The sequence below is a fragment of the Struthio camelus genome, chromosome 7, assembly GCF_040807025.1.
Source record: "Struthio camelus isolate bStrCam1 chromosome 7, bStrCam1.hap1, whole genome shotgun sequence".
NCBI lineage: Eukaryota > Metazoa > Chordata > Aves > Struthioniformes > Struthionidae > Struthio > Struthio camelus.
The window spans coordinates 7,396,500-7,467,066 of NC_090948.1; the positions used below are offsets into that span (position 1 = coordinate 7,396,500).

At 41.9% G+C, this 70,567-nt stretch overlaps 3 protein-coding genes and 1 non-coding gene across 10 annotated transcripts; 2 read left to right on the top strand and 2 right to left on the bottom strand.

Moving 5' to 3' along the window:
- Positions 1-4,873: 4,873 nt before the first annotated feature.
- On the bottom strand, positions 4,874-15,742 carry DENND10 (DENN domain containing 10). Of its 7 annotated transcripts, none has more exons than XM_068951602.1 (11): positions 15,364-15,728; positions 14,629-14,733; positions 12,736-12,878; positions 11,469-11,685; positions 10,053-10,132; positions 9,076-9,224; positions 8,748-8,859; positions 8,303-8,403; positions 6,968-7,075; positions 5,869-5,963; positions 4,874-5,173 (listed from the first exon to the last, which is right to left on the bottom strand). In XM_068951602.1, the coding sequence occupies exons 3-11, from the start codon at positions 12,828-12,830 to the stop codon at positions 4,997-4,999; spliced, it is 1,134 nt and encodes a 377-aa protein (XP_068807703.1). In that variant the 5' UTR covers positions 12,831-12,878; positions 14,629-14,733; positions 15,364-15,728; the 3' UTR covers positions 4,874-4,996. The 7 variants fall into 7 exon arrangements, with proteins under 7 accessions (XP_068807703.1, XP_068807701.1, XP_068807704.1 ...); XM_068951600.1 differs by having other exon boundaries at positions 12,736-12,881; XM_068951603.1 differs by lacking the exon at positions 14,629-14,733 and having other exon boundaries at positions 12,736-12,881; positions 15,364-15,742.
- Positions 15,743-15,763: 21 nt separating this feature from the next.
- EIF3A (eukaryotic translation initiation factor 3 subunit A) lies at positions 15,764-52,796 on the top strand. The gene is made up of 22 exons (XM_068951599.1): positions 15,764-15,982; positions 19,718-19,908; positions 20,099-20,235; positions 25,370-25,533; positions 26,807-27,006; positions 28,012-28,220; positions 29,290-29,461; positions 30,377-30,481; positions 31,289-31,387; positions 32,106-32,222; positions 33,578-33,763; positions 36,510-36,857; positions 37,428-37,532; positions 39,280-39,393; positions 39,699-39,821; positions 40,788-40,941; positions 41,820-42,004; positions 43,867-43,955; positions 47,211-48,028; positions 49,374-49,548; positions 50,002-50,171; positions 51,519-52,796. Exons 1-22 carry the CDS (start codon positions 15,934-15,936, stop codon positions 51,758-51,760), a joined length of 4,152 nt encoding a protein of 1,383 aa, XP_068807700.1. The 5' UTR covers positions 15,764-15,933; the 3' UTR covers positions 51,761-52,796.
- LOC138067926 (small nucleolar RNA SNORA19) lies at positions 31,759-31,891 on the top strand. Its single transcript, XR_011142399.1, has one exon. It is a non-coding gene; the product is annotated as a small nucleolar RNA SNORA19 (small nucleolar RNA).
- A 7,093-nt stretch (positions 52,797-59,889) lies between the features above and the next one.
- On the bottom strand, positions 59,890-60,833 carry NANOS1 (nanos C2HC-type zinc finger 1). The gene has a single exon (XM_009668671.2). It carries the CDS (start codon positions 60,826-60,828, stop codon positions 60,058-60,060), a length of 771 nt encoding a protein of 256 aa, XP_009666966.2. The 5' UTR covers positions 60,829-60,833; the 3' UTR covers positions 59,890-60,057.
- Positions 60,834-70,567: the final 9,734 nt, after the last annotated feature.

Genomic DNA, 70,567 nt, shown 5'->3' on the forward strand with positions numbered 1-70,567 from the left:
GACTTACAATCCCAGCCACCTTCTCTCAGACAATGAAGTGTTTGTCTCCTTCCAAATATTTAATAGTGGTGGCATAGCTAACACCTCGCAGCTCAAACCTCTAAAGCTCAGTCTCTCTATTAATCCTGTTTTGGTAACATACCAAAGGCATATTAAGGCAGCGTCTAATTCCACTCCCAGTAAATACAATTGTCACTACAAGGAAGACCCCTCTCTTCCCCCCACCCCCGCACATTCGTGCCTGTTTTATGTTATTTAAGACCAGCTGAAGTAAATGCTAGTTGCATGAGCTACGTTGGAAGCAAAGCAGAAAAGCTGACAGTAGAGGAGGGTCAACAGACTTGAAGATAATATGTGAATCAACTTTAAATTGTCATGGTAACTAGAAAAGCTGAACATTCCCTTGCACCACACGTGGGTGATTTAGGCAAACTGATGCTATTACATCTCTGTGAGTAAGGCTTATAGAGTAAGTCTGGTAATGCTGGGTTATTACAGCTGCCCATTATCAAACTCTACCAGCTTCTTACTGAATACTCTAGGTGAAATTTGCCGTGTTAAATACAGCCCTCTCAGGGTTACTAAATGCATCTTTCCTTTCCCTTGTTCTCAGAAATGTTTCTGTTGCCCTGACCAGACTTTTCCAGAGGAACCTGAGGCAGGCATCTGCCATTTCAGTTGTCAGCCTGGGTGATTCAGCTGTTTCCCCGGTCAAAGCAGGGAAAATGTGTCACTAAAAAGGCCCTGGCATCCTTGGTTTTGAAATAAAGACAACATGAGACTAGCACTGCCCGGACCTGACACCTGGTAGTCCAGAGGGACAGGTTCTGCAGGTAAGTGAGGGGAACAAGACTGGGACAAGTAGAAAGTTATTATGCTGGAGGGACTCGCAAGGAGAGTCAGCACCTAGAAAGAAAGCTTCTCCTTCATAGCCTGGAGTAGATTAACAATGTTCCAGCCCAAGGCAGGTCTGTCTTCTGCCTTTAGCACTGGTCAGTGTATTGAGTGATAACGTATTAGGGGTGGAACTAGTTTAAGGAGTAGTAAACTACAGTCGATTTAGAGCTTTCAGCTTCAAGGAAAACGTAAGAGTCCCTGTACAGTGCAAAACGCTAGCAGCTCCCCACCTCCCCAGCTTGTCATCTTCAAGTTTAGGAACATACCCTGAGGCTTTGATGTTCTTTTAACATAGGTAAAAAAAATCAGCCACTCCCATATTAGGAAATCGCAAGATCAAAGCGTTTCCTCAGCTGGAGCTTGTGTGCATGTGGTTATCCTGCCAGCCTATAACACAGCCATACCCTTTTCCCTCCAGGCCATGAAAGTGGATGAAGGAAGGAGGTAGGTGGGGAGGGAATCACAGACAGCGCTGCAGCTACTTCCTTATCACACAGCAAGCAACGCACAATGTGCTGCACACCGCTGCTCAGAGAGGGGCTGCTGCCCCAGCCCTCGAGGCTCCTCCTGGCTCTCCTACATCATGCAGCAGCTGCAAAAAAATGACCTGACCTGATCAAAGCAGTGATCCATCTGACCCAGACTCGAGGCTGACAGCTGCCAAGGGAAGAGTGTAAGACAGTAGGGGACAGCTGTGAACATCCTTCACTTAGCTTCGTAGCTTGTTCTTTACCTAGAAATTTAGCTGCTTCGGATGACTTCTCACAACACACTGTTAACAATTTATTATCCCTTTTGCTAACTGGGGAACTGAAATGGGCAGAGGTAAAGATCAGAAGCAGCCAGTAATTAAGATGGACGCTGCCAGGCATCCTGCGTCACTTGTTTCCACAGTGCTCAGCGTTATATCGCTCTCATTCAGAGCATCCGCCCTCCCCCGTGTGCCTGCAGAGGCAACAAGGCCAGCTCACACCAGGAACTAAAACCCCAAGAATGACAGCATTAGCAGCAAGGTATAGTTAGCCTGAAGGGACTAGCCTAGTTTATATAGCAAAATTACAACGTAAGGGCTTGACTGTTTACCCTACAAGATCTAGATCTCCATCGTTCACTATCACCTTCCCGTTTCTGTAAGTGCAGCTCACCTAGGCAATAAGCAAGGAGGAGTGCGCGGAGCAGTATCTTTTCCTCAACTGAGGAAAGAACAGTGATACAGGCTGGAAAGAAGGCATTGAGTTAGTTTAGGAGCTGTGTGCCTTCTGGAGTCTTACTAGGTCAGCATGAACTGTCATGCATCATTTCGTATTTAATCAACAACAGAAAGGCAATAACATGAGAAGGTATGAATGCCAGCTTGCATCGTCTTTGCTACTAGGAAGAAGAAGAGAGGATATCATCCGAGTTTGCAAAACCAACAACTGTACACACAAAAAGTGTCTGCTTGCACGTTGGAGATGTATCCCATGGGAAAAGGGAGTGAGAAATAACCTGAAATCTTTCCCTGTCCTGACCTTCCAGATTTTTCTGTTTTATTTTAATCCCTTTTTGAGATGAAACAGTGTCAAAAGTCATTATGAAAATGCAAGAACATTAGGACAATCCTTTGAAAGTACTGAAGCTGAGGGAGGCTGATACATTTCACTGTACATCCAAGACAGTCAGCAAAGATGACACAACTATTTGAACATGTGAAGCAGTATGTTTCCAACCTAACTATCAAGCTGTAGCTTACTTTCAAATCCCAGTATTGCAAAACATAAGATCTAAGTCCTGTGACTCAGTGGCCACAACTACTCAAGAAAAAAAAATTAAAAAGTAGGCTGTTCAGGTTTTTTTTTTTTTTAATAGGCATGAGCATGCTGTGAGTCCAGTTCCTTAAGTGCAAAATTATATTTCATTTGTTTTCACATAAATGTTAGAATACAAGATCTAACACAAACACTGAGATTTTCAACTTAGAAGATTCCAAAACAGAAAGCAAAATAAACATTGGATGTGTAGTTTGTAACTGAGCTTCTCTGCTTTTTGTGGTTGTCTTTAACACCCACACCTACCTTAATTAGACACCTTAAGGCTTTTTGTTAAAAAGAAACTATGTGAATTTCTTCACAGTAACCATGTGGCATTAAGACATTTGAGTCAAAGCGTGTTCAGGTTTTTCTTAGTGAGAGACTTGTGTTTCAGTAGACTTTAGAACAGGTCCTGAAAGTACCTCTTTCATGATAATCTTGCAGTATTGCCTTCGTGACTATTATAAAAGTCCTGAAACAAAGACAGCAATGCCAAAGAAACATTAAGAAAAAATAATAATACACAAATGGGGAAAAAGCTGAGCACTTATAGGCAAATGAAGGCAATTGCAGTATTTTTTTTTTGAGAGAAAAAAACAACAAAAAAAACCAAAGTACGTACTTCTCTCTTCAGAATTTGAGCTACCAAGTAGATGTTTAAAGTAGAATTATACACCCCTGAAAATAGGGGGTATTTTGAAGTGCTTTCATTTACTAACTGTAATAACTAGCCATTTTATACATAGTTGTCACATTCCTGATCCACATACTAAAATAGATTTCCCTAATATATGATACATAGCAAAAGGATGACCCTTTTTCAACCTAATATTGCTTGTCCATAACTAGTGATGAACTCTAAGTTTCAGAATAGCAAACCTCCAATTATTTAACAATATAAATATTGATTACTAAAGTTTTAATCATAAGTATAAAATCTCTATGTAAAACCACATGCTACAGCCTATCTGTACAAAGGCCAGGAAAAAGGTTATTTTTTCATATAACAAAGTGCTACTGCAGAATTGACTGAGTTTTGTGGATATTTATGAAGAAATACAAGTTGTTTGGCTCAGAGTATTTCCCTACAAAGAATTTAAGATCTTCCCAGAAGATTACAAAGCAGTTAGTTTTAGGCTGCTCAATGAAAAAAAAAAAAAAAATCTATTGAGTTATGGCTATGCAACCAAACAAGTAGGCATATTTTAATTTTCTCTGAACTATTTCCCAGTTTTCCCTGTTACTTTGAAAGCATCCGTCTACAATTAGTTTACACAGAGCTCCATCAAATAGCACCTGTGTTACAGCTCAAGCAATTTATGAAATCAGTGCCCTAGCTGTAGTAATTGACCATTTGATCATTCCTAGTCCATTAGGTTTTAACTAATCTGATTTTGTATCAAATGGATCAGGAATGAACAGCCAGTTATCTGGGCTTCTCAGCTGAGAACCCTAACAGCTTCTTAAACGGCTCCAACTGTAAAGCAGCACTTGTCCACAACCCCCTAGGAAGCCTCATTTTAAATATATTATTCCTGTCCTCTTCTCCCTTCATCAGAATCATGAGACAGAGTGAAAAGGGGGGAATTTCTAAGGCAAAAGTCCAAAAGAGGTGCTTAACTCCCACGTGAGCTTTAAAATACCTCTTCCTTCACATTATAAGGCTACCATGTCAGATTTTCCCAGATATCCTTTTTTTTTTTTTTTTTTTTTAAAACAGCTAAGTACTTTCAAGTAGAAAGAAGAGAACTTGTCCATTTGTTTGGGATTTCCAGACAAGAGGCAGCTTAGAGCAAGAGCTGTATTTTACAGGCTGGCATACCTGGAAGCCCGGAATGAGCCACACCAACTATATGATCGGTATATCCCTGCACAGAGACGAGCATGTCCAAAATGCATTGATTTTACAGCACACACGCTACAGCCGACGTTCCAGATATCAGGAAGATAAGTCAGAGCAGTAAGAGAGCTATCCAACATCTGGAACCTGCAGGACAAATGGCCACTACAATGTCTGGCACAGCCAAGACACACAGAACCATGCTGCATGTGTATACATCCATGCTACAATATGAAATACGGGAGCCATATATACAAAGTTATAGCCAGAGAAAGACAAAGACACCAGGAATGCTCCCAAATATGCCTCCATATGTTCCAGGTCAAGCTCTGATATTCTGCATTAAATCATGTTAAATATGACATTCACTCCTATACCTTTAATTTTTCCATATAAAATTTAGATATTCCGACTCATACGGCAAAGAGAGTATTTTCATATTGGTCCGTAACAGTGAAGTGCATCAAAATCAGATTTTAAGCATTTGTTCAGCAGCTGCTAAATGAACAAGGAAGTTTTCTGTAGCTGGAGGAAATCGTTTTTGTTTCAGGGCCTCAGAGTTAAGGGTTGGTTTTTCATTGCCATCAGAAACTTCTGTGAGTGATGCTAAAGTAGTCAAGATTTCTTTAGTCTTCAGTGAAATATCCTTGAAGGACAGAAAAACAAACAAGCATGAATAGAGTATTAATGTTTTAAAAATAAGTAGATGTTAGTAGATGTTAACAGTTAAGAACAAAGAGAGAATAATGGTAAATAACTGGTTCAAGTTAAGGAGTCCATTTATTTTAAGGCAAATTTGCAAAGGCTCTTCAGTTTGTTCTTGTGCAATGTTGAATAAAGATGCAGCTGAGAGAGCACAGCCACTCTGCACGTCCTCATCACTTGCCTACCTGAGCTCTTTGGCTAAGCTGCTCAGTTGTGAAATGTCTAACTGAATCTATCAGCTGTGGGAGGCAGTGAAAAAGCATCATTGTAAAAATCAGGCTCTATAGCTGAGAAGCCCTATCTCAGTAGGACTTTTTCCAAGGTATTGACAGTGCTATCGACAAGATATTCAGCAAAATTTATGCGATGTAGTATGAAAGAAGGAAACTAGTTTTATGGGAAGTCTTAAATTCAAGACAATTCCTGAAGTTTCTTCAGCAATATGATTACCCAAGAAATAATATAAACCAAATATGTCATCCTTAAAAACTATACGAAGAATAAAAATGCTTATTTGTAATAGCGCAGATTAGGAGAAATCAACTGATCTCTGGGGACAATATTCCTTATGCTTCCTCCCCCCATCTTAAGTTTTACTGATAAAAGTAATTTAAGTAGATTAAAAAATATATATACCTTAATGACTTGGCTTTCCGATTTATCTGGGTCTTCTGCAGATTGAACAATTAGTTGTCCTATTTCTTTGTGAAGTTTCCCCATTGTCATTGCCTCTGAGTAGGAAAAAAAGCCACACATGCATACTCAGACCATCTATCTTTATTTAAAATATAGAGAACCCAATATTTAAGACCTGTAGCATCTTTCTTGCAAGAACAGGCTACTCATTTTTGAGAGAAAATACCCCTAACTCATCTGCTTTCCTTAACAAAGTTCTTTGAAACTATTCCCTTAAAAGGACTAAGACTGCTTGTCTTACTGACTGCTGTGGATGAAGTTGCTAATTTGACATTCTTACATATTCTCAATCTTTACTGTTCTTGTTGGGCTAAAGCCAATATTTGAAATAATAGAAAAAAGATTTAACATCTTACAATGACAATGTATAGCCAGAATAGTTCTGGTTTATAGCCACAATCCAGAAGCTATGCCAAAACGTGTTCTGTAGAGGTCTTTCCATAAAAGAGAAATGAAGTTCAACAAAACTGAAGCTTTTTTAAATGCTATAAAATGACCGTTCCTGTGATATCTAGAAACACACACGAATAGCAAACTGAAACAAGGAGTGTCTGCATTTGATATCCACAAGGGCAGCAGCCTGACTTACGAAGAACCATGCTAGCACAGGCCAACAGTTAATCTCACAGTCTACTTCTAAACTGACCCTAAGCAGATACCCGAGGAACAGCAACAACAAGACAAATACATACAATATTTCCCTTCAAGTAGTATCCAAGTATTGTTAGTGCAATGTGTTTCCTCAAGATCCACATGATATCTATGCATTCAGTAGCCCTCAAATGAATGTCTGCTCCGCATAATAGTTTAACATGAATGTTTTGAAATCTCAGTCATATATTTGTTGGAAGTCAAGGCACGTCTTTCCAAATTTCAAGTTTCACCAGTCTTTCCAGGTTTCAATACAATTGAAAGACGGAAGCTTACACGTAAGCTTGAGAACCAGGTTCAGGATTGCATTGACTTAGGACAAGGTTCAGTACTTACCAAGAACTCTGGAATAAACACCCCCAAATCCAAAACATTAAAGGCAACCAACCTTTCACTCCAGGGGAAATAGTGATCTCGCTGTCTGCCAAATTCACATACACATCATAGAGGTCTTGTCTACTGCTCACTTCAGAATCTGTAAATCCAGCAATGTAACCTGGAGAATAGAGTTTTGGCAAGATTATCTGGCAACAGCAAAATTTTCTTAGTCAAAAAAGCAAAACAAAACCAAGAAATCATGGAAAACCAAAGTCCTAAAGTCTATTTTAAGAGTATTTGACTGAACACCCGCAGTATCGAAGAGGTTGCTCTCTTGTTATCATCAGACATTCGATGAGAAGCTCTTTACCTCTCTTTACCAGAATTCTTTACGTCTGAGGAGCTTAAAAATCAGCTTCTACAGCCGCTTAGAACATGGAAGAATCCCTAACGCTACACGTAATACAAAGAGATTATTGCTTTGAAATTTTAAATACTCTTGCCACTTAAACTCTACACTTGCAAGTAAATAATCTAATGAACTTTTAAAAAAGAAGCGCCACTCGGAAGCCCTTTGTTACTGTCCGAGTCAGTATTAGATTGACAGCAGAGTAATAACATCAGCACATTTTCTTATCTGTATCATGCCAAGCGAGCACATTTAGAGCAGATCATCTTTGTGGAAGATGTTTAATGAGCTGAAAGAAGTGCTGTTGGTAATGCAGTAGAAACACTGAAGATGGGCCTGCTTCCTCATTACACTGTATAGAGAAGTTTCTCGTTTGCCACGTTGTGTGTCACGCTGACCTTTGCATAAGCCAAGGGCCTCTTCCTGCATTACGTGTTAAGTACTGCATGTACGCAGTGAGGTCGCACATGGAATTCACACTCCTGTAGCTGGTAAAGCCTACCTGCAATTAGGAGCCAAAGCCTTCACTGAAAGCAGTTAGAACAAACATTTCAAACTTTAGAGTTAGGAAAGAAAAAAAATCCTAAAAATAATGTTACTAACCATGTAGAAGGTTGAAAACAAGTAGCTTATCTAAAGTGAGTTGCTTCTGTATAACAGTAAGGCCTTCAATCTACCTGATCACTATAACCAAAAAGCGTCCAAGACGCTTTCCATGCTCTAATAACTACATCTGCAATTAAGGGTGGACTGGTGAGGATCCACTCAGAATCACCAGATTAAATCTATTAAACCAGATTAAACTATTCAATCTTCTAATATATTTGTTTAGTTTATTTGCTTTTTCTAAAGAAAAATGTGTGGTTTAACTTTGTTTAAACAATGGCATTTACGGTAAAATAACCATTTTTTCCAAAGAGTGCTGATGCAAGATATGGCATCAATAAAAATTAAAATCAAATTTCATTTATGTTTTTATGAATAAATTATCACTACCTGTGCAGGCTTTTAAGGCTTCTATTTCATCCTCATTTAGATGTACATATGAATGAAGAATTGACCAGTCTTGTCGATGCCACACTAAAGCAGGCAGAGTCCTAGGGAAATGAGATTGGCATTTGACACACAGTAGACTTTTACCTGTACTAATTAGAAGTTTCACAGTATGAAATGCATGTCATAAGGACGAACAAATATGATCGGGTCTCACTCAGCACATATATTCATGGGCTGCATAGAGATTTCTGCTATCAGTGCAAGCAGAGTTTATCATTCATTCTACTGTTAAACTTCTGAGTTTTTCAGTAAATTTCAGTAAACACAAAATTAATAATGTACTTTTTCCCCTCCAAATATGGATATTTCTCTAAATGAAGGTTCAAGATTTGCTGGACTTTTGCGGGTGGGCAGGGAGGTAGGGATTGAAAGAGTTACGCTGTACCTGGTAAACTCCTGGATAGCTTCTATTCTAGGATGGTATACTACAATTCTTTTCTTTAACATCAGTGCTGTATAAAGGATAACTGTTTCCATTCCAAACTGAGATACTATATCTAGGAAAGAGGGGGAAAATTATTTTTAAAGAAGATAAACATGCTGATATTCTGACTAGTTTTTGAAGAAGCTTAGTAATAATAACACAGATACTAATGTTCATACTATTTACTTGAATAATACATGAAAACTGAATTGTAGTCTACATAGTTGGACACACACATTATTTCATATATTGTACGAATGAAATAAGAATACAGATTTCTGATATTAACCTTTGATGGAACCAGCAAGGTAAGCCTTCCGAGCATCAAAATCTTTGCTGAGGAAAGATCCATTTTCTTCACTTTGGCAGATCCCCTTTGTAAGAACTGCAATGTAACTCTCCATCATTTTAACTGGGGTCCCATGCTTCATGTAGATTCTGTATGAAAAGAAAGAGTCTGGTATTTTTACTGCAACCAGTAGCAACAAACATACGAAAAGATCATAGTATCACCAATGGAATATCTTTGGGAAGAATCCTTATTTTGAACACCTGACTTCTATTAGAGCTATTAGAGCTTCCTATTTCAGAGAGGAGCCAGCACTTTAGTAAACATACTGCATAAAAACATTATTGCATGTTATTACATGCTGATCCCATGACCAGTTTTTGGATTATCCAAGTATCGTTAACAAAGAGTACAGAAGGATGAAATGTATCTGTATTTTGATGTTTCATCAGTTATGTCCTTCACACACATTAGAAATGTTCCTTCTAGAACGCCATTAGTTAGCTATCCCCCTTCATGTAAGCTCAGTTTCTTTCAGGGCAGCAGAAGTAAGTTGTAGAAACACAGCATGTTTTACAAGTTAACGTACTTCAGAAATAATGCTGAAGCTCTCAACTACCTGTTTTCCATTTTAGCTGTGGCACAAAGCTTTGTCACATTTGAAACTCAGCTGTCGTTTTTAATTTAGAAATCCATCCTGGATGTTCTTGAAGAAAACGTGCATGTGTGGCAGAGGGAAGACCCCCATGATAAAACATACGGGGTGTCTGGCATTCTTCCAACACACTTGCGTGAACTCGAGACAACCGGATCAAATCAGTCACCAGTCTAGATTTTATAGTTTCATTCACAGGTTGTAGGACAGAATTTCCAGCAGTTCGTTAGACCAAATGCAAACAATATGTTGCATTAGTCTTTTGGCCTGACAAGATCAAAATACATACACAGTAACATTCAAAGACAACTTTTATACAGACCTACACAGTATCCTAGTAAAGGCTGCATATTTCTCAGGGTTGAAGTCTTTGGCCGTCAGAACAATAGAGAAGTGGGTCACCTGAGCAAGATACACACACATAGAAAAATACACAGCTTGTTTTATACGATCCCATATTAACGGAGTTGTTTACATTATTGAATTTTACTGCACTGTTCAGACAAGATGTTTCAATGCTAAAAGAAAAAAGTGAGCTGTAATGGCAGATCCAATCTATTAACTTCAGAAAAGATCTGGTTAGTGGATTTCTAGTGTGACTCACTTCCCCTGAGTCAGATCTAATACACGTTATGTTTGCTTAATTTATAATATAAGAGTTGCTTTTCCTTTAATGTCATGAGATCAGTTCAAAACAGATAAAAGCATCTTTTTTCTTCCCACAGCAGGTAGCAAACTTCTAGAATTTGTTGCCAAAGAAGGTTGTGGAGGCACGCGGTATTGACAGGTTCAAAAAGAGATTAGACAAATCCATGGCTAACAGGCCCATAAACAGACATATCCTTTAACTTCCTTAATTGTGGACTGTGGATACTGGGAGCGTATGAGCCTAGAAATCTGCTGACAATGACCAGGCTCACACATCCTCCTTAAACAGCATCTCCTACTGCCGCCATCTGAGATGGCACTGGGGCACACATATCACTGATGTGACCCACTTGGGCATTTTTTACACCCTTCAGCTTCATAAGAGACATAAAATTTGAGTGAGGAAAGTCCAACAACATGCTGCTGTGGGCACGTAAAATTACCAGATTATATTTCTACTTAACAATACAACAGGGAACATGAAAATTGAATAAACTTAACAGACAGTTCGATGACCTTCCTCGCAGGGAAAGCGTAGAAGATACAAGCACATTGTACATCTTCAGTCTTCCAGTTATCAATGCAGTGGAAGAGAAGGTACATATGCAAGTTTGGAAAAAATTCTATAGCAATAGTTCTATAGCAATAAGAGTCTGGATGCTAGACCCTTTATACAGATTGCTTGACCAAACAAAACCAACCGACCAACCAAAAAAAAAAACCCAAAAACTTGTTGGACTTAAAATGCAAAGTAATTAGATTGATGGTTATTTCACACCATTATTTCTGTTCAGTCTGCTTTAATAGTCATTACAAATTTAGATCCTATGTACCTGAATCTCCCTACAACTCTAATCAGCATACATCTTTGAGAAGACTGAGATATGTGGACTAGGTAAGAATAACAGCTGGGTTGCATCCATGAGCATACAAAACTTCGAATTTTTTCCCTTCCTTACAGCACATAATGGTGTGTTTAACACTGCTTAGATATTATATAAAAAAAAAAAAGGCCGGAGAAAGCTCTACAAAAATCTTCCTTGTATACTGCTGAAAAACAAGCAGGAGGTGTGATAGCGAACAGTCCTACCTTTTTCAAGGCTGGAGAATCTTGAACTTCCACAGTTGCGATGTAGAACCATGATCTCTTATACTGGCCAAACACAAAGGCATGAAGCAATTTATTCTCATCTGTAAGGCAGCATTTTCTCAGCAATAGATTCCTCAGTTCAGCTGTTACGGACGGATAACACCAAACCCACAAAGCATCTCCATTGGTGTCTTTTTCTACGGTGGAAAGATGTTCACTGTGAGAACGCCAAACAGCAGTGAGGAAGTAAATCGATTGGTTAATCAGATTTGTTTCCTGGAATCAGATTAAAATTCCGTTTTACACTGACCCTAGGCATCCAGTTATGCTGCTGCTGCAGGCAGCTATTGTGCTACGAGTTTACTTTTCAAACGCTTATAAAAAAATCCACTCTTGACCTGCCTCACGAGATCCAGGACTAACTCGAGGAGTTTGAATAACACATTTATATAAGCAAGGTCCATAGGAACCAGATCAGCGTATTTACCACGTTTCCTGTTTTTCTCATTTCTGTTCTCATGGCCGAAACCGAGGAAGCCATGAACTTAAGGCTCCGGCTGTCCTTCGCGCTGTTGAGTTTCGTTACAACAAGACCAAACCGCGGCCCCGGCGAGCACGCAGCCCCCGGCAGAACCGCAGGACACGCAGCATACACGCCAGTGCTTCACTCTCGCCGGCATTTCGGGTGGTTACAGGGGCGTTTTAAGGGGGGGGGGGGAAGCAGCTTGCAGCGCGGCGAGGCGCCCGGGCGCGCCGAGCGGGGCTCTCCGGGGCTGCGCCCGGCACCCCGCCGCTTTCGGGCGCCGCCGCGGGGCCGCAGAGCCAGCCCGGCCCGCCCGGCCCGCCCGAGCGCCGCCGCGCCGGGCCGGAGAGCCCCGCCGGGCCGGGCCGGGCCGGGCCGGGCCCGCCGCAGCCCCAGCCCCAGCCCCAGCCCCAGCCCCAGCCCCAGCCCCGGCGCCGCGGCCCTTACCGACCAGCCCCACGCCCAGCAGCAGCTGCGTCTCCGGCTCTGCCATCTTCCGTCTCCCGCCCGCAGCCCCTCACCCGGGCCCGGGCCTGAGCCCCGGCCCTCGCCGCCGCCTTCCGCCCGCCGCCGCAAGCCCCGCCCCGGCCCGGCTCGGCCCGGCACGGCCCGGCTCGGCCCCGACGGAGCAGGCGGCGCCCCGTGTCGCCGTCGCCGTCCGCGGCGGGGCCGGGCCGGGCCGCCTCGCCCGTTGCCATCCCCTGCCGCCCGCCACGCGTCCGCCCGCGCTGGCATCGCGCTCACCCCGACGAGCGCCACCGGCTCCTTTTCTCTCTGCTTCTCCGGCCCTGCTGCCTGTCCCTGCCGCCCCTCCGGGCTGCAGCTGTGACGGCTGGCATCCGCTGCAGCCTGTCTCCTCCCCGGCTCTTTTTCAGTTACTTTTCAATCTGCTTTCGGGTAGAAAATGAACCCCCTAAACCCTTTGTCCGTTTCTTTGTGTCATTATTTTATAGATTTTTTTCATCACCTACATTTTTTAGCTCTGTAAATCACAGGATACAATTTATGTATTTTATTTATAAAATACAGACAAAATATATTACAATTTATGCAACTGATTTATTTATATATTACACAAAATAAGGTTGTATTGCTCACAGAATTTTCTTACTTTATCATCAACCATCTAGTCCTGTAACATCCAGAAGCTGTGCCTGATTATGCTTCATACGGAATGAAGCACAGCATTTACAGGCCTTGCAAATGCTTCTATAAAGTATTCATAAAGGCCTGTTTATGCTTGAAAGATAGCCTGATTAAGGTAGGGAATATTCATAAAGCATAACAGCTATTTCTGAATAATTCCGTGCATGGATGCGTTTATTCAAGAATAAAAGCATCTTGTTTTATAGTTTGGATTAACTGAACTGAATATGCCTGAATATTCCATATGTGAAGCCATAGTGCACAAAACACGCTAATAATAGAGAGCAGTAACAGATTTGGAATAATTTGTCACATTTCCAAAATACCCAGGATAACTAGAGGAGTATCAGAAGAAACAGTCCAGTCCTGGGAGGGGGGCCAGAGCTGTCAAGGGTCTCGCCTGGCAAGGGAAAGCACCAAAGGGTAGTCTCTCAAACGATTTTCACACAGGCAGTCTTAAAGCATAAGCATTTAGTATGCTTATCCGCCATTTAGCGAAAGACTTAAGTAGTCAGATAGTAAAAGCTGTTCCTGATACAAAGTTGTCTAAGTCAGTCCTGGAGGGCTTTCAAGAATTTCAGAGAGATTCAAAGTGAAGACAGTGGGCTACATAATAGCAAATGATGGTATTAAGTAGCAATAAATACAAAGTAGCACACCTGAGCTCTACTACCAGAGGGTGTAAGGCCCTAGGACAAGCACTGGCTGCTGTGATAGGGGCACAGGCGGCCTTCAGATGCTAGGAGGCTGCTCATTCAGATCTGTGTAGTGTCCGTGTTCGGTTCTCGTCTTACAGACTTTTAAATTAATTTTATGAACACAAAAAAAGGACTTGTTCAACACTGTGTGTAGCTTAACGAACTCTACCGAATGTGTAAATGTGGTTTACACATGTGGTTTACCTAGACTGCGGGAGATAGTACAGAACGCAGATTGTATTAAAATAACATCATATAAATCAATAGCGTGCCCTCATGGGGAACACTGCGTACAACACTGGTCACCTGATCTCAAAAAGACACCAAGGACACATGGAGAAACTCTCAAGCAAAGAGAGACTGATAAAGCAGATTTTTTTTTCCTTTCCTCCAGAATGGAGACACATGCAATAGAGTGAAAAGGGCCTAGTGTGGAGCACCAGGGGGTTGAGTTACATGGATATACTGATGACGCTAGAACTTCCATACATTGATTGTGTATTTTTCCTTCTTATTTTAATTAGTTTTCTATTTAGCAATAAACTGGGATTACAAGACAACATTAAAAATAATGTTTTAAATGTGGGTTGCATAATAGTCATGAAACTTTTCTGGTGGCCATGTAAGATGGTAACTGCAAAAAGTACACAAAAAGAAATGAAGTAAGACTTCTTGTTTGTAAACAGAAAGTACACAGAAAGAAGTGTACTGAAACAGAAGATCAATAGACAACAATAGGCTGTCTTTAATCATCATACTTCATCTAATTTTAGAAAATCATACTTAGTCATACTTAAGAAACTGGTGCTAGACAGCTGGGTCTGCAGAGGGTCACAGCTACAGTCACGAGGTGTTATCAGCGCTCTTCTAGTGCAAGGTCTGCATTTCTGCTGAAAGACTAAAAACTCTTTAATGTTAAATGCCTCAGTGGAGATTCACTCTTCTGGTATTTACTAACTCAAAATACCGTATTTGTCACACATTTAATTGCTGCTCTTCTACTGGGTGTTTTTGCTGCTGTTATATGACTTTCATACACTTTCATAGTTTCTGTTGTTTTTTCCAACTGCCAAAATAGAATTTTTCAGTGAGAAAACACAGTCGCATTTCTGAAAAATATGCACTGACACTGGTAGCTATCCCACATAAACTCACATTACTACTCCTGCACAGAACTAAAGCTATTGGAATGCCTGCGTTCCTCTGAAACAGTTTCCCAAATTTTGAAGATAAAACTTTCATCAGAGGAATGAAGACATGGAGACAGAAGCAGGGCCTTTGTGCAATTTCTTAACCACTTCAGAAGTACTATTTCCGAACTGGCTGAACAGGTTGCCAAGAGCAAATGCGCGGCATGTATAATGACTTCTCTGCCAAAACAGTCTTCCACGTTCAGCTTATTTAGCTAATTCAAAAACCTAATTCTAACTTAGCCTAATGTCTTCACGGAGCTCCGCAAGCCAGTTCCCTGATTTGGAGGACCGCTACCCCCACAAAGGTACCTGGCTGGGTCAGGAACTGTCCTTACCTGAGTGATGTGTGCGGCTTGTAACCTAATAACACACCACCTGCCCCCAAGGCCACCTCCTGCAGACAGACTGGTGCCTCTGTGCCAGGCACTCCTGTCAGGAAGCGCAGCCACATCTAGCAGATTTCTCCTCCTGTCACTTCTCCCGGTAGCACAGCCCCGGTCTGGGTTGAACCAGCAGCTTCACAGATTCCCAGTCCGACGGCAGCTCTCGGAGAGGACCGCCGCGGCGCACGTGTCCGTTAGGAACCGATGGCGAACACCAACCGCCTTAACCTCACACGCCGTCTTGTACTTGGCGGCCAGGCCCGGGGCGGGGAGGGAGGCTCCGGACACCCGCCTCAGGGCCCGGCCCGGCGCAGCGCGGCCCGCCCCGCCCGGCCCCAACGGTCGCGACGCCGCCCGGCCCCGCGCGCGCCCGCCAGGAGGGGTTTCCGCTTCCGCAGACGTCAGCGCGCGCGGGTCACGGGGGCGCCCTCCCTTTCCGGCCTCGCAGGCTGCCTGGCTGGGCGCACGGAGCGAGCCGCCGCCGCCGCCGCCCTCGCTCTGTGAGGAGACGCCGCCGCCATCATGCCGGTGTATTTTCAGCGGCCCGAGAACGCCCTGAAGCGGGCGAACGGTGGGTGCGGGCGGCGCCGCGGCCCCGCCAGTGTTTCTTCCCCCCCCCCCCTCCCGCCGCCCGCCCGTCCATGGCGGCAGCGTGCGCCCCTCCCCTCCCCCCCCCCGGCCGGCCGGCCGGCCCGGGCCCGCCCCGCCTCCCGCGCGCGCCGTCCCGCCGCCTCCCCCCCCTTCCCCCCGCCCGGGCGGCCGTTAACCGCCCCGCGCCGCCGCCCTGCCGTGAGGGAAGGGCGCGGGCCCGCCGGCGGAGGCCGCGCCGCATGGCGGAGGCCAGGCCGGGCCCAGGCGGCCGGGGGAGCAGGCCCGGCTCCGCCTCCCCGCCGGGCCACCCTGCGGGCGGCGGCCGGCCCCGGGCGAAGGGGTCCCGGCGGCTCTGCGGCGCCGCTGCCTCTGCCCCCTGGCCGCCGCCGGCGTTGCTGTGGTTTGTGAGGACGGCGGGTGGCTCTGCTCGCCCGAGGGCTGGCTCCCCGTCTGCTCCCCCCTGCGCGGCGGCGGCGGCGGCTCCGCTGTGTCCGGCCCGGCTTCTACGTGCGCTCCAGGATGGTGTTTTTGTTAAACCCGAGCTGGTCCCAGGACGTGCTTTTTCCGTGTGGGCTTCGGATTTAGTGATCCCACCGCTCATTAGTGACTCTAGCGAGAATGCAGATAATTAAACTCCTTAAGTGTTAGGCAGGCTGATGCCTTTCAGGTTAAACATACAGCTTTAGCGTTTCTTTTTTTATAGCAGCCTATTTTGATTGGTCAACAAGAGACCACTTAGACTTCTCATCAGTACAGGGCTGCTTGCAAGAAGCAGATTTAAAGACATCCCAAAATTACAGAGGATATATGGATCTTAGAACGACACCTGAAGAGGCTGGGTAGTCTGGGAATTCTGTTTAGCTCAGGTGTTCAATTTTCTAACAACAAGAAAATGTTAAATAAAATACTGAATATTCTCAACGTTTCTAGTTTAAAGTTATTTTTAAAATCATTTCTGCCTAAACAAAAGAGAAAATCAAGTCCAGTAACTCCAGTGAGGAAGTTGTATATTAGCAGTCTTTTTACTGGTGAAGTGCATATATCAAAGTAGTATATTCTCTACTTAGGAGTTCTGAGGTTTAATTAAAGTTGGTGAGGAAGTCACATTGTTACCTTACTGACTAAAAACTGTTCCTTAAATCTGAGATTTTATCTTTTCTTTCCTGGAATTAAAGAACAGTGTAAGGTTTTAAATTGACATTTCTTGTACTGCTGCAAGTCCATTAAAATCTGATGAGTTGAAGGACTGGGAGAGAGAAGTGTACTCTTGACAAACACAAACAAACCTAAACTTCAGCAGACTGACTAGAAAAAATGACAAGAAAGGTCAAGGCTTTGTAAACTGTGGAGGCTTCGATTTAGTCGTATCTGAGTATAAAAGAAGCTGAGAGGGTTAGCTTGTTCCTAAGCTAAATTATATGTCATGGAAAGTACTTTAATGTTAAACTGATATTTCAAACTTGGGAAACGCAGTGCAGCTTCCTGAGTTCTAGTTTTTGTGTTTATATGTAAGGCTTAAGTTAGCATTTAGAAGTATTTTATGCTCTGGGTTCCTCGGTGATTTCAGCATACATACAGGATGTTTAGAAGCAAAAAGAGCTTGAATTGTTGTAGATGTGTATATTTTAAGAAAGATTGTTTTTCCTCCCAAACAACAGATGCAGGTCAAAGCCAACCCATAGCTGTTGCTAGTATCTTAGCCAGCTTCTGTAACAACTTAGTTTTTTCACATTGAAACTTTAGCTTACTTAAGGACTTGCCTTAACACTAGTTTAGTTGTTCCTATGTATCAGCTAGTTTATGTCCAGTCATAGATTCAATTTTTGTTTTTTGGATACCTTTTAACATATATAGCAATATAACCCATGATATAATGAATTGGAAGGAAAAAAGGCATTCTGATAGCTATTCAGGAGCTAACATTTTAAATTTGCTCTGTTACAGTTCTTTTTTTTCTCTAACTTACAGTTTCAACAATACGGTGTAGTGATGTGTGCTGTCTTTGACTTTTCAGGTTCACTTTGCTTTTATGAAAGTCTTTGTTAAATTAGCCTTAGTTATTTGACTTACTGGCAATAACTTGCTTGACCAGAATAAATTAAAATTTCAAAACAACTTGAATTAATTTTGTACTTTGTCCAGTTGGTTATCAGCCACAAAGAATCGTGGCTGGAGCAGCCTAGCATTGTTGCAAGAATTCAACTTGCTCTTCAGGTTTATTTTCATAAATAAAAGACTGTAAAGCTGAGCAGTAATTGCTTCAAAAGCAGCTCTGAGACAGAATAATGGCCTAAATTATAAGATGGAGTGTAACTTTATTAAAACTTTCTTGGTGAATAATTAAAAAAAAAAAAAACTACTGAAAACTGTCACGTTGTAACCTTATTTTTCTGTAAATATAACCCTAAACTTCATCTGTAAAGGAACAAGTTCATTTTAGGCAAGCTCATTATTTAAATAAATTAATCACCAAATATGTGGAATTATGGTTCATAATTAAAATATTATTGCTGTTTTTGGACTATAATTTTTAGCCATGTTTGGCTTCAGTTCTGACATTCCAAATCCTAGAACTCTGGTTATATATATATACTTTTGAAAGATTCACGATGAGCGCACAGCAAGCTCCCTCCTCTTTTTGAAGCTCTGTTTGTATGCCTGAGCACTGTGAACAGGTCCTTACTTTCCTCCTTTAATCCATTCTGACATTCTTTCTTTAGGAAAGCAGTCATTTCTAAGGTACTTTATGGAAAGTAGTCCATACTTCTTCCTTTTGGAATATATTTCCTTTTAGTTATACTCTGAACTTTTTCTTCTCCTTTTTTTCCTCTTCTCCCCCGTTTTACCCCTCCTTCTATTTTTAATCCTTTTCGCTTTCTGTTCTCAGTGTTCTCTTGTTTTGCCTTTGTGCAATTAAGAATGCCCCTAGTGTAGGGCCTGTATGCATGTTGGTAGATGACTGTGCTGTGTCAGCATTTGCTCCTGCATGGTTTAGTGTATTTTGTAGAGAGGAGAACATATGGATGGGAGTTGCTCTGATGCTGAGAGATTGTATTAGTAACGGCAGGGGAAAGGGCTGTCAAAAGGACCGTGGTTTCAGCAGCTAAGATCACGTGAAAAATTCCTACCCCTTCGTTTAGGCTGAGGAAGCGATTAGTGCAACTGTTCTATAAACTGAATCACTAAACCAGTCTGAATTAATGAAAATAAAATCCAAAACAACTTTTTGGAGTGAGGTACTTGTAATTTTTTATCAGGTAGTAAGAGTGAAGGTTTGAGGGCAGGACTTAAGCCAAATTCACTGCTGTAGTTTGCACCTTGGTGAATTCCATTAGTAGGCAGTGTGCTACGAGGCTCATGGCTTGTATTCATTGTCTTTCTCGATGCAACTAAAATTGGATGAAACTAAAAATGGATGCATGTATTTCATTAATATGCCTGAAGTGTCCGATCGTGCACTGATGGACAGAGAGACATCTCTGTATCTATTTGAAATTCTTGTGTTAATGGAGAGGTCTGCAGTTGGTTTCCAGTTAGTAATTGAAAAACTGCTACTACAGTTGCATCTGCCAACATTTTTGGTATGGCCAGTGAAATCAAACCATCAGTGGACTTTGGTTAGAGTTGTTTAAATCCTAAAAGTGTTCGATATTAAGCATGAAAAACACAAATCTTTTAGTTTGCAACTCTTCTATTAATTAGACTTTACTTTCAGAATTCCTTGAGGTTGGCAAAAAGCAGCCTGCCCTTGATGTTCTCTATGATGTTATGAAAAGTAAAAAACACCGAACATGGCAGAAGATTCACGAGCCGATTATGCTGAAGTACTTAGAGCTCTGTGTGGATCTCCGCAAGAGTCATCTAGCAAAAGAAGGACTGTACCAGTACAAGAATATCTGCCAGCAGGTATGGCTTTTGAAATTTATTTATTTGCAGCATGGTATATGTCCACTGATATGACCTAAAAATAACTAACTAGTCTCGAGTTAGAATAAATCTGCTTTTTAGCCGTTCCTGTTTTTATAGAATTTACATTTTAAATATTTGCTGTCTATTGTGGGGGGGAACCATCTTAAATGTTCTGTATTTGCTGTAGGTGAACATCAAATCTTTAGAGGATGTTGTTCGAGCTTATCTAAAATTAGCTGAAGAAAAAACAGAAGCAGCTAAGGAAGAATCACAGCAGATGGTACTGGATATAGAAGACTTAGATAACATTCAAACTCCAGAAAGGTAGGAGGCCTTTGTTTAAAATGTAAGCTCTTCACAGCAAAATATTCTTATTTTTCTGTTTGTAGAGCACTGGCACAAGGACTTTCAGATTTCCAGTGGACGTTTTGAATACCTATGGGGTATGACTATATATTAAGACAGCACCAAAGATGGCATTGTAACATTCTATAGTTGAGATTTAACTTGGTTCTTTCAAGTAGTATGCCTTAAAATAATTTCCAAACTTTCAGTTCTTGAACTATGCGTTTTGCACTGAATTATGAGAGCTGTGTGGTGCAGTTAAATCAACAATGCTAGGAAAGCTAATTTATTGTACAAATGGCATATCAAATTTTCTAAATTTTTAATCTGTGATTTTATTTGTGTGCACTTACTATCCTGGTACTTTAACGTAGTTGTATTGTAGATTGTATAGTTGTTTTTAAATAACTTAATGTATTAGACAGCAGAGACACCAGTGGAACTAGCAATCAGCTAGGGAATTTGTAAGAAATAATTTTAAGGTGTTGTTTTTTCTTCTCCGACACCTCTTTCTTAAAAGGTAGGAATGGAGTAAAGAATGAAAATGAAAACAATGACTAAGGGAGTGGAGGAGGAGATTTACAATATCAACAAGTCAGAAGTAGCTGGATAGAGAAACTACAGACTGTATGTTATACTTAAAAGGGTACCTAGTAAGAGCTATATGAATACAAAGTGTTTTCTGATAGAGCACACAGAAGACTTGACGACTAGAAATGCAGCTGGAAATGACTGTGGATAAGGATATTATGGAAGAGAGAGACTGTGTATGTCATTTCAGTTTTACATGCTAGGCTGACAGATGAACTGCTGTACGAGGAGGGTGACCCATAGAAGCGTGTGACTGCTGGAACAAGACAGGAGAGACTAGCTAATGGAGGAGACAGAGCTGAGAAACGGGTTTGCTTCACAGAAAATTAAAGAAAAGAACGTAGCAAAACAGAAAAGCCTCTCTACCCCAGAAGAGAGGAAAAGGTGGTGGACAGAGCCAGGGGGTCAGCGTCTAAAGAGTACTGATGACGATACGTAAGAGGAAGAAGGATCCGTGCTCAGAAGAAAGAACAAGAATTATTTGACCGGTCTCTTTCTAGAGTTGGCTCTGTGGGTGGAGGCATCTTTTTGAGTGGACCTGAAGGTTGATCAAAGCACCAGATCCAGAAATGGATAAAAATGAATATCCGTAGGTAGGAAGCTGGAGAGGAGAAGAAAGGAAATGTGAATTTTTAGAACAAAAGTATAAAATACATAAAAATATGGTAGAATAGCAGTTGCAATTGGAATACGCGTGTTGAAGGATATTGGCCATTCAGAAAACCCAGAAATAAGGATGAAAAGATTGACTGATTTACTAATGATGTTCTAGAGGTGTTCAAAAAAAAAAAAAAAGGGGGGGGGGGAAGGTAGCCTGAATTGAACAGAAATCTGTGAGTCAAAACCACTATAGTAAAGAAAATAAATAGGTATAGTCAGAAGAGTTATGGGAACTGGGTCATAGCTTTCTAGGATCTACTTGGATCTACGCAGAAATACTTGTAATGTGTTGGAGAATTAATTACTGTAAACTCTTCATTATCGATTGGTGAACAAATGCTATTAATTACATTAGGGCCAAATTCATTCCTGACTGTGATAACCTTCAGACTCTGTTGCCAAGCTATGCATGTATAAACAAAAGCTAATGTTATTTTACACTTGCTTAGGTAATTGATGAGATAATAAAAGTTATAGAAGATAATAGAAATTCTGAGTGTTATGGTTAATTGCATGGAAAATCATCTAAAGAGGGGAAGCAGAAGAACTTAGGGAGAATGGAAAAGAGGACTGATCAGTAGGTACATCTGCCTTATTTTGTGTATAGACCTTCACTTAGCATATAGCTTAAGCCAGCGATGCCAGGTTATGGTGTAACCACTCTCCAGTTGTTGTTTTCTTCTGTCCATGTCAGTAGTCACTATTCTGTTGTCAGAATGGTTTGTGGGAGACCTTCCTAATTGACTTCAGGCAAAGTGAGGTCAGCTCAAAGTACATGTTTATGTCCTTCAGATGAATCTGTTGATTTAGGGAATGCTCACATTAACTCTGCTGATAGACCTATGTGTGTAGTGCATCTGCAGAGAAAAGGTGACAGGTAGGAAGCAAATAATGTTTTAAATCTTTCCAACTGAGTTTGGAAGAAGATAATGTCCATATCCTTAAGAAATCAAGAAGTGTAGGGAATAAATTAAGATCTCTGTAAGTCAAACCAAATTAAACCTCTCAGAAGATATTAAAAGACAAAACAAAAGGATCTGCAGCCGTAAGTGGAGAATTCTAGGAAAAATAGCACTAAAATTCTGGGAGGAAGTGGTTTGGGATTAGCCATGCTAGATGTGATCTGAAGATTAAAGCAATACTTTGCATCTGTTTTTGTAAGTGTGTTGATGCTGGAATAAAAGGAAGATAGTTTTGGGGAGCAAGGAAGTTACCCTGTCTGAGGTGGAGGGAAAGGTCAGCTTTCTCTCTGTGTTGGGTGGAAAGGTAGTTTCTACCTTAGAGTTTTGATAATGCTAGCAGATGAAATTTCAGGTATGGTATTAAGTGATTCTACTAAATATATTGCAAATACTCAGATCTGAGTAGAGAGTACATTTTCTCATCATCCATATGTAAGCATGAATAGCGGTCTGAGCAGCTGCTGATCTGTTATCTTAGTCATACTGACATTCAGATCTTTAGAATGACTTTTGAAGGAAGGAGGGAGTAGTAGAGGGAGTTAAAAATTAGGGAAAAAAAATCAGCACAAATTTGCCAAAGGGTAGGTACCATCAGATTAATCTGGTAACTTTTTTTGGTAATTGAATTTTTTAGATTCAAGAAATGCCAGAGATGTAACCTGAGAAAAAATAAAGCTGTTGATACCATCCCAGAAGGGATGTTTTCAGTTGAGCTGGAAGCTGGAAGGTGACTTAAGACATTGCCTAATGAGAGACTGACAACATTCAGTGATGGAAGGAGAGATGAAGGAGGGGTGTTACTGTCAATTCTGTAAAGCAAAATCCTGGCATAGAAACTAGAGAAGTTTACTGAAGATAGAAAATTGGAAGAAACTGTCAACGTGGAGGACATTTTTGTCTTGTGTAGGTGACCGTGAGGAATGGAGTTACAGTAGTCAAATAAAATTCGCAAAGATATGGAGTAGAAGGCCATGGATTAAAAGTTAACTGCAAGACTGTCCTGTATAAGCTAAGTGCTCGCTGGTTGCAAAAAATGAAAAGGTTACAATCCTGTCTTTAGTGATCGTTTCAGGATGACAAGGCCATCAATGACATGTGGCCATGAAAAAGCAATTTCAGTACTAACATGTTTCAGGTGCTGTACTCTGGTGAAGACCAAGATCCAAAAAACTAATCATGGAAAAGGACCTGAAGAGGCTATTGAATCTTTCCATCTACACTGAGTCATGATAAATTGTAGTTTAAAGTCTTCCTGACAGATGCTGTATAACCTGCTCTTTAAATCCGCCCTCAACCTCCCATGCCAGTCCATGTTGATATTTTATTGTCCTTAACAATAAAAAGTTATTCTCTGTGTCTAATTGAAATAGTCTCTGTGAGAGAGGAAACCCATCAATACCTAGACATTGAAGATTGACTGACTGACTGACTCTTCCTTTCCTTGTTGCTCTTTTATGTATGTGAGGACTAAAAAATGTCTCAGTCACACTTCTTTGGCTAAACGATCTGAGTTTTCAGTGTTTCTTAGGTCGTGTTTTCTAGACTTCTTATGCGTTTTCTCTGCATTCTCTGCCTGACAATTGTTGGGGAAGAAGATGGTGAAATTCCATCTTTAATATTGCATGTAGTACTAACAGTCAAGAAAGTTGAATTAGAACTCGAAGCAGTAGTAGTTGGAGAGCTGCAGGAATTGAGAGTTTATATTAGAAGCAGAGTCCAGAAAGGATTTTAAAAATGAGAGCTGAGAGAAGATAAGATGCTTCTTGAAGTTTATCATTGGCAGGACTGCTTAGTGTAAGGGATAATGTCGGCCATAGCAGTGAATTTGTCTCAGTGTCTCAGGAATCCCTTTCAGTCCTTTATTTTTTGTGAACAAAGGAACGTAGAATGAGGGGCCACTAAAAGCAGAATTGTCAAATCTTACTTCTGACATCTTTAGCAGTCCATTTTTCATGTCAGAATTTTTAAAGGATTTCATACTTTTAATGTGAACGTGTTATCACCAGTGTCTAAGCATTTAGGAAAAATAGTCTGTGTGAGAAGATGGCTGGAGAGGTTTTTGCTAGTTGAGTAGTGAGAGAAATTGACCTTTAGCATAATTTATAATAAGGTACACTCAATTATGTATGATTGTGTTAAGTATCACAGGATGAATAATTGAGTAGACAAAGTGATACATTGGCAAAAGTGCGTAGGTAGGTAAAGTCACATTGAATTTTGTTATAATAGTACTGGGGTGCAAATTTACCCTTGACTGGCATACAGTTTGCTTACTGACAAAATTGAAAACAGAAGAAGATAAACTGAGTTAAGATTAGAAATAAGAGGGTGGGTTGAACTGTTTATATCTGTATGTGATAGTACAGGGGTCTTTTTTTGGAGGAAATGCAAATCATAAGGCAATGGAATATCTGATTTCCGCTGTGCCATATGTCAGCAAGTTCAAGTGAGTTCCCTCTGGTAGCATTGCGGGTGACTGAAGAAGGAAGTTTCAACAAGTAGGAAAGTTATCTCAGTAGATCATGATATTTGAATCTAACAGAAGCCCAGTCAGCTGCTGCCTGGTAGAAGAGGGAAGATGAGAATCCCAGAATTAGTTTCCTCTGGTTTACTCATGTGAAGGACACGCAAACCCTGAGGCCTCTTGTTGTCCCTGGAGCATGTATGTGTCAGTTATGTATGCAGGGGCATAAGTTTGAAACTTAGTCTAACAAGCAAAGATATCTTTGCATTCTTTAAAGGAAAAGTCTGAGGGACCAATTTGAAAATAAGCAATAGATGTCTTATTAGACGTTCAGGTTCCTCTAGTCTGATCTTTGATTCTGAAAAATTGGAATTCTAGGGAATAAAATACTTCTTTCTTCTCACCTTCCCCTTCCCCCCCCTCCCCCCAATTGTAGTGTTCTTTTGAGTGCTGTAAGTGGGGAAGACACTCAGGATCGTACTGACCGACTGCTTTTGACACCCTGGGTTAAATTTCTATGGGAATCATATAGACAGTGTTTGGATCTTCTCCGAAATAATTCTAGAGTGGAACGTCTGTACCATGATATTGCACAGCAAGGTAAGTTGAAAAGATGGAAACAAAAGTATGATGAGATTTAGGACTTCAATGTTACATGTTGTAAAACTACAAGTTATTTTTCTTTATGTATCGCCTCTGAGTTGAAAATATGTTGATTTCTTAAACATATGTATGTACGCACGCGATATGCTTAAAATCACAAAGGTTCCTTAAAATTAGTAACAAAACATTCAAGCAAAAGTTATTTTTTCCTGGCTATGCTGGCACTTTGAATTAGTAGTGCTATGTCTTTATTTTCTCTAACTTAACTCTTGATCAAAATTAGTCTCGTTTTCACTTTGTAACCTGGAATGGCAAATGTGCTTTCCATTGATATATGCTCTATCTACTCACTTCAATAACTAGCATACATAACAGGGTACTTTAAAATTACCATGAGCTGTACGTTTTGACACAGAAATAACTTAGCAAACTGTTATTTAGAAAGTGATAGGAAATAATCTAGTCTGATTCTACCTGGCATTATTCTGCAAATATTGAATTTACAAGCATGGGAACTTCTCTGTTGTTCAGATTTTTTTTTCTTGAGGATAAGAGACAAGTGGAAAAAAATTTTCCTTTATGTACATAACTTAGGGCTCTGTATTTTTGAAAAAGAGGCTGTTAGATTTTTTTAACTGGACTCAAATTGTGCAAGTACATTCGGAAAGGTGACAGTCGGCTGAGTTCTAGGTGCCTTATTATATTTAAGTCTCTGTGATACAGTGTCAAAAGTTTCTCTTTTACCACTTACTGATAGAGAAACTTTAGAATTTATAGAGTGGCAGTTGCCCAGTGAAAGCAGATTTTTGAGAGAGAGAATTTGGGATCAGAGACGTTTTTTTAAATGTGTCATCTCCATTCTTTTGAAATCTTCATTTAGCTTACCGTGTTTAAATGACTTCAGGTTTTTGTTCCCCTGCCTTTTACAGAGCCAAAGCCCAAATTCCTGCCAGCCACAGAATTTTATTTGCACTGAGTTCAAAATAAAAGCAAGAAACCCTGCTTAAATTGGAAAATTTTAAAGAGATGCAAAGTATCTGTGCCTTGGGCTTATTTATGTAGAAGCATCTCAGTTTTTTGAGGTCAGGAGGGTAGGGCTCTGCATTGTCACTTATACATGAAAGTTAGATTATGTCTTTTTTTTTATATGTCTTTGAACTATGAATTAAGGTTCTTCAAGCATGTTAATTTTTATATTTGAATGCCATTTAGGATTGCAGTGAAATCACCATTGGTTAACATTCCTAATTTATATCATTCATTTTTGCAGCTTTTAAGTTCTGCCTTCAGTACACACGAAAGGCTGAGTTCCGCAAACTCTGTGATAACCTGAGAATGCATTTGGGTCAGATCCAGCGTCATCATAACCAAAGCACAGCAATCAACCTCAACAATCCTGATAGTCAGTCAATGCACTTGGAGACCAGGCTTGTGCAGCTTGACAGCGCTATTAGCATGGAACTGTGGCAGGTATGCAGCAGGGCTCCCGTAATCGCACTGAAATCTTCAGCTTCTCCAGAATCTGTTCCATTCAGGTCATGTTTCATGATACGTACTCCATGACAGAGACAGAATAATAGCTGAAGAATAAAGTTTAGGTACCTAGTCTTGTGATATGACATGCATGTTGAATATTTAAAGTCTGGTGTTCCTGGAATTGCTTTTTTCACATAGCATTTCAAAGGAAGCTTCTGCTGGTTGTAGTTAATAGTGAAGTGGTTGAAGTCTGTTCAAACTGTGAAAGTTGATTATGATGTCTTTTCCTCTGATGTTTTGCATTCCCATCAACTACCTCACTGGGAAGTAGCTGGTGAACACTAAAGTCTGTTAGGCTGGGGCCCCAGAACTGCTGGTTGAAGTGTGCTAGTGTCTCCCCAGTGAGAGCACCATCAAAGGAGACGTTTCCAATAGGTGCTTTTCTTCTGGAACCTTTTTAATGTCGAATTAGTTAACAACCCAAAGACGTGATTTTTTGTTTTTGTAAATCTGGAGAACTTTCTCTGTTGCATTATTTCCTTTTTACCCATGTAAGTAATTACATGTGAGGCATTTCTAAGATGATTATGTATATTTTTAGGGAAACTATACCCAGTTTTGGTTACAAGCATGCTTTACATGGAAAATGGTGAAAAGAGCAAATAGCAGAGTTAGTCTGAAAATTTCTGATATTCTGAGGGTTTTCTTGATTTTTAGCTTAAAAATCTGAGAGAGATCAATTTTCAGAAAATTATCCAAATTAAATAATCTTTAACAAATTGAAGCAGGTGGAGTTAATGGATTTACAGTATACGCAAATAATTTCTTTATTAAGAAAGCAATATTTGATTTCATGTAGCTGGCAAAGCTGAAGATCACAACTTTCAGAGGCAATTATGTATTATAGTCTTATAAAAGCCTTCAGTGAATGTGTTTTTTTCACTTTCTTGGCAGTTGCAAATAACTTCCTTGAAGTAGTGTACTTGTTTCTTTCTTTAGGAAGCTTTCAAAGCAGTGGAGGATATTCATGGGCTATTCGCACTGTCAAAGAAACCACCCAAGCCACAGCTGATGGCAAATTATTATCACAAAGTTTCAACTGTTTTCTGGAAATCAGGAAATGCTCTTTTTCATGCATCTACCCTTCACCGACTTTATCACTTATCAAGAGAAATGCGGAAGAATCTCACACCAGAGGAGATGCAGAGGTAGGGAAAGATGTTTAATGTGATCACAGATTCTATTTTTAACCTCTTAAGTTCAAAAATAAATTAAATTGTACCCCAGAAGAAGTAGATGGCATACGTTTGAGTGTGAGCAGCTTTGCTTAAAATGGCCAGTACTGATTGTCCCCAAAAGGAATGTAGAGCAAGAAGGATATTTTACAAAGCTACAGTGTAAGTAAAGTAAACATCAGGATCACCTGAGTTCAACTTTCTTTTCTGTCACTTTCTGGGAAGCTAAGCAAATTAATAAGTGTCTGTGTTTTGTTTCCTTTGCAGTATGGCTTGTATAAACTTTTCCTGAAAGCTAACATATATAGGAATGTGCAAGTTCTTAAGACAAATGGACTTCTGTTTTTTTGGTGATGAGTGTGATATTGGCAAGGCTTTTCAGGCGCACAGGATCATTGACTGCATTAATCTCTGAAGTTCATTTACAGGCCTTTATAGTCAGAATCTGGTGGGAGTAAATATTCTGTGGAACAACTTCAATTGCTGTTCATCTCTGTACTAGCATGACATGCTAGTATTAAATATTTAATGTCATTTGCACCGTAACATCAGAAAATACATCTGACTTTTTCAGTAACGTTTAAAAATTGATGCGAATCCATAAAAATCATTTTGATTGCAGTTAAAGGTCTGAAAAGTCTCTGCTTTCTATTGTTTTAATTATTTCATAATACCTTGATATATACAGAGGTGGCTTAGATTTCTTGCTCGTCATATATATGTGAAGAGTTACTTATCTCTTAAGAGAGAGATAAGAGTTAAGAGTTAGCTAAAAGTATAAGTACACATAAGCTTGTATACTTTTGCGTACAAGCATAAGTAATAAAAACATGTTATCAAAGTCTTTTCTCTTGAGTACGGAAGAACTGCGTGCTGTACTCGTACTGCACAGTGGCCATCTTTTCTATTATTATTGGTATTTTTACACAATTTTTCAGCGTCAATGCTACTTATTCCCTGTTCTTTTTCATATACACGTCAATTCAAGAAGTAATTACTGTTCTCTTGCATTTCATCTTTTGTGGTTATACTTTGTCAACAGGATGTCCACTCGAGTCCTTCTGGCCACTCTGTCGATTCCTATAACTCCTGAACGAACTGATATTGCTCGCCTTCTGGATATGGATGGCATCATTGTTGAAAAACAGCGACGTCTGGCAACCCTGTTGGGTCTCCAGGCCCCACCTACACGTGGCAGTCTTATTAATGATATGGTAGGTAGTGATGCTTGGGTGAGAAGCTTTTGAACAGAGTCTGTTTTCCTTCTAAAAGCACTGCACTTAAGTATGAGGCAACGGTTTCAAAATAAAACAGCTTTAGGATTAATTATATGATTTACAGTATAGTGTTAAAGTTTCAGATCCACGAGAAGGACTTTTGGATAAGACCAGCAATAAGGGGAGGCCCTAATCTTTGTGTTAAGTAAAGGTTAACATTCTGTCACATTGTCCAAAAAACAGATGTCTTGTTTTGAAACTTTTAGAGGGGCTCTGTAAGAAGTTTTGAGCTAGAACTTTGTTTTTTCCTACGCTAAGGGAAGGTGTAATTAATTGAACACAAGTTTTTTCTTTCCCCCCCCCCCCCCCCCTGTTTTAAATATCTTTTGGATAAGAATATATAAATAAATGCTGGATGTAGCTGTCTTCAGACCCTTCCAGGTGCATGCATGCCTAAAACTTATATTTGCAGTTCATTTTATAGTTTGTGTTAATTGGCCTCCTGGCAGTTCTCCAATTTGTCTTAAAAATAGTTCAAAACTTCAGAAATTTACTCATGAACTGAGATATTTGTTTTAATTCAGATGTAGGCCTATGTATATGGATAGTAGGACCTTAGGTCTTCATTTGTGTTTTAGAAATGTGTAATAAGCTGAGGCTGGTATGCTAGTCTAAATACGTTCTTGTTTGTATTTTCCATCTACTTTTCCATTTGTAAATGGAAACAGTTGAATAGTGTAGTGTAGTTCTTGTCAGTGTAATTAAGAATGTTTTGTATTTTAACAAAAAAGTGTCTTGTATCAAAAGGTACGTATGGTGCCTCTTTACCTTCTTGTATATAAAATTTTTAAAGCATAGTTATTTGTTAACGTTGTATTTATTTTGAGCTCTTTGGTTTTTTGTTGACTGTAGGTAAGGTTCAACGTAGTGCAGTACGTTGTTCCAGAAGTGAAAGAACTTTACAATTGGCTCGAAGTAGACTTTCACCCACTGAAGTTATGTAGTCGTGTCAGCAAGGTAAGTTTTGTAACTCTGCATATATAATCATTGGTCTGGACTACTAGTGTTCTGTTTGAATATTGATTGGTGGTAAATACCAGCTAGTTTTTCTTTCTTTCTTTTTTTTTTTTTCCTTTCACCCCTGGCCCGCCTCCTCTTTTCATCATGTTCCTTTACAAGTACACATACGTAGCACATGATACAGAGAGCACACTAGATTATTAAAATGAAATAAAAGTTTATCTAGGTCTCTGAGGTACTTTGCAGAGGGCCTCCTTAAAGATCCAGAGTTTTGGAAACTTCTGAGAAGTTATTGTGAGTGGAAATAATCACGAGCTGAATTTTTGTTTAATGATGTAGGAACGGGAAAACTTTTTTGTTGGCGAATAAGTTGTGTGGGAAATGGAAAAATTGACCATAGTCTAATTTTACTATTTAAATGTAGAGTCTTGGAGGTAAAATAACTTGATCTTATTGATTAGGTTAATGTATATTCTGCAATTGATCGACTGCATCATACTCTTTTCCTTTGATTGTGGGAACAAATACATTTGGGGGGGCTAAGAAAAACTTGAAGATAATTAGCAGTGTGGTTAATTGCCAGTGCTGTCAGTCACCTTCATACAAAAAACGTTAGCTATCCGTTATAAATAAAAGTAATTCCGATCAAAAGATTTACCTCAGTAAAATAACCTAGCATCTGGATAGAAGTGCTGTTGTTTCATAAGGTGTAAAACAGAAGTATGGAAGAACCATGCTTCTTGCTTAAAGATTGAAGTTTTCTAGGATTGATGCAAACAGAGTAACTTTTACGAATTGTGATAGGTTCTGAACTGGGTGAAGGATCAAGCTGAAAAGGAGCCTGAACTGCAACTGTATGTTCCTCACCTGCAAAACAATACCATTCTTCGACTTCTGCAGCAGGTATGAATAAGGAAGATGTACGGTCATAAGTATGTATAAGTTAGAAAATGCTTAGGAAAAATTCTAAGCTGGGAACTTTGATGTTGAAGTGAATTATTCCATCAAATAGAAGACCATTACGACTTTGAAATGCTTTTTCCAATGTGTATCTTCCAGCCTTAGATTTCTACGTCATGTAGGTACAGCCATAGTAACTGCACTTAATAGTGGTTGCATACAGTAGTACATTCTTTTGCTTAGGTTTCTTTCTTTGTGACCCTGTGAAGACTTGTTTAAGGTAATTCATTGATTCTTAAGACTTTCATGTGGAGTAAGTTTTGGGTGGGATTTTTTTCTGAGTTTTTTTTTTCTTTGGTTAGCTGTCTTGCAAAATGCACATTTCATTGACCTGCTTTCCTTACAAGTGATGAGCAGTGTTATTTCTGATGTGCTAAAGAAAGAGTTGAAGGCTAATTAGCAGCATAGCTGCACGTAGTTACTGCTGCCAGTCTCCTTCATACAAAGAACAATTATTCCATTCAGGAATAATATTTAATCTTACTAAGTTAGAATACAATACAGAAATAAAATGCTGAAGGACTATCTGTAACTTCACTGATATGCATGCTTTCATCTATTGACAGTTTAGCAAGTTAGCTTTATAGTGCCTTTAACAACTTCTATTTCTGATGGCTTTCTAATGAGTGGAAAAGTACCTAATACTCCTTTTCCCATACAGGTGGCCCAGATTTATCAAAGTATTGAATTTTCTCGTCTGGCTAACCTGGTTCCTTTTGTTGATGCCTTCCAGTTGGAACGTGCTATTGTAGATGCAGCCAGACATTGTGACTTACAAGTAAGCGTTTGAAAAAGACTTCTGTGAAATGGTGTGTGGATTTTGTTACATTGGAAGAAAACTTAACAGGTTCAACATTGAACCCAGGGAAGATTTCTGATCCTGAAGGAGGAGGAGATAAAGTAGAATAAAAAGATGCAAATGACAATGCGTATAATTAACTCCCAGTTCTTAAATCTGGTGTAGTTTTCTGATTTACACAGAATCGCAGAAGCACATAATATCACATAATATAAGTGCAATATGAATATAAGCAAAGCGATTGCATATTAATTGTTGCACTGCACTTATGTAAGGGTAGTATAAATACAGAGTAGTAGTTGAAATGACCTGTGAGCTCCAGTCATTTAGTCCAGAAAGTCCTGAAGCAAGTCTAACAAACAGGAATGGTTGAATGTGAATGTCTGACTATACAGAATTAGTTGCCAAGACCAAAGGGCTAGCAGTCCTGGCTGTTGTTTTTGTCTAACCAAATCACTGAAATAAAGCACCAGTGACGTGAGACTTTCCAGCTGCTATTGAAGATATCATTATGGCTAAAGCGGTCCACATCTAATGAGCGGTAGGTAACCTGTAATGAAACGTTTAAGGTATTGATGAGATACAAATAACTTTTACTTCACGTTGCTTAATAATTATCCATTTACTTTTTGGATAAAGCCGAATTAATTCATTTAGGTTAACACAGTTTCAGCTGATATTTTAGACCTGTGGAAATTGACAGCATTAGGGGCAGGATTCTTGTTCCATGTATTGCTAATGTGGAGGAAGAGGCAAGAAGGATTCATCCTGCAGTGTTCATTTCATCAAATTATTGAAAGCTCAGCTTTTTCCAGTGAGATATATATTTCTTTTTATAAATCTTTTTCTGTGGCAATTAAACACGGTTTATTCACAGTGCTATTTTTCTTCTGTTAATTTGTCACCTCTACTAGTCTGGTATAGTTAAGAACTGTCTTTGGACGTAATTTCCTGCTTAGAGCTGGTGTACACACTCTAATTGCACTGCTTTTAGCTTGTTTTAAAACTGAGTTGGGGTTAAACTGGTAAAACTCCTAGACAGATGTACTTTCATAACTGAGAACTGACTTCTGGTTTCAAGCAATTACAAAAACCACCCTCAAAAGAACACTTTTTTGACGCAGTGATTAGAAGAATTATGTATGCTAATCTTGCATACAAGAGAAGGAAGGAGTGAATTTTGTTTTGTCTTACTGCTTGGTAAGCACTTACAAATGGGGAGAAGTTGAGAGCTCTCCAGTTGGTTGATATTGGTCGTTGGCAGAGCAAAAGAGAAAGTATTTAAAAGTAATAGCTTAAAATATAATCATTTTTTCCCTTTTCATTTTGCAAAGGTTCGCCTTGATCATACTTCTCGAACACTGAGTTTTGGTTCAGATTTGAATTACAGCACTAGAGAAGATGCTCCACTAGGCCCTCAACTACAAAGCATGCCTTCTGAGCAAATTAGAAATCAGTTGACTGCTATGTCCTCAGCTCTGGCTAAGGCTCTTGCAGTCATTAAACCTCCTCACTTACTGGTAAGTAGTTTTTTAAGTTTTCTGAAATTATTGACAAATTCTGACATTCCCCAGGGGAAAGTATGCTGTATGATGTATATTTGTTGCCTTATAGTCTTTTGTTGGCTTCTGCTTATCCGATCAACTGTTCTTTCCTCTAATCTGCTTTCAGTGCAATGGAAGCCAGTATTGCTACTGTTGTCGAGTCCCTTCAGAAGAAATAATTGATTGTTGAGGTGTTCATATATAGAAATGAAGTGTAGCATCAATGTATTTATTAATGACAGAGCATTCTTCTGCGTTTGTTACGTACTCAACTCTTGTAATAGATCTAGATTTTCTAGATTAACAAGATGAACGTGTCTTGAAGTTGTGAGATCATACTTGAATATTACACTAAAGTTGCTTCGTTTAGCTTTCCTTGACATAGAAAAGACATTGAGCTACCTAATGGTTAATATAATAAGGCATTAAAAAGGTAGAGGTTGGTGCTTGTTTACATTTGTTCGTTTTATGAAGTATATTGCTCCTTTTTTTCCTTTTTTATGGTAACTGTCTCTGATATAATTTGGCAGCAGTGATGGGCTGCATTTATATATTTTTGGGTTAGGTACAAACCTAAAGTAGAACTTGATAATATATAGCAAATTGTTTTTAAGGAATGCTTTTTCTCAGATTAGATGCATCTTTTCATGTTATTTTTTTCTACCTGGCGGTAGTTAGCTATTTGTGCTTGTGAAGAGGACCAAAACGTTAGTGAATGCACCCAGCTAGTTAGTGTCTGGTCATAATAAAACCCTCTCGGGCATGAGAGGCCTGAATTGAAATTTCCAGTCTTGCATATGTCAAATTTGGGTTATACCAAATAATAGCTTTCCATTAAAGGGTTTACAAAGGTAGCATTCATTTAAAATTTTGTATGCATTTGTGAAAATGCAAGAGTCTGCTTTCTCTGTTCTCTCTGGAGAAACTGTTGTTTTAAAGCACTGGAATGTAACTTCAGAGTGGAATCTAAAAATATGAATGAAAGCTCCCACAACTGAAGAATTGACCTGTCCGTTTCTCTTGCTGGGGCCGTTGGCTTCAAGACTGGATTCATCCATGAGCTCACATTTCAGGCTCTGCAGAGCCCCATAGGAGCAAGGTATAAATCAGTCTGGGATTTCCGACATGCTTTGGTTGTGGCGAGTTAACCTTCGCTTCTCTTAAAAGAGCAGCGGTAATTTTTCCATAAGGAAAAATTATTTGAGATAAATATAAATTTGCTCTAAAATCTTTTTTTCAAGAAAAACAAAAAAAGAAAAAAAAAAGGCTTCTAGCAATGTGCCCATGTTAGATATTTTATCCTGTTTGAAATGTTAAGTGATGTTCATAAAACAAACACAAGTAGCAGCACTGTATGTGACACCTAACGGTAGGTTACTTATGTTAACTGAACTAGTTCTGTAGTGCTTAAGCTCAAAATATTCCATGCCGGTTTTCCCCCCACAAGTTTTATTATTGATTGACATTAGACATCGTTGGCTTAAAAGAAAAAACACTTCTTGCCTGTACGTTTGTAGGTAGAATTGTTATTTAGTCTTGTTTGACATAGAGGTGCAATTAGCTGAAGAAGACATATAACCACTAGTATAGCTATGCCTGTTAAATTGGAGTAGATCCTGTGTACATGCAAGTTTATTGTTGGTCTGTGTGTGCTTAAAGAAGCCGTAAACCAGGCTGATACCTTCTTTTTTTTCCTTCTCTATTCACGTCAAAACTTTTCAGGTGCTTTAAAAGTTCTAAATTTGTGTCAAAATTGTTATAATTTATAAAGTTGTTAAAATTTTCTTAGCTTTTTGTTTTTGTGTTTTTGGCATTCTTGCAGCTTCACTTACCTCAAGGGCTTGCGGATCTGCAGCAAAGTGTGGATGTTCCAGTGTTTTTGTTTAATGTCCTAGAAGTGGCAGATTACTAAAAATACCTCTGAGCTAGCTCAAATTTCAAGAGCAGCACAGTGAATTGACTGGACTGTAATACTTTGCTGTTTACTGGAGTTGATTAAAATGGGCAGCTCGCTGAGCTGGCATAATTGCACCTTTTCAGGTGTAGAACATGAGTCTCCCTACAAAGGGCTGCGTAGGTGTTCTGGAGGAGAATGTTGGTAAGGGGTGGTGAGACGGATGCTTGAGGAATATTCTATATGCAAGCTAATACTTACAAATTAAATGATTTTATATGTAGTGTTCATACCTAAACGGTAGAATCAGTGCTGTTGATATCTCACAGATAGTGCTTTTGTGTCAGTTAGGTTATTTTCCTCTTCTGTTAGTGTGCTACGAAAACAAACAAAAAACCCAACCAAAAAAGGGGGCTCTGGTGAAATACGACGCTGGTAGTGCTATGCTTGCCAAAACATGCAGAGGCAAACAACGTAAGCATTGTCTTCTCCCTCCTTCGCTAATGCAGTCCTAAATATCACAGACATATGCATATGCACTATTTTTGGACAGAGTGTGAAACGATCGTACCTAAGACAGATATGTTGCAGGACGTTGTCTGATGCAGGCAACTTTCAGCTCCATGTACGTGTGGTTCAGTTGAGTTGCCTGCTCTGCATGCCACTGGAACGAGTGATTAGATTTGCAATTACAGTTGCATTTTCATGCAGTTGCCAAGTTTGGGGAATGAAAATAACTGAGTTTTCTTTGAGAATTATTTGCTATGCTTTGTGCCTTTTTAAAGAGATGCCATATATATCATTGTCTTATCCTTAATATCAATTCAGCAAGAGAAGGAAGAACAGCACCAGCTGGCAGTCACTGCCTTCTTAAAAAATTCAAGGAAGGAGCATCAGCGTATTCTTGCACGTCGTCAAACTATAGAGGAAAGAAAAGAGCGCCTTGAAAGTTTAAACATTCAGCGTGAAAAAGAAGAACTGGAACAACGTGAAGCGGAATTACAAAAAGTCCGGAAAGCTGAAGAAGAGAGACTGCGCCAGGAAGCAAAGGAAAGGGAGAAGGAGCGTATCCTGCAAGAGCATGAACAAATCAAAAAGAAGACAGTTCGTGAGCGCTTGGAGCAGATTAAGAAGACTGAACTGGGAGCCAAAGCATTTAAAGATATTGATATTGAGGTACCTAACTTATTTATGAAGTACTGAATTTTTTTTTTTTTTAATGTTTGTGTTGTTACACTGCTAGGCTACCTGAATTTGATGTTCTCTACTAGTTTTAACTGGTAGCTGGTAACTGGTTCTATAAACAGTCTCTATCAAAAATGAGACTGCCAGTTTGACATTTAAATATTTAATTTGCTCAACAGTATGAATAAACTTTGAGACCGAGTTTGGATAGGACCTATTTTGCCTGGAGAAATGAAGTTACAACTGTTTTGAGAAGAGGCTCACAGATGTGGATTTCTTTCCTTATTTGCTTATACAGTCTTTAAAACATGAAATAGACACGCAGATTCAGTTTGTGGTATCTGGATTGTGTCTCAATTAAAAGTCAAGATATAAATCCTTTTGAGAGCTTTAAAAATAAAATACAAATTACCCAAAGGAGAGTAAAAGAAACTGAAAATGTTTCTGAAGCAAATCGGTTTACAAATTGAGAACTGCAGAGAAGCTTAAATGAATAGCGGAAACAGCAACTGTGACAAAATGTTTGCTTTATTTTGCATCGATAACTTCACTTGGCTGTAGGATCTTGAAGAGTTGGATCCTGACTTCATTATGGCTAAACAAGTTGAACAACTGGAGAAAGAGAAGAAGGAACTCCAGGAACGCCTGAAGAATCAGGAGAAAAAGGTACAAAGTAGTAAGAATACAAAAACATGTCTACAAAAAACTTCACAGTTAATGATTGTGAATGGTTGTATATATTATGTTGGTGTTGAAAGTGCTATCGATTTGGTTTGTGCTTGTAAATGTAAAAAGAGGCATACATGTTTAACAAGCCAACAGAATTACTAGCATCAGTGCACAAATCTATTCTAATTAACGTAGCTGGTTTGAGACTAGACCCTTAAGCGGTATGTGAACTGGGTCTTAGTTGGGAAGACTTGTTTTCGGAGAGTGTTCGGAGAAGGTGAAATGTTCGGAGAAAGTAAGGCTGTTACAGAAAAGCTAAATTAATTAATTACATTAGTCTTCCTGAAACAGAGGAACTTTCTTTGCTAGGACTCTTCTTGGTGGCAAAAGATCTATCTGAAACTTGGGTGACCATAAAGGTACAAAGAACAGATTGCCAGGGTAAATAGGAATATATGACCAGGACAAGGTGATACTCACCCAGGACTTCCAAGTGTTCTCAAAAATGAAACGGAGATTATATGATACCATTGGTAATTCAGCTCACTTAAACTGATTTGATACTAAAAGGTGACAAATGTGAGGCCAATTACTTAAAAAGGTTCCAGTGAAGATCTGTGGTGCTGCAGTCCTGTAAGTCTGGTGCTCATACTGGACAAACTCAGAAAATACAGTAAAGAATAGAGTTAATAGCCACCTGGGTAAATGTGAGCTACTTGGGACAGTCAGCACAGCTTCTGTGAAAGGAATGTAAGGCGGGACTTCCTCTTGGAGTTCCTCGAGCTGTCAAAACAAATACACGAGCAAGAGGGATCTGATTGGTGTAATTAACTTGTATGTTACAAAAAGCTTTTTACAAAGTTCTTAAGAAAACTTAGAAGCCATGGGGTAAAAAGAAAAGTCTTTGCATGATGATCGGTTTAGACAGATGTAAAGTATTTTATGTAGGAAAAGTGGGGGAAAAGATACCCTGATCTTTAGCTTTAAGTATAAAATAATGGGGGTCCAAACTTAACCTTATCAGTTATCAATGAGATCTTGGTTCTTCTGCATGGTAAGCATTGTGTGCAGGTCTAGTCTCTTTATCTCAAAAAAGAGCAGTTGAAGTGGAAGGTTGAGAGAAGGCTAACAAGAATTATCAATGATATGTATTGGCTTCTATGTGAGAAATATCTAAGTAAGTTAGTACTCCTGGGTCTGGAAGTGACTGTTATAGATTTTGGAGAACAAGGATATGCTAAGACTGTACCTGGCATAGCAGCTGAGGACTGGGAGCGGTAGTTCTTTTGCTGACTGCAAGGGATAATGAACTAGGAGACATCAAATGAAGCAAGCAGAAGCCAAGTTCAGTACAAATAAGAAGATAGGTCTTCATGCAGTGGGCTGTAGAATTTCTTGCCAGATATGTTTTGTATTTGAAATGCTTTTCTGAGTTCTAGGAAGCAAGAAAAAGGCATTCATTGGTGCTTTCTAAATATACATAAACTCCATCTTGCTCAGGAAATCCCTGGAGCTAAAAATTGATGCTGAGAGAGTATTGAGGGGAGTATCATATATGTGCTTGCTCTAGCCTTACATATTCTCCTAGGAATGTGCTTATTTGCCGATGCTTAGCCTTATGGCTAACCTTATGTAACAATGTATTAGATATCTCGGAAAAGTCTCCAAATACCAAGGTTTCCTTGGATTGAGGACTGAGTGTTCTTTGTATGTGACATGCTAACGTTATGTTATCTTTATGTAGATTGACTATTTTGAAAGAGCGAAGCGCTTAGAAGAAATTCCCTTAATAAAGACTGCCTATGAGGAGCAAAGAGTGCATGATATGGAGTTGTGGGAGCAACAAGAAGAAGAAAGGGTAAGAATTTTTAACTGAGGTGGTAAAATCTGTTAGTAAGAACGAAGAAAAAAAAAAAAAAGTGGTTTTGCTCTGTATATAATTCTGTCTTCCAGATCAGTCCAGAGGAGGAGGAAGGAAAAAGTTGGTATGAAGAAGAAAGTGTTAGTTTTGTGATTTTATTGTGCTAGCGGATAGCAATGTCTTTCTGGCTTGGTTCTGAAAAAGGGAAAAATAATTTGTCTTCTAGTAGCAGCTGAGGTGGATTGAATGCGAATATATAGTAAGGTTTTATTTTGTAATACTTTTATGTTATTTATTTTTAGATCACTACTTTGCAGTTGGAGCGTGAGAAAGCCCTTGAGCATAAGAACAGACTATCAAGGATGTTGGAGGATAGAGATTTATTTGAAGCCAGGCTCAAAGCTTCACGACGAACAGTTTATGAGGTACATAAGATCTGGTCTTGTAATCAAACTCTTTCTCTAAAGTGAGGAACTCAACTTGTGACCCTGTGATTCTTCATGAAAATTGCAAAAAAAAAATATAATCTACAGTGTCTCATAATTCTGAGATTGTTTACTTCCTGCTTGGACTGAAAAAAAAGTCTTCTGGCATCCCTTCCTAGATTTTATCATTTACTGCTTTTTATGTCAAGTTCTGAAATGGGTTATATGGAAAATAATTGTCTAAAAGGTAGCAAATTATTTATTTTAATGCAGGTCTGCTGATGGTAAGAGGTCATCACGTAGCGTGTGACTAAGCAGCTATCTGTACAGTAACTTGAACTTACTCTAGTGGTGGAATAATATGAAAATAATTTTTAAGCGAAGAAATATGTGAAAATAAATGCTTGTATTTGGTTTTTTTTTTAAATCTTTTTGTTTGAATCTGGAAATTATTTTGATAGTCCAAGTATTTGGTACCTGAAGTCATGTTTTCTGTCTGCAAAGTTTAATAACAAACTAGACTAAGAGGGCAGGAGAACTGTTGATTTATTTCTTGCTCTACATTTTGAAGAAATTTCCTGAGGCTATTGTAGCTTTTATTATATGTCTATGTTGCAATAAGAACTTTTTTAAAAAATATTTTAATAGGTTAAGTAACTGTGTATGCAGCACGATATGTAATTATAATGAGGTCAGTAACCAGGTAGTGTATTTGCTTTGCAGAAAAGCAAATAGAGCACTAACGTTGTGCTGCTAATGTTGATTATGTTTGTTCCCTTATATCAAATTTATTGCAGGAAAAGGTTAGCTATGGAACCTAAACGTTAAGCAGTCATTTTTCAGTGCAGCAAAGTTAATATAGTGCCGTTAGCTTGTGATTCTCTGCAGCTTTTTTGCAATCTGTAACTATGTAGGTTTTAAACACTTAAGTTATGGTGGTTTTATGTGTACTCTTTGTTTTTTCAGGATAAACTCAAGCAGTTCCAGGAAAGGTTAGCAGAAGAGAGGCGTAATCGTTTGGAGGAACGCAAGAAACAGCGCAAAGAGGAGAGACGCATTACTTACTACAAAGAAAAGGAAGAGGAAGAGCAAAGATTACGAGAGGAACAACTGCTTAAAGGTATAATTGCGAATGTGGTTATTGTATCTTTTGTATCGTTGACCCATTCCAGACATGTAGGCAGCTAACTTCAGGTTTCCCTATTTCATAATATTAGAGGAAATCTGTTCACTTTCAGTCAATGATAAAGACTGTATGTTCATCACTATTAGTTACTGTACCTTTACATTCTGCCTGATGCATGTTCTGGATGCATATGCATGCAGCATGGAGAAGAAGGCAAAAGTTCATAGGAGGCGTAGAAAGCGAAAACAAATAAATACAAAATAGACCGATAAGCAAAGGATTGTTGTGATTCGTGCAGCTTTTTGTGATGTTGAATTGCTTTGTCTGGTAACCAGTTCCAAGGATGTAATAGAGAAGAGCTCATAGATATCCCTTTAAGGTGAATTTCTGCCTTACTTTTCACTTGGTGATTGAAGATTTTAAGTACAAGAGTTTATAACCATGCAACATTAAAAACAAATGAAAAGAAACAGAAATCCTGAATATCAAAATTCTGACATGGCTAGTTGATTGATTTATTTCTTTATTTTAACGTTTTCCAAGAAGGGCTCCTTCACCGTACTTGAGTCAGTTATATTTTAGCTGGCATATCTGTGGCCTGTACCAGGAATTAACATACAGGTATTGGAACATTTTCTTCTTCCATATCTAGCAGCAGTTGTTCCAGATGTGAGGTTAGTAGAATATCTCACGGTTTCTTTTCCTGTTGCTTTGGAGTTATGCTCTTAACATGCCCTGTAAAATGCTTGCTTGAATTTTTTTTTTTTAATGGAGTGGAAGGGGAGGGATTATTTGCAACCCTTTTTTGAGTACTATTGAAAGGGTAATATAATGATATTGGTTATATGTTTTATTTATTTTTGAAACTACAGAGCGTGAGGAGAAGGAACGCATTGAGCGAGAGAAACGTGAGCAGGAACAGCGTGAATACCAGGAACGTGTCAAAAAACTAGAAGAACTAGAGAAGAAAAAACGTCAAAGAGAAATGGAGATAGAAGAAAGAGAGCGTCGTAGGGAAGAAGAAAGGAGGGGTCTGGATGACCCATTTTCAAGAAAGGTAAATACAGATTTTTTTTTTCTGTCTTTTTGACTGACTGCTCCTGTTTCTGTAGATGATTTGCAAGTAATTGCACGTTCAAGTTAAGTACTAGTGACGGCATTGTAGAATCAGTGGTAGCATAAGTGGCTGATTTAGCAGTTGCATTATTATGTCATGTATTTTCATCTCACTGTTATAATCTGGAATCTGTAGTTTAAAAATAAAATCAATCAAAGCAAAACAAGAAAATGGCCAAGATCTCCAAGCTGTTTGAAAACGAAAAGAATAAAGACTAAAACCAACGTTTAATAAAATTAATACAAAAAGAAGAGGAGAGCTATGTTAGAAGTAAGTGTAATGAGTGATGCCAAAGTCAGGAATTAGAGTATGTATTGAAGGAAAATCCCAGTCTAAGCATAATTCTTCTAAAACCTAAAGCTACGTTTTTATGCAATAAAATAAAACATATAAATGAGGTGTTTGCAACTTCCACTTGCAAATATAAATATTGGGAAAAATCACCCTCTCAGTACATCAGGAAACAAAGCAAAAGCAGTTATTTTCAAATTAAATGTTTAATGATTTTTAGAAATGCTGCTGCATGCTACAAACATTTTAAGCTCGCGCTTATTCAAAGCTTGTAAAAAGAGAACTATTTTTAGATTTCATCCACAATAGCCATTGCCCTTCTCTAGTGCATACTTCATTGAATAACACTGTGAAGATAAGAGGTCAGAAGTTTGCATAAATTGCTTCAAAAGTTTTTGGTTTTAGTGTTTATTTACCTGGTAAATTACCATCACCAATATGTTTCCCATGAGAGGCACTTGTTAGCCATGGGTACTTGACCTGCATGGAAAAGTTGGCTCAGGTTCTGAAAAAGATATCTGTACGACTTGAAAAATGCCATTTGCAGTTGTGTTCCCCACCCCATCCCCTTGTTGTTGGGGTCATTTCTGCAAGAACATTATCACAAACATTTAAATAGAAACTCATAGAATAAATGATGTACGAGTTCTTGTTTGACCTATATATTTCCCCGTACTGAAATCTAAACTTCGCCAAATACAGTTTTCAAAGAGTGCTTTTAAATACCTCGTTTGATCCAACTGGATCCCTTTTTAAAGAGGTCGTCTGATTATGTGAAATCAGTTATTTTGTATTGTTTCCCTAATTTGCCTTCTGTGATGGAATTAATGAGTAAACTACTGTGTCAAAACCAGTTTAAATGGTTTATCTGTGACGTAGTAGTGGTGCAAGATATTTTTACCTTTAGTGAAAGAAATTACTGATTATTGCTTTGCCCCGCATATAAGCGACTTGTGTGAATTGCAAATAACTAAACTGTTTTTGTGTTTTTGTCTCAGGTTAAGTGCTATATAAACTCGGAACAAAATGGTCTCTGCTTTAGAGACCTTAAGTTAATCAAAGTGGTGTTTTCTAATGTGGTTAAAAAGCAGTTTTTAAAAAAAGCAAAGGGTTGTGTGACTGAATTCCTGTTGTCCTGTGCAGCAGGAAAGTAAAACTGTTAGAAAAATCTTTTTGCGTTAACAGCTTTAGCTATGACTCACTGTCATATTGTTCATGTACTTACTTGTAATGAGCTTTCTAGTGTTTTAACTTTACGTATACCCCGCCCTGTTAGTACAGTGCATGACATGTAGGGGAGCCTATTATATTTTTAGCCCTGCCAGAATCAATAACATTAATCAGTTTAGACCATATTTAACTTATGCAACCTCCTGATAGTTCAGATTCTCTACAGGCTAAGAAATGAGTTTTCGGTGCTATAGTGTGCTCTTAAATGAATAAATTATTAGTTGGAAGCCTATATTTTAAAGTATTCAGAAAATGTGCTCCTAATTTGTTTTGACATACAGGAATCTCGTTGGGGCGATAGGGAGTCTGAAAGCTCCTGGAGAAGAGGTGGTGAGACAGAATCTGAGTGGCGACGAGCACCGGTGGAAAGGTAATTATGGGTTAGTAAGCACCAGTTGTATTGGGCTCAAAACCTGTGGCTTCCCTTTTCATTGCTACTGCTAAAATTGCACTAATTTTGAACTATATTTCATGCATTTATATTTATCTTGTATTAAAAAGTTACTTTGTAAGGATCCCAAAATGAGAGAGAGATTTTATCTTGGAACTGCATTCATATAATGTTCCTGTTGTATTTAACCTAAGTACGTGAAGGCTAGCTGATGCCTTCAGCATCTGATACACGGCTAGTGCTGACGTTTGATGGGGACGGAAGTTTTTGATTAAAAAGGAAAGCAAGTAAGCAAGTTGTTTAAGTACAGAACGGAGAAGGGTGACAAATAGATTGTAGGCTTCCTGTTTGAGATTTTTCATTTAGAAAACTGAAACTAATATATAAAAATGGTAAGGTCGAAACTCAGAGTCTCAAACTATTCAAGTCCCAGAATGGCTCACAGAGCAGGAAATGTATGCCATAAACTAAAAGTTCTGAAAATGGAACAGAGAAGGAAGGATTTTTGAAGGAAGACTATCTGAATGTACTTTGCACTTCTTTTAAAAAAGCTTGTTCACAGCTGTTCTTTTAGGGTATTTGGGTATGTTTGCTAATAATGAGGACTGCGTATACAATTGTAGAAAGTCAGTGCCTTATGATTTGTCCATCCCTCCTCCACAACAGGATGAACTGTGCCTACAATATTTCTGATGGTGCACATCTAGTTGTTCTTAAAAGCCTCTGCTGATGGAGATTCCACTCCTTGTTCCAACTGGCCTTATGTTTTATTGCTTAATTCGCCTTACAGTTAGACAGGTTTTTGTAAAGCTTAACTTCCAGTGCAGCAATTCAGATCAATTGCAATGCGCTCCGTCTCCAGTGGAAGCAAAGATCAGTTTAATTCTTTCTAGCAATTTATTTTAACATATTTGAAGAGATTCCTCTTTCCTCAAACAAAATAGTCTTTCTTAAAAGCTGTACTGCCCTTCTTGGTTGTGAAGTTCACTTTCTCATGAATTATAAAATCCAAAATTGCATGAAGCTCTCAGCAGAAGCCTTTAACTATTGAATGGAGAAGTAGCACTTTACATATCATATAAGCATATAAGCATTTAATGATTCTGTCTGTATGCTTTAATGTGATGTATTTTGTCACAACAGAATGCCACTGGTGATCCATATTCATTTTTGAATCGTGATAGCCTAGAATTCTTCTGCAAAACTGTCATTCCTCATTCAACTCTTGTAGAAATTGAGCTGAGTGACTGCTGAGGAGGGAAAAATACGTATATTTTGTATTAGTGTGTAGCTTGTTTGGTACAGCTTTTCTTCTCTTTTACTAAAATGTTTAGGGGAATCAAAATTAATACTTCTCTGGAATTTTAAGTAAAACTATTAAATGCTGTTCAATTATGTTCTTTTCACCCAACTTAGAAAATAACAGAGTAAAAATTATGTTCTGGCATAATTGTATACGAGCGGTATGATTCTTCATTCTTTAGAAGCCCTAAGTCTAACTGGAGTTTGGCCGTAAAGCGAAAGTATGTGTTGGATACAGATGTAGCCTTGCAAACCTGACTGTAACTGACAAAATAATTCTGAAATCTATTTTGGAGTCAAGTGATAAAGGCAATAATCTGGAGGATAGAACATCAGATTTGATTTGCAGTATATATCTACGTGTAAGTACAGCTATTGGATAGATGCATTAAAATGACCTCATGAATGCCAGAACAAGCGGAGAAGCTGTAAAAGTTGTCTTGCAGACATGAGTTTCTCATGGCAATGAGATTTTTATGACATATGTGCCAGATTAGTATGCAGGTCCTTACAATCATGGAACAACCAATTGTATTATACAGTTAGCCTTTGCCTGGCTTAACAGATTCCAGGTGATCAGCATATTCCAGTGTTCTCAGTCTTTTCCACACCGTGATTCCAGTTACAAGAAAAACAGACTGCAGAAAGACAAGAATCCAGCAAGGAGAATATGTTACTGACCCTCTCTCAGACAGACAGTGGTTTTGTTATGAGTTATATCTAGTATTTGCTTCATTTGCTTGATTCTTTCACTGTGCAAGACACACAGTAAGAATAAGAAACAAAAGAGGAAAATAAAGTTAATAATCTTTCTTTGGTAGGTGTAATAACTCTTTTAAAGAGGAGAAGAAAGTCAATCCCAATGTAAAAATATACAACACTACTTCTGTTTCCAAGAGGCAGGTATCAGCTTCCATCTTTATAATGTACTATTGCTTGTTCCTCTTCATTGTTGAGGAGCTAGCTTTAGGAAGATTAATTTCATGAAAGAAAGCTGGTGACAAAGCCCAGGTGTATGGTCCAAATGTGTACGTATAAATGGTCCTGTCTTGGCTGCATACAATGGGATTATGAAAATGGAGTGCAGAATGCTTTCTACTGAGTGTCTCTGAGTGACCTAACGACATAAATCTAAGCAGTATGTCCTGAGAAATGATAGAAGACTCCAGCTGTTGTTCAGTAGTGTCTGATCTTTTCAGTGTTATAAAACTAAGTTTATTTCAAAGATGAAGCGTCTTGATCGTCCCAGGGAAAATTCTCACCAGTTCTTTACTTCCCATATATATCTTAGTAAGGGGAGTCTTTGCAAGCACTGTCAGCCTGCCGGAGCCTGGTGCACCCTATTTGCAGTCAGTTAGCACAAGTAAGGAGAAGTAGTGGATTGTGTCATGAGCTTTCTAGTTTGTGCTGCGTCATCTAGTTGTGGATGTTTGGCAATACTTTCAGTGACAATCTGTTGAGCCGAAACTGTGTCAAAGCATAAAGAAGCAGGGATTACGTTAGAGGGTTGTTACGTGGGTGTAGAAAGGAGATAGTTACTTGATGGTCGTGGTTTTTTAATACAGGTTCTTTGAGACCTAGCTAGAGTTTTTCAAATTAGGCTCAGTGTAGTAGCCAAACCTATTCTCTGTTGTGTTGCAGCAGGTGGCCCACCAGGGACAACTAAGCAGCTGTGGTTTTGAAGGGTATAATAAACTGTTCAGTCTTTCCTGAAGCTGTAGAAAAGGTTACCTATCACTTTCCTGTAGCAGTAAAGCCAATTAGAGCATGTGCTTAAGAAAACTGCAAGCTCTGTAAATGTATTTGCAATCCCACATCGAGTGGATGCTTTCAGAAATTTTACCCTTGAGAGATTTGATGACATTGACCTAATATGTAAAGCTTTCTTGGATGCCAATTTCTACTGTTTGCTCATTCATTATGGTTTTGCAGAGATTGGCGTAGAGGAGAAGCAAGAGATGATGAAAGACCTTTCCGACGAGGGGATGATCTGCCCCGACGAGGGGATGATCTGCCCCGACGAGGGGATGATCTGCCCCGACGAGGTGCTGCTGAAGAAAAGGAGCGTCCTTCTTTGGAGTCAGCTGAGGACAGGCCACCTAGGCGTGAAGGGGAAGAGGACAGGCCACCTAGACGTGAAGGGGAAGAGGACAGGCCGCTCAGGCGTGGTTTGGATGAAGACAGGCCGCTCAGGCGTGGTTTGGATGAAGACAGGCCGCTCAGGCGTGGTTTGGATGAAGACAGGCCGCTCAGGCGTGGTTTGGATGAAGACAGGCCGCTCAGGCGTGGTTTGGATGAAGACAGGCCGCTCAGGCGTGGTTTGGATGATGATAGAGGGAGCTGGCGGGCTGCAGATGAAGACAGGCCACCGAGGCGCGGCTTGGATGATGACAGGCCACCGAGGCGCAGCTTGGATGACGACAGGGGCAGTTGGCGTGCAGCAGATGACGACAGAGGACCCAGACGTGGCCTGGATGATGACAGGCCACCCAGGCGGGCTTTGGATGATGACAGGCCACCCAGGCGTGGGCTGGATGACGACAGGGGCAGCTGGCGTGCAGCAGATGACGACAGGGGTCCCAGGCGCGGGATGGATGACGACAGGGGTCCCAGGCGCGGGATGGATGACGACAGGGGGCCATGGCGTAACACAGATGATGACAGGCTCTCCAGAAGAGATGATGACAGGGGTCCATGGCGTAGTGGGGATGATTCAAGACCAGGTCCTTGGAGACCATTTGGTAAACCAGGTAAATATAATAATAGTCCTACCTCCAAAGCATATGTAAACCTAGTGGATAATGGTTTTGATGTACTTGGTGCCAGAGACGGGAGAATAAACGCTCTGAAAATGTCTGGATTAATTTGGCTAATGTGTAGCCTTCTTTACATAGTGTAATGAATCCTTTTCATTTGGCTGAATTAAAAAAAACCTGAAATGCAGCAGTGTCTCTTGGTTTCCTAGAAGATATCTAGAGGTCACACAGTAACGCTGGGAAACATACTTATCTGGTGTGCAGAACCAAAATATACAAGTTTAATGACCTGATGAGAGGGAGACCTTTCTACTAGACAGGCGCATCTTAGTTTCTTTCCCTGTTTCTTCTACTTTTAAAAATATATCTGAAATTAACCACCTCCTAAGCAGGATTTCAGATAAGTCACTCAAGTGGCTGGTTTTGATCAGCTTTTTAATTTTTGTGTACAAAAATATTCCTGTTTTTACCATTTTTCTTTATTGTTTTGGGGTATACCTTTCCTGAAAGTCCTGCTTTGAGCAGGAGTTTGGACTCAAACATGAACTGTCCTATGATCCTATTCCTATATAGTTTATTTGAGGTCCTACAAAGTCTTGTCGATGGTGATTACTACAACTGTTCCTGATTCTTTTCAGAACTGTTAATGATGTTTAAATATTTTTCCTTTGTCTTTTTTGTTTAGTTTTACATATTTACATTTACCACATAAGCTACAGAAAGTAGACAGTAAATACGTAAATCTCAGTACTCGAATAGCTTTCTCCTCTGGCCTATTTAAAACAATGGCTGTATAATAGAGAAATTCCATTCTTAAGTGTCTGTAAGTTAAGATTATCACAGGACGCAGGATGTATTTTGTAAGTAGACGGTAACTGACAGTCACACTTTAAAGCAGTGCTTTAAAAAGCAGTAAGTTCTTATGAACTTGTTTGCCTAAAATTTTCTCTCTTGTAGATTTTTCAGAGGAATCTGCTGTCTAAGCTTATTTATTTCTTCCTCTATTTATTTATTTCTTCCTTTGCTTATTTTGCACAAAATCTTTGAGGAGCATGGTATTTTTCTGACTGAAATATACAGGGGTATAATCAGCTCTCTGCTGAACTGTTACAAGAAGTCCTGATATATGAGGTATATGCTTCATATTAAGCAGTTTCTTGAGTTTCTGTTTCATCTGTGTGGCTCCTATTCAAATGTACGCATTTTTTGAAAAACTTGAGTAAGATCCTCAGAGTGAACAAAACTTGAAGAACAAGTTTCTGTGAGGGAAGTAAATGATTCTTTGTCTATATAGAGATCAGAATTCAGTCACAAGTTACTTTGTGTTTGTTGCTTATAGGGGGGTGGAGAGAACGAGAAAAGGCTCGTGAGGACAGCTGGGGCCCCCCTCGAGATTCCAGACCTCCAGGAGACCGTGAGTGGGATAGAGACAAAGATCGTGATGAAAATGAAAAAGACCGTGAATTTGACAGAGACCGGGATTTTGATAGAGATGATCGTTTCAGGCGTCCCAGGTTTGACTTTTCTGTTTAAATACGTGTGGAATATTTTTGTTTTAAAAAAAAAAAAAAAGAAAAGGACTACTCTGCTGTTTAAGAAAATAACCTGACGTCACCTAGTGAGAGGAACAGTGGTTGGTTGGTATGAAACTGAGCGCTTCTTTAAGGCAGTAAATGAATTGTAAAGTTTTGAGGGTTTTTTTGTTTGTTTTTAAGAAAATGTTAATTGTTTACAGAAGGAATCCCAGAATGTTTTACTCCTTTTACATATCTTTCAATCTTTTTGTTGTCAACAGAGTTTCATGTTAGGGTCTAGAAAAACACAAAGAGTTTTAGAAGTATAGCAGTGTATTAAATAGAGACCCAATGGGCCTGAAAATACCTGTGGCCTGATTTACTATCTCCTCTTACTGTAGCGGAGGTAAAATATTAACATTTAAACCTATCTAATGTTTCAAATGGCAAAAGGGATGATGCCGGCTGGAGAAGAGGACCAGCTGAGGAAACTTCTAGCTGGAGGGATTCAAGCCGTCGTGAAGAATGGGACAGAGGTGGTCGTGACATGAGAGATCGACGTATTGATGACAGAGATCCACCCCTCAGAAGGGGACCACCACTCAGATCTGACCGTGAAGAACGTATGTTTATTTCTCTGTTACTAGAAGCTTACCTTCACTGTAGGTCCTTCATGTTACTCTGACAGCAATAGGAGGTGTTGAAGTGGGAATAAGTTATATTCTCAACCAGCAAAGTAATATACAGAAGCTTTAATGTAAATAAGAACCTTTCCTTGAATCTTAACTTTTTTTTTATGGTACTCTTTACTATCATGGTAGCATTTCACATCTGCTGTAAGAATAATATTTTAAGTATGCAGTTTTCATAGTAACATTATGTTCAGGGTGAAGGAAATTCTTGTGCTTTAGCATCTTTTAGTTCTTCTTTAGTATCAAGATAGACATCCCAGAAAATCGCTTTTATCTTATTTCTTCACATTCTCAAAAATCTGAGAAAGTATTTGCAAACAGGGCCCTGTTGGTTCCACGCCATTACTGGTACTGATTAATAATCTATTTTAATTGTGTAAATTTAATAATACTGTATTCTAAAAATACATTAACAGAAAATGCATTTAGCCTGAAATACCACATGGTCCAATTATAATGAGTTCTCATGTTCAGAATCTCATTTTGTTTTAGTGTTAGCCCTGAGTATCAGCACTCCCTGAATACAGGTGCTGTCATGCAGTGATCTCGGTGAACAAACTGGAATAGAACTTCCAGCTGGATGACAATATGATTCTCAATGTGCAGATTTTTTTTTAAATGTATCAAGAACTGATTTGTTATTTGACTGTCTATTTTAAGTCTATTTTGGTATTTGATACAGCTTTGTTCATACATAACTAGGGTAAAATTCTTAACCTCCTTTTGATGGAAATGAACAATTCTTAGTATAGGTAAAAAGTTTCTGAATACTGTTATCAGTGGACTTGTATAATCCAGTGTCATTTCTGCTTTTGATTTCAGAAGGCTTGAACAGGAATTTGCTGTGTTTTAAGACACTGAACACCAAAAAATTTTATCCACAGTTGTTTAAAGTTAGGATTTCTCTATTTTCAGTCATTTCTAATGAGATGCATTCTGTGCTTTTTATAACTATGATATTAAAGTAAAATAAGAATAAATTTTTACATCATAACTCTGTACATCAATAGAACATTCTTACTGCTGTTATTGTATTTTAAAGATGACACTGTTGAGTTGCTCACAGTGATGCTGAATCTGAAAAGAGGTTTGAGGCTGAGTTGCTGTCCACTACTTCACTGTAAAATTAAACTGTGCCTTTGGTTGTCATCATCATGTTACCTGTTGGCAAGATAGAGAATTACTGAATCAGACTCAGTATTGGGCATGTTTGCTGCAACGGTTGCAAGCTGCAGGTGAAGGATGACAAACATTTTTAATGTCCTTCTGTATTTGTAGCAAGCTCATGGCGGCGTGCTGATGATAGGAGAGAAGAACACGGAGAAGAACGTGAACCAGTGCGCCGATCTGCTCCTGCTCCTGCTGCTCCTCCAGCTTCTGCTCCCCCACCAGTATCGAAAGAACGAGAAAAAGATGGGGAGAAGGAGAAGGCTTCCTGGAAGACAGAAAAGGAGCGTGAGTCTCTTCGCCGTACTAAAAACGAGACAGATGAAGAAGGATGGACCACTGTACGACGTTAAGTGAAAAATCAAAACAGAGTTTAACCAATGTTTTAGCTTTGATTTGAATCCACAGGTTATATTTGTGCTTATAAACATTCTCAATTGGAATTCTTTAACAAATATTTTGAGGTAACATGAAAGCATGAGCCTGAATTACTTACTCATATAGATTGATCATGCACAAAACTCACAGCAGAAGTTTGGAAATTGAATACCAGTTTTTGAAATTTCAAATATTGCTTATTTCATGGATCATTTGTTGCTAAAATAAAAAGAAGCAAGCCCAACAGCTGTCTTGAGTAATACTTCTATCTTACATTAAAACAAGCTGACCTTTTTGGTTTTAGTTCTTAATTTGGAATGGGGTGTTATCATCAAAGAACATGCATTTGAAAACACTTCTGTTCACACAGTGGTGAAATTACTGAAAAGCAGAGCTGGATCAATTTCCGTGATTAGCCGAAAAAAAGATACTAAGCCGTCTCTTATTTAGGTATTTTTGAGGGCAAGTGGTTTTGAGAGACATATTTTATCATTATCTAAATTCAGTAAGTTGTTTAAATTTGAATTAAATACAATAAACATTATGAGCATTAGCTACACTGGGATATTTTCTGTAGATTTACTTGAATACATACGCCTATGAAGCCGTCTTGCAGTCATTGTTCCAGTAATGTATACTGCTGCAGTGTACAACCACAAAACCGAAAGCTTTTATGATTCAGCATTTTGGTAAGCATATTGCTATGTGTTTTCTGTTGCCAACAGCACAGCTGCTTTTTCCATTACTGGATAATTCATGCCTTTCAAGGATTTATAAATATTGTCATATTTAAAATGTGTGGTTTTGAAGAAATTGTTGATTTCTTTCCCCCAATTCTTTGTCTTCAGGGTAAATTCTTTCCCTTTCCAAAAAAGTGGTTTGTAGTAATGGCTGCGTTGACTTCAATTTTGGGGTGCGGTAACAGTGATTAACTATCTGGTCATACTGAAGCCAACACAGAACTTGCTGCTGTGTGTTTCTTCAATGATAAATAAACAACTTCTGGAATTAGCTGCTATAGTGTCTTGACTTTTTAAGAACATTCTGAAATGTACTTCAATGCAGAACAGGAATTTAATAACTGTCTCTTTGCATACCTCTTTGTGTTGTCACATTCTCTTTCAACTGGTACAGAAAGAGTTTCTTCCTGAGAAACCGTATTGAATTTTAACATGTGTGAGCAAAAGTTGTAGTGCTCCTCTTCCTGTTCTTTTCCTAACCTTCCCTAAGTTTTTCAGATCCTAGTCATTTATCAGGACAAATTCTTGCTCTCATAGTCATCTTCTCTGAGCGCCAGATGTTTGTGCCTTTGGAGCCTGTCTGCTTCTTTGCTTGCTGAGTCACAGAATTCCTTCAGAGCGCTGGTGTTTTTCTAAGCGAGGCAAATTTGTGGTTTGTGTGCCTCATGCTGTCCTGTAAAGGATGGAATCGGAGAATGGGATCTATCCAGTAACAGAGTGCTTATTCTATGTGGGATAGGGGGAGCTGCTGCTAATCAGCTACTTGTTGCTATGATCTTACAATTCACAATTCAATAATAGGATAATTCTGGTTAGAAGGGACCTCAGAAGGTCTCTGATCCAACCTTCTGGTGTGAAATTGGACCATGTTACTCAGGGCTTTAGGCAATCTGGCCTTGAAAACCTCTAAGGATGAAGACTGAACAGCCTCTCTGGGCAATGTGCTCCCATGCTTGACTGCCCTCATGGGAGAAAAAGTTTTCTCCTTCTGTCCACCTGAGCCCCTCTCTTTTCAGCTTATGCCTGTTGTCTCTCATCCTTTTGCCCAAGCACCACTGTGAAGAGCCTGGCTCCGTCTTCTTGATACCCTCCCTGTAGGTACTGGCAGGTTGCTGTTAGGTCTCCCCCAAAAGCCTTTCCTTCTGCAGGCTGAGCAAGCCCTGTTTCCCTCAGCCTCTCCTCACAGGGCAAGTGCTCCAGCACCTGACCATTGTGGGGGCTCCCTGCTGAACTTACTCCAGTTTATCGATGTCTTTTCTGTCTCGGGGGGGGGGGGAAGGGGGGAGCCCAAAACTGGGTGTGGTATCTACATGTGGTCCAGTGAGTGCTGAAGAGAGGGGGACAATCAGTTCTCCTGCTCTGTAGGCTCTGCTGCTGTTCATACAGCCCAGGGTGCTTCTGGCCTCCTTTGCTGCCAGGGCCCGCTGCTGGCTCATGCTCAGCTTGGCGTCTGCCAGGACCCCTGGGCTTATTCAGCAGAGCTGCTCCCCAGCCAGTCAGCCCCCAGCCTGTACCATTGCAAGGGGTTCCTCCTTTGCAGTGCAGGACTTTGCGTTTCTCCAGGTTGAATGTCATCGGGTTCCCATCAGCCCACTGCTTCAGCCTGGGTAGGTCCCTCTGGATGGCAGCCCTGCTCTTGAGCGTATTGACGGATCAGCCGAGTTTGGTGTCATCCGCAAACTTGCTGAGAGTGCACTCTGTGGCTGCCTGCAGGTCACGGATAAAGATGTTGAGCAGGCCAGGTCCCAGGAGGGTCCCCTGTGGAGCCCCCTGCCAGGCTGAGTGCGATGCATTAACCAGGACCCTCTGAGCCTGAAGGATCAACCAGCTTTTTAGCCACCTGGTTGCCCACCTATTCAGACTGCAACGTCCTAACTTGGGTACAAGAATATTGTGGCAGACAGTGGTTGAAAGCCTTGGTAAAGTCAAGCTAAATAACAGCCACTGCTCTCTTCTTGTCCACGAAACCAGTTATTCTGCCCTAGAAAGCAGTCAGGTTGGTCAGGCATGAGTCACCCTTGGTAAACCCCCGCTGCCTGTTTGCAGGCACCTTCTCCTTCATATGGCCAGAAACATGCTCTGAGATGACTTGCTCCATGATTTTTCCTAGGGACTGAAGACAGACTGGCTGGCCTGTAGTTTCCCAGATCATCCTTTGGGCTTTTTTTTTTTTTTTTTGAAGATTTGTGCAACATTTGCCTTTCTCCAGTTAGTGGGGGGATCTGAAAGGTGATTATACCTCCAATTATGTATTTCTAATTTTATCCAAGTGAAACATTTTATGTGGGGATAAATGTATTAATGGTCATTGCACCAATAATGGAACAGTTTTATAATGGGGATTATCTAAATTACTAAATTTTTAAAAACATTTGTGAGATTGTCACAATGCAAATTTCAAAAGATTTGAGATTGTCACATGTGTAGTATTCTCAGGACCAGGCTACTTGAGACAAGAGCTGGAAGATGTGACCTTTACAGACATGACTATTTATTTTATTGTTTTACCATTTTAGACAAAATACTAACTTCAGTGGTCAAAAATTACTTCTGACCAACTCCAACAGATAAACCTCCGCCTACTGCCATAATTATACATTAATACAATGTTTGGATACTGACTTACAGAATGTTGATGTAGTCAAATGAATTCTATAGCAAGTTGTGTTTGATTCACGTTTAACTAAACTTTAAAATCTTCAGTGAAACTGAAAAGAATAAAGCACAAATTGTAAAATACTATGTTTAGATCAGAGAACTAAACAAGGCTGGTGCTGCTAGTTAAAAAGATACAAAGGTTGCTTGATTAAAGTAAACGCCTACATTGTTTTACTCCTGGAGATATCAGGTACGAATGCATTCATTTCCTTCTCTGAAAAAAGCTCTGAGACTTGCCCTCCTGACTTGTGGGAAAGGCTGATGGTTGTCAACTTGCTCAGCAGAAGTAGGGCCTACAAGAAGCCCATCAGTCTTCTTATGGGAGATGGGTGAACTCAGCAAGCTGCTTGCATATAGATGTTTTAATTGTTTCCTCTGCAATGCTTTTGTTCTGAAAGAAAATCAGTTTATGAAAACTGGCTAACTAAAGACAGGGGCAACCAGAATGAAGTGGGGTTGCTCCAACCTGGGGACAGAATCACAGTTCAAGACCAATCATAACCTTGGCTTCATGAGCCTTAATGCAGTCATGAAAGGGATCAAAGTACTTTGGAAGCTATAAATGGACTGTTGGACAGCCAGAATGTCATCATCTCAAACAGGAAAAGTACCAGAAGTTTTATTTTGCTTTAAACTAAATGTATCTTGATTTTTTTTTCTTAAAAAAAAAAAAAAATCAGTGGGCTGCAGTTACTGGCAGGAACTGTTACATTCAAGCAAGTTTTTCTACTATAGTAAAAAGGTACTGTTAAACTGTATGAGCCTACAAAATAAAATTATTAGGTCAGTGAAACGTAAGAGTCAAAATTTACTTGCTACTCAGAAATTAGTAAAAATTATATGTAGTTTATTACAGAATTGCAGGAAAGGGACATGCAAGAGGCATAGCCAGAGCATCCACTTCCTGTTTTGACCAGACAGGACCAAAATGTGCTGAACATTGTCTGATCTTCTTAAGTAGAATTATTAACGCATTTATTTATGGTAGGATGGAGAATCTGCAAACTAGTCCAGTGCTTTTTGCCTAATCAGGATCTCCCTTGCTGTAATTTAAGCTTTGTTGGTTCTTTTATGTTTGGACACAGGGACAATTTATTCCTTTCTTCATTACATTTGAAGATTTAACAAAATCTCTCCTCACTTTTTGTCCAGATGACAGGCACATTAGCAGTAATATCTTCCTCCCTATATGACTGTTGTCAGACTATTTCCAGTACATAACTAACACATTTGGTGGGCCAGTCAGGCATATCTATAGGAAGTAGAGAGACATTTTGTGTCCATCAGTGTTCAGTCACACAGCAAAGTTGCTGCCTGAGGCACTTCAGTCCACAGTAGGATGGAGGGCAAACTATGTCACTGAAATAGGACTTTCACTAAGGACATGTACAGACTTACAGAGGGAATTCAAAAGAGCTAGAGTCAGGTATCTGACAGCAGCTTTCCATTAGAAGTACTTTCCTTTTTCATCAAAACTAGTATTGTTTGAGGGTGTTTTATAGCTACCCAATATGTGGCTCATTCCTCTGATAGGAATTACATTTTTCACAAAATACCACTAGGTAAAAGACTCACTTGCCTGTCTAGGGATATTTCCCTGTAATAAAGGAAGTGATTCTTTGAAGATGAGATATTTGGTTTAAACCAGTAATTTTCATTTGTGGTTGCCTGTAGTAAAAATGAAAATAACATCAGGCTTGCTTTTCCTAGTCATCTTCTCTGGAGCACATAACAGCTTTCATCCCAGGCTGCTTTCTGCTTAAACTATTTGTTGCTCCTAGGGTTTAGGTTACTAATGTAAATTGTTTCCCGTAATTTAAGAAACCTACATAAAACTAAAGAGCTTATTATGATAGATAGTGCTTAAAGAGTGACCAAGAACAAGCATGTTTCTGCCTACTTGGTGCCACAAAGTTTACTTCAACCCTTCCCCCACCCCTCCGCCCCAAAGTCTTTAAAGGTTCGGTCTTTACAAGATGAATCACATGGACTTGTAAAGCTTTAAAAGGCAAATCATTCAGAAGAATGCAGTACTGCTAAATGATCGTGCAAAATGACTCGTTTGAAAACCTTGCTCTTAAACTGTCTTTGCTGATCCTCATTCTTATCATCTTCTCTGGAATTTTTTTTCCTAATTGGTCTTTTGAAGTGATTACTGTATTGCCCTTAATACTTTGATCACATGCCTAATATTGTGTAGTGGCTACAGCAGGCAGCTCTCAGCCTTTCCCCCACAAGCCTGTAAGTGGGCACGTAGAAGGAGAGAAGAGTCAGCAACCATAGGCAGGAGCAGAAGCTGTTAAGATACAGTAGCAGTGTTCCTAAGCAGGTGGCAGGAAGGAGCAGGTGCCAAAAACAGTGCCCTTCAAGGCAGGGAGATATTTTGCTCTCCTGATGAATTCCAGGCATTGCCTTGGACAAGGGGTCTTAATTTACAGAGAGGAAGTACAGGTGCATCACAAGCACTATCAGGAGCACCTCCAATACAATCCTGTCAGTATTTCCCTTAAGAAAAGTTTTATAAGGTGTTTTCTCTAAGGATGTTTCTTTCTTGCCTTTGTCTCCATTAACAGCTATCTGGGTTAAAATATATACACCGAACTTAAATTTTACAGGAAGGTAACAAAAACACGAAAGACAATTCTTTCCATAGCATTGCATTCAAGCTTAATTCTAGTTGGTGGTGAATCCATATTTAACCTATGTGGACTAGGCATTACAGTATCTAATTAAACTTCAGCAGCTTAGAAGAGTCTGTAAGGCAAGCCCTACAGAACAAATACAATACGCAACTTTAGGATTAGGAAAATGTATCTGCTATAAGGTTAGCTGTAGCCACTACAAAGTGTTTTAATGCAAGTCCATTTACATTTGATAATTGGACCTAACACTGTCTTGGGATGAGTTTGGTGAAAATTCAAGGGAACACTTCTTAGATTCAATTTCTCCATCCTCAGAGCTGCAGTTGTGCCAGTCAATAGCAGTAACAAGTAATGAGCCTCAGGCCTTCCTTTCAAACCTACTTTGCACACCTTTTGACTCCATCCTTGACTGTCCTGCTTCCCCCTGTCCTTCTCCCATTCTCTCTGTTGAGCAGCTTCTCCAAAGGAGTCCACACAAACGTGTATAACCCCCCTTCCCTGCTTCCTTTTTTCTTTTCTGTCTGCATGCATCCCCTTCTCATTTTCCTGGGGATTCCCTAAGTGTTCTCGCATGAGTTTTCCTTCACCTCCCTTATTTGATGATAGCTTTTCAGCAGGGCAGCCCCTGCGCACCCTTCTCTATCCCAACGCTAGGTAAAGTCATCTACAGCGCAACCCTCTCTGCACTTACAACTTCCATACCTGCCTTTCAGCTCTGGAGGACTCGTTCCAACGAAACTGCAAACCAACTGCTGCTTCTTGACCTGCCATCTAGTCACAATGAAAACAATTCCTGGTCTCTTGAAAACTAAAGGCACCATGGCCCTGCTTGTTACTCAGTGCCAAGGAACTGGCACGACCTACGACTAAGAACATTTTCCTAGGTCTTCAGCTGCAATCTGACATTTTGTACATTCTTTGTAGCACTAAGGATATTTGTCAGTGACATGGGTAGATCTCTCCTACCTTACAATGACCTAAAGCCATTTTCTTCTCTCTGGCCTTGGCAAAATATAACCTTCCCTTGTTGATGTCTATCTACAGCTCTGGTAGTGACTGCTTTCTGTTTTGACCATGCCCCTTTTCCCTTCAAAGGCCTCCCATCAGCCTCTCATTATCCATCAGAATCACAAGCTGCATTAAAGCTTGTTTTCTGCCCTATCTATTGCCTTTCCTTCTGTAGCAAGGGCTCAGTTTCCACCTCTGCCCCATATTCAGATGAGGACTTTCACACTTTCTCCTCCTAGACCTTCCCTAAAGTTGGGTATCAGACACAGGAACCTGTGCCTGATACTCATTTCGCAAGATCAGAGCCAGTCACACTCACTAGTGGAACAATTCAAGCATAACCGTGGGGCCCTTAGGATGCTGTGATTTAGTGACGGAGGGCATTAATTACCAACTAAGTAACTGAATACAGGCTTGATCACAATCAGCTACCCGGTTTTAAGATCAGTGGAGGAAATCGCTCAGCTGCTTAGTTTAAGACCCAAAACGCACAGCGCTACACCATAATTAAGTACCTTGCCACTAACGGAGAAGACAGCAGCTTTTCCACGCAGTCCAGACGCTGCGGGAACAGGCTGTGCAAGAAAGCAGGGACCAGCCGGAGGGAAGCAGCGCTGCGCACCGGTCCGGAGCGGAGCAGGACAAAGCCCGGGGCCGGGCCGAGCGGTGAGGGCGGCGCGCCGCTGCCCCGGCGGCCGGGCGAGAAGGCAGCAGAGGGCGACGCCGCCCCGCCGCGAGGCCCGGGCAGACGGGTCCGACGGGGCCATCTCCCCCCGCCGGCCGCGGGACGGCTCCGCGCAGCCCCGGCCCCGCCGCCGCCCACCGCTTCTTCTAACACCCCCTCCCGACACGCCTCGCCATTAGATCTCGTCGTAAAACCCATTTTCTTATAAAAACCATATATATATATATATATTTATACAATAAACAAATACAGTGCATCTAAACGGCGCAATTACCATGACATAGCGTTAGGCTCCGCGCTGGGCTCCCTGAACGCCAAGCGCACAAACTAGAAGCTATCCGCTGCAAGACACCAGCCCGGGGACTCTCACACTCTAGTCTCCGCGTTTAATATATTAATGTGTTAAAGAACAAAACGTAATCCGCTCTTAAGACAATCTTAAAAAAGGGGAAAAAAAAAAGACAAGAGCAGGAAGAGGTCTCCTGGGCGGCGGGGCCCCGCTGCGCGGCCGCTCGCCCCTCCGGCGTCCCCGGCCGCGCCTAGCGCACCTTCTTGCCCAGGGCGGTCCGGGCGTGTTTGAGCTGTTTGGCCGCCTGCATTTTGGAGAGGGGGCAGTACTTGATGGTGTGGGCATTGTCCCCGCTGGCGCCGCAGAGCGGGCAGGTGTAGCGCCGCAGCACCGGGCAGAGGACGCGCCCGTCGGGTCCCTTGAGGATGTGCGTGGTGTAGAGGGCCACGGCCTCCTTGTTGTTCCGGCAGAAGACGCAGACCTGCAGCTCGGGCTTGAGCAGGCGGGAGGCGGCCCGCGGGTGCGCCGGCAGCCGCCCCGCCACCACTAGCCCGCCCCAGGCGTGCGGCGAGCCCTCCCGGCCCGGGTGCTCGCCCGAGCAGCCGAAGACCAGGGCGGCGGGGCCGCCGCGCCCGGGGAAGGGGCTGAAGTCGGTGAAGCGCTCCTCCAGCAGCCCCTCGCCGTGGTGGTGGTGGTGCCCGCACAGCGCCAGGTCGTGCAAGTCCAGCGCGCCCTCGAAGTACGGCGCCGCCGCCTCCTCCTCTTCCTCATCCTCCTCCTCCTCCTCCCCGGGCGGCGGCACGGCGGCCGCCACCACCACGGAGGGGGGCTCGGCGCCGAAGCCCTTGCCGGGCCCCACGGCCTTGGTGATGAGCGTGGCCAGCCCCAGGTAGTCGTTCCAGGAGTTGAACACGTTCCCGCAGCCGCTGTGGCCGCGGGCGCCGTAGCGGGAGCCCGGCAGGCGCTCCACGGCCGGCAGGTGCCGGTGCTGCTCCAGCTTGCCGCCGGGGAAAGCCTCCATATGGGGGGGGGGGTGCCGCTCCTCGGGGCGGTGGGGGGGGGGTCCGCTCCGCCCCGGTCGGGTCGGGTCGGGTCTTCTGCCGCCGCCGCCGCCGCCGCCGCCGCCGCCGCCGCCGCCGCCGCCGCCGCCGCCGCCGCCGCCGCCGCCGCCGCCGCCGCCGCCGAAGCCTCTGGGAGCGCGCGGCCGCGCGCCGCGCCTCAAATAGGGGCGGGGGGGCGGCGGGGCGGGGCGGGGCAGCCGCCGCGCTCCCATTGGCCACCGGCCCGAGCCCCCTCCCGCTCATTGGCTGGCGGGGCGGGGGCGCGTTCGGTGCTCGGCGGAGCGGCGGCGGCGGCGGCGGCGGCGGCTGGGTGCAGCGGTGGAAGCGGCGGCGGAGCGGCGGCGGCCGGGAGCGGGGCGGGCGATGCCCCGCCGGAGACGAGCGAGCCCGCCCCGTTTCTACACCCCCAACGCCGCCGGCGGCGCCCGCGCTGCGGGAAAGGCAGCCGGCTGGCCGGTTCGTGGGCGCTGGCGCTCAGAGCGGGACACTGGTGGGTCCGGAGCGGCCAGCTCGGCCCGTGGCACGCTGCGGCCAGCCGGGAGCCAGGCTGGCCGCGGGAGCGGCAAACCCCGCCCGAAGGTGACGGCCCGTGCTGGGGTCGGGCCGCCGCTCGCCCGCTGTGGTGCTGTGGGGAGAGGTCAGTGGCAGCATTAACCTCCAGCTGCTCTTCAGCCATCCCCAGAGCCAAAGCAAGGGAACGGCGTCGCTCTTTTAGGAGTATATCCGTTGACCTAGTGTCTGAATATCCCGCAGTGATGCCCTTGTCCTCTAGGCGGGTTGGCAGCGGTGATCTGAGAGCTAGGTGCCTTACTGCCTGCCTGGTGTCCTGTCCGGTTGCCCGAACGGGCTTGTGTCAGCCTCGGTCCTGGCAAAGCGCGGCGAGCGGCGGTCTGCCCGGAGCGGAGGCCGCGGCGGCTCCCGAGAGCCAGCTGCTCTGCCTCCTCCGCGCAGCCCTGGGCCGGAGCGGCGCAGCTCGGAGCGGGCAAAGCACGAGCTCTCGCACGCAGCCTCACGTCGTCGTCTTCTCCGTCTTCAGCGGGGTGATGTAAGGATGAAACAAGTCTGGTAACATAAAACCCCCACACTGGAAGGTGATTAGTACCTGTTAAGCTCATGGAGGGCAACGGATGTCTTCCCATAGGTGCTAGTATGTACGGGGCAAGGATTATTTCTTCTCTTCACAACCGCTCTTCACAAGGAACAGGAGGTTTTGGATCACGTCTCCAAGGAGGCATGGCTGAAGCACACGTGAAACCGGTCCGGAAGATTCAGCCCTAGAAACAAATGGGATGAGGTTGGTCTACATTACAGCTGTGAACGCACGGTGTGACGTGGCTGTGCCCACGGACGCCACCAGTGTGAGAAGTCCCGGAGAGCAGGACCGACACAGGCGTCCCGCAGCACCCGCCTGGGGAACCCAATCAACCTAGGCTTTGCTGGCCCAGCTCTGCCTATGTCACCTTTCCGGCCTGTGCTTGCAAACTGGCCTCTGGGCTGCTGGATGTGGGGCGGTGGTAGGGAGACACATGTCCCCCCCCGACAATTCACAGCTGGTCCACCCCCTGGAAATCATATCCCCCTCTGGGAAGCGTTACATGCATACTCTTCCTTTTGGGCAAAAAGGGTTAAAAATGCAGCTGCAATTAAAAATCCTATTAATTTCCAGCCCATGGTAAGAGCTGCTGGGCTGAGCAAAGTGGGTGGAGTTTTCTGTCAGTAGTAAATCTGTCTCCCCAGTGCACAGCCTTGATTTGTGGGTCTGACAGGCGCTCCCCTGGCAGGTAAATCAGCATTTGCATGTGGTTTGTTTGCAGCTGAAATTGGCAGATTTCATAAACTCAGATATCAGAAATACCTCCTGGGGGACCGATTTCCCTGCACCGCCAGGCCTTTATACACCTCTCCAGCTGTGTAAAGTGGCTGGAAGTGGGTGTATCGAGCAGCAAAGAACAGTGTGGTTGGCTTCAGGGAACAGAGCGGGCTGGAAACATTTCAGATTGTGAACGCAATGGGTGGAAGACAGGGCTCGTGTTAGTAGTGCAAACATTTGCAAAAGAGGTCCCGTTTTAGAGCATCTCTACTAGTTATACGCCGAGTGCTGGAGCTGTCCTCGTGGTCAGACGTGGTTCTGCACCAGCTGACCATACGGACATTTCACAGTTGTGTAGCATCAGGCTTGGCCTTAGAGCCCTTTGCAGAGCCTCTGAGACGTAGTGACGTTACAAGCTTTCTGTCTCTTCAGTGGAGCATTTCAGGGCTTGCCCAGTGAGCCTTGGGGATACTGCCTCTCTGAACACAAACGGATAGCCTGATTTTCCAGAGGGGTGAGCGCCTGCAAGTTGTGCTGGAGCCACTGGGAAAGAAGTAACAGATGGGTGAAACAGTGCAGGGAGATCAATCAAAATGTTTGAGCATCATTTCCTGGGGCAATTGTTTTGCTCATCTACTTCTCTAGACATTTCTAAGAGGGAGTCTTGGAGAGTGAATAATTTCAAAGCACTTTATGCTGTAGCAGCTGAAGTGGCACAGGCAAAGAGGAACACGGTCCTCTTCCCCTCACTGCCAATGCAGAGTGTGATGAAGAACACAGAGCAGCATGAAAAATATCTGCACTAGAAAAACACTGTGCAGGGATAGACGCCTGCTATTAGCACGGCAGGAACAGTCCCCTTTATTTCACCGACAGCTCTGGTAGACCTAGCATATGTTGTCAATGTAAATATACAGAGTGTACTGCGAGAGTCACTCTGCTCCTTCCCCCGTCCACATGTTTGCAAATCACGCTCCACGTGTGCAGCAAGACTTTCGCTGCGAGGGCTGCCTCCTCGGAGACGGGGTATCTGCAGAGCTCTCGGACGTCAGCAGGCTCCCTACTGACCTTGCGCCCGCTTGTTGGGTGGCACGTTACAGCGCTGGTGCAGGAGCAGGGAACACCTCTGCTGACACTGGGACAGATCAATGCCTTAGCGAAACCGTTTCATCAGACCGTTTCAAAGAGTAAACAAAAATCAAGACTGTCACGAATGGCTGATGAGGAAAAAGCTGCACCTTGGAAGGGAATACCTCCTCCCCCATCACTGGCATGTTGGTGTTCTTTGCAAATGGAAAACTGGTATATGCTTCAGGGCAGAGAAATGTTGAGAACTGCATTAAAAAACAATGCTTGGCGCTCCGTGCCTACTTTCCAGCCAGAGACTGGGACTATTTCTGAGTCTATCCCAAAGTAGCCTTTTGCCAGCCCCTGTAAGGTCTTTGATAGTGTAAGGCCATAGCTGTCTTGGTGCCTTGTCTCGTGCAAGATTTAGTGGCCAGGCTGCGCAGAAACCCTGGAAAAATTGGAGGCTGCAATGGAAGTGACAAATAGCTGTTGGCACTGTGAATTCAACACCAGGGGCCAAATTATGCCCAGTGAAGGGGAAAGTTTTCTGCAGTCCCTCCGAGCCGTGAGAAACCGCGTCACGGACTGAAGCAGCTGTGAGCGCGGAAAGCCGGGCATGAATCACCTGCACGGGAAGGTTGATAGCGGGGCTCCCGCTGGGTGCTGGAGTTTGTCAAGGGTGGCCTTGCCCTGCCCAGGTCGCTTCCGACTGGGCTGCGCTGGCAGCAGAGCCCAGGGATGTGGTGCGGTGGTGTGCAGTGCCCGCGCTGGCTGGCCCTCGGGGCAGAAGGAGCCCAGGCCCGGCAGCCGGGCTGCGGCACGGTGTGAGCGGGAGGGCTCCCAGGATGCAGCGGCTCCACGCAGTGCCACGGAGCAGCGGTGGTGGCCACCGGTATGCGGTGCCACCCCGCTCCCCTGCGTTGCAACTGTGTTGTTCGGAGTCCCCAGACCATGCCCGAGGATTAAATGCCACCTTTTAGTGCCGTGGCGAGAGGGTGGTTTAGGCAGCACGCCGCAGGTGAGGTGTCCCTGGGGTCCAGGAAGCCTTGCAGGGCCAAAGCAAAATGGTGCCACTCTCTCACGCACACCAATAACAGGCCAGGGAGGTGCTGGAAGAAAGACTTCATGTTAAAGAAAAAATGATCTAACAAATCCTTTAGCTAGAATGATAGAAGGATTGAAATACAGGGGTTTTGGAGTGCATGCAGGACAGCTGTCAAGTTCAGAGAGGAGATTAGGGGTTCATTGCAGAGATACATTAGGAATAAAGCTTACTCCAGGGAGCTGTTAGTTCCCTTTAGGCTGAGGAGGATTTAGTGTCTGTACATGTTGATATATTGTGCATGTTATAAAGCTCACGATCCTAGCAGCTTTGATATGTTCAAGCCTTTCTTTAAAACCCCTGTGGATAATAAAGTGCCTTATATTTAACATGGGAGATGTTGACAAGCTCCCCCAGGAGGCTGGAGAGTTCTCGAGAGGGTCTTTTAAAATATTAGCTTCCCTGTCACTTTTAGATGTTTTTTTTTTTTCCCCCCCTGGGAATATCAAGAAGTGGTTTGTTTCTGACAGCACCATAAATACATTAGGTGTCCACGGACACAGGAAAGATATGCCCAGAGCTGGCTGGATTCCTAGACTAGTGTTCAGTGATCCTGTCTAAAGCTTTTGGCTCAACAGATGATGCGTTTGCTTGGAAAGCCTGAAGTTTATAGTGCAGAGTTATCCTTCGGCTTAGGAGACTGAAAGCAGCTGGTGGGACTAACACGGGCAGGTTAGGTTGTTATGGGAAATGCAAACACGGAAGAGTCACGAAAGCAAAGCATCAGCTTGGGAGTCTGCTCAGAGGCTCCAGCTGGGAGGTCACTGCGCCGATGGCCTAGCTGCTCGCCTCCCTTGTTCCTTTTGCCAGGAGGGCGGAGGAGACCTGGGCTGGCTGCGGAGGGATGGCGTTGGGCAGCCACGCGTGCCGCTGGGGCCGCCGAGCGCCGCGGCCCCCGGGTGCCGCGGGGGCGAGGAGGGAATGGCCTGGTGTTGGGGCTTCAGTAAGAAATACTATAAATTGACTCTAGCCCTTCTCACTGGCCAAAAGCTTGGGCGGAAGGTTAGAGAAGTAAAAGCCAGCCATGAAATACAGCTTCAGTTTTGGAAATCTTTCTTTGAAGATGTGCTTTGGGTTTTGTTGTGTGGAAGCAGTTGATGCTGCAAGGAGACTGAAATCTGCTGCACTGTAAAGGAGGCAGTGACAGTCTCACCTTTTCTCCTGATTCCTGCTGAGCCCAGTGTGTTATTTCTGTATAACCAAGCATGCTAGGTATTTCTATAAACTTTTCCATAATGTAAACCACATCTTTCATGCACCACTGTGGAGGCAGGAACGACTATTTGGATCCATCTTCTTCAGCCTTTTTGGAATTACATAACAGTTCTCCGTTAGCTGCAGCAAATGTTTGCACAGGCAAACAGAGCTGGTGAAGAACATCATGTATTTTTAGCTGTCTTTCAATTTGATTCAGCCGTCGAAAACGCAGAGCAACGCACAGCAGTAGCCAGCTCTCTAAGAACTGTTGCTCCACCTCTTTGCAAGGAGACAACTGAAAAGAGCAGAAGGGGGAAAAAAAAGGTGCTTCCAAGAATACATCATTGCCTGATGAAGAAATTAAAAAAAAAAAAAGCACTTCCATTTGATTTGTTATCTCTGCAGCAAAGCCAAGCACCTGAAAGAAGAAGCCGAAATTCAGTTTTCCTGTGCACTTTTAATTACCCCCTTTGTGTACATGCAGTATGATACTGCCTTTAGTTGCCCCATCATATATTTTCCCATGCTATAGCTGCCACAGATGCCAAGCCCTTATTTTCCTGGACCTTCAGCCGTGGCATATCCACTCATTAACATGGCTGAGCTTTCCTCCCCCGGCAGGGCCGCGCAGAGCAACATTATTCCCCGTTTCGCGGGTGTGAAACCAGAGGAGGCGGTGGCAGGTCCCCAGTGAGGCGGGATTAGAGCTGACCGCGGCATCTCCCTAAACCTCCCCAGCCCTCCGTGACCGCTCTTCTTCAGATCAGATCAAGCCAGCAAAATGAGGGAAACCCCCGCTGTGGCCACCGGCTAGCGCGTCTCAGCGGAGGAGCCTGCAGCGGTGGCGGGAGGGAGCGCGCTGGTCCTCGGCAGCGCCGCTTCACCTCTGCCCCGGCCGGCTCGCTGCCGTGCTCAAATTCCAAACAGCACGGGAAGGGCTGGAAATAGTGGCTCTTCGCAAAAACATAAGTTCATTACAAAAATCTTTCTATACTCAAAAATGTGTCCACTCAAAATATAGCGGCTGAAAAACAGCAGACACTATCAGCTCTTTTTTGCACTGAATTTAAAGAAGAACGTATAACTCTTAGAAGACTAGCCAGGGTTTTAACGTGGCCATCTACGCTACTGCAGAACATGAAAACAACCCACGAATCAAATATTTATCAGCAGAAGCATATTTTTCCTGCGGATATAATAACTGACTCACATTAGTATCTCGAGGAGAAGAATGTGAAAGCAGCATAAAAATTCATATATACTATTTAAAAGAAAATCAAACCACTTCAATGAAGACTGAAAGGGTTCTTTGTTTAAGAATAATTTGTGTTCATGCATTTCGAATTGTATGTCAGAGAAGTGTAACAAATGCTAGAAACATGCCAGTTTTTAAGCGAAGAATGAAGTTTCCCTCTTAAAGCGAATCCGGTTCAGTTTGAGGAACTGAATATGCTGTGAGGATATTGTGAGTCTGAAATACCACAGTACACACTTTTTCACTGTACAATTTTATAATGAGTGAAACTAAACTCAATGGAACAGTATGTTTCTGTTAGTTGTGTTAAAAGACAGAGCGACATTATTTCATTGCACGTTTTAAATGTTACACTAGTTCCTCGCCGTCTTCAGTGCAAAGGCTCAATCTTTCGTCCCTCTCGTTAGGCGCATGTTTACACTGCTGTAGGCACCGAGGCCTGCCACGCTCCGAGAAAATCCTCTCACCCAGCAAACTGGTATGCATGGTATGCTCAGGAAAGAAAGCTGCTGTCAGACTTGACCTCAATCAGCCAAGGCTGCCCTGGGGCCCAAAAGCTCACCCGTCTGTGTGCTGTGCGTTACTCCAGCGGGCCGGCTGATACCAGCCTGGGAGGTGGTCCGGGAGTTGTAAAATGCCCAAGCTGCGCTCCTGGCTTTCAGCGGGGCTGGCTTTCAGAGTGGACTTGGGGCATTTTGGAAGCTTCACACACCTAAATCTGGAGCATCACTCAGCTCCGTTTGCTTGTAATGCTGTTTCGCACTTTCTCTGAACTCCAGGGTAATAAAAGAGAACCCAGTTCAGTAAACATGTGCTGTAAGTATGTGTTTACCGTTCAATGCCTTGCTACAGCATTTGCAATTTTTTTTCTCAAAGTTGGCCGATTCTGTTAGATTTCAAAAGATTGCAGAGTTTTTAAAGCACAGAAGGATGTTACGGTGACTTGCAGCGCCGGGTAAAATCCTGTTCTGTTGATATGAGTGATGAACCTCCTACTGACTGAGAGAGGCCAGGAGTTCAGGTACAGATTTCACAGGGACTCGCATGCGTGCCTGCGCTTTGTTGTCTCCAGCGCAAGGTCAGGGAAATGGAAGGTCAGGCTGACTGATGTGCAGAAGAAAAAGCAGAGGATTTCAGTTTTGGAAATCCTGGAAGTCTTTGGATTCATTGAAAAGAGTATTTCAAATAAAATTTTGGCTAGACACTCTACGTTCCTTTTTTTTTATCCCTCCTCTCCAAAAATTACTGCCCCAAGACCTACTTGGGAAGGCTTGATACCTACATGAGAATTTATTGCTTTTAGTTTCTCAATCACTTTTAGACCTGAATGAGCAAATAATAATGCATATTTTTAATAGCTGCGAAAACTCTAGCAGAACTTCTGAGGTCTGCCCGACTGATTAAATCCACTGAAGACCCAGTGAAGGCTCTTGCTAAGTTCCTAGGCAGAGCCCGCTGTATAAAGGACTTTGAGACGAAGGCAGATGCAATTCTGAAGACTTTTTACTGTGCAAAATTTGACCAAGCAGAAGACTTACATATATTAGCTGATCCATGTAAACGTCATACACACAAGCAATGCAGTAGGTACATTTCTGATATATTAATTTCACATGCTGAGGATAATAATATTTCTTCCAGCAACTTGATTCATTTTGTAAGAAAATTCATACTGAAAAAAAGGTCATTGCATTTTTTTGTCAAGCTGATAAATATGATTTAACTATAAGAGAAAAGCAACTGAAAAACAGGCTTGCGCTGGAAAATTAGTGCTCCCATCTTCTATTTTCTTCTGCTGTAAAAGGAGTAAACTCTGGGTTTTCATCGCTTTGATTGCTTGGTGGTGCTTGTTTTCTTAACCCGAAATTGAAGTTATCTCTGTCCTGAAAAACTGGGCTGGCAAAAAAAATAGCAAAATATCTGAAGAATATTGAAGTTAAGAAAACAAGAGGAAAGAATTTTTAATCAGTCTAAATGTTTTACATTTCTTATATTTGTGGCGTATTTTTGTCTTCTCAGAGCTTATAGTCAACTTCAAGACTTAAAATTTTGGGGAAAGCAGGTCTTTGCTAAAGATTCAACACCTCCATCCTGAGATTTCTTGATAAACATGTTTGGGGACGGTAGGCATGTCCCCCGACTAAACCAAAGGAGACCAAAGCAGCTTGCGAGCGTGGCCTCTTCTGATCTTATGGTAAAAGAAACAAAATGCAACAAAGTTGTTCCTCAGACCTTTTTGTACTGTAAAAGAAAGTGAACGTCAGACTGACTGTTAATGCAAACTGCTCTCCTGGGGTCAAATGCATCTTGGTTTTGGGGAGAGGTCGCAAAACTCTCTGCAGGATGTGAGGGCTCGGTCCGCCTCGCTTCGGTGTGGTCGTGCGAACCCTCCTGGAGGCTCCCTCGCTCCCCAGACCGCAGGGCCCGGAGGGCACATCCTGGGCCGGAGGTGCAGGATGTGGGACAGAGTTGGGTCCTGCCCGTGCCCGCTGTGCCCCGGTGGGCACCAACACTGCTGCGTATGGCTGACGTGTGTCCCGGGGCGCAGCTGGACACGGCCACGTGGTCCAAGTCTGGAGCTGTTCCCTGCACCTGGGGAACTGGCACTGCCAGCGGGGAACCACTCGCTGGCAGGGGAGGACAGTCAGCCTCTTCAGTGGCGGCGTGGATTTGTTTCTCATCCTGATCTAAGGAGAGGAGGAGAGCAAGCAAGAAGGTGCTGGCTAGAGCGTTTAGCTCGCAGAAGGGACTTGGGTTCTGCTCCCTGGAGTGCCTATGTTGTATTTACATTAAATAGTCATTGGCTGAAAGACCAGAAGCAATTCAGGAAGTAGGGATGTGGGCGCAGGACTCCTCCCTTCTGGCACAAAAGGGAGGTTTCTTTACCACCAAGCTGCAGAATCGAGTTCCCTCCTCCTGGCCCGCGTGTTATCTTTCCCTTTCTGCAGCTTAGCTGATGCCCTTTGCTGCCGAGGGAGAAGGTGTCAGCAGGAAGGGCGAAGGGCGCTCCGCTTCCCGTCTGGAGACAGCTAGCTGCTGAGCCTGGGGCGTCTGACACATCCGGAGAAGTGGTTTCGCAGATGCTTCAGGAACTTTGTTGAAAAAGCAGGTGCCTGCTGAGGCTGGCTGCTGCGTGCGCATGTCCCTGTGTGCGGGAGGGTGCAAGTGGATTGCAATTTGCACGTAGGCATTTCAAGTCCCTTGAGATCCTGTGTTAAGTTCCCAGATTCTCGTGTCGGCTCCCACATCCCAGTCTGACCCTGAGAT

Excerpts from the sequence above, each read along its gene's own strand:
- EIF3A (XM_068951599.1), top strand. The coding sequence starts at position 15,934 with ATGCCGGTGTATTTTCAGCGGCCCGAGAACGCCCTGAAGCGGGCGAAC. Across the intron at positions 15,983-19,717 it reads CGCCCTGAAGCGGGCGAACG|AATTCCTTGAGGTTGGCAAA; the intron begins GTGGGTGCGGGC and ends CTTTACTTTCAG. Across the intron at positions 30,482-31,288 it reads TATGTAGTCGTGTCAGCAAG|GTTCTGAACTGGGTGAAGGA; the intron begins GTAAGTTTTGTA and ends GAATTGTGATAG.
- DENND10 (XM_068951603.1), bottom strand. The coding sequence starts at position 12,830 with ATGCCAGCCGTCACAGCTGCAGCCCGGAGGGGCGGCAGGGACAGGCAG. Across the intron at positions 11,686-12,735 it reads AGCCGGTGGCGCTCGTCGGG|TGAACATCTTTCCACCGTAG; the intron begins GTGAGCGCGATG and ends GCGTTCTCACAG. Across the intron at positions 8,860-9,075 it reads CCTTGCTGGTTCCATCAAAG|ATATAGTATCTCAGTTTGGA; the intron begins GTTAATATCAGA and ends CCTCTTTCCTAG.
- NANOS1 (XM_009668671.2), bottom strand. The coding sequence starts at position 60,828 with ATGGAGGCTTTCCCCGGCGGCAAGCTGGAGCAGCACCGGCACCTGCCG.